The 71,678-nt window shown below is 48.2% G+C and overlaps 3 protein-coding genes across 3 annotated transcripts in view; 2 read left to right on the top strand and 1 right to left on the bottom strand.

The window, feature by feature from the left end:
- The first annotated feature begins 12,631 nt into the window (after positions 1–12,631).
- Positions 12,632–16,506, top strand: LOC135245865 (arg8-vasotocin receptor-like). The gene is made up of 2 exons (XM_064319217.1): positions 12,632–13,748; positions 14,743–16,506. The coding sequence occupies exons 1-2, from the start codon at positions 12,779–12,781 to the stop codon at positions 15,030–15,032; spliced, it is 1,260 nt and encodes a 419-aa protein (XP_064175287.1). The 5' UTR covers positions 12,632–12,778; the 3' UTR covers positions 15,033–16,506.
- Positions 16,507–28,711: 12,205 nt separating this feature from the next.
- Positions 28,712–54,475, top strand: ppm1h (protein phosphatase, Mg2+/Mn2+ dependent, 1H). The gene is made up of 10 exons (XM_064318921.1): positions 28,712–29,527; positions 37,680–37,842; positions 41,169–41,522; positions 44,009–44,121; positions 45,986–46,070; positions 46,237–46,355; positions 51,322–51,385; positions 52,298–52,405; positions 52,818–52,969; positions 53,526–54,475. Exons 1-10 carry the CDS (start codon positions 29,295–29,297, stop codon positions 53,671–53,673), a joined length of 1,539 nt encoding a protein of 512 aa, XP_064174991.1. The 5' UTR covers positions 28,712–29,294; the 3' UTR covers positions 53,674–54,475.
- Positions 54,476–68,374: 13,899 nt separating this feature from the next.
- The window catches only part of LOC135246039 (protein MON2 homolog), a 21,418-nt gene continuing 18,114 nt past the window's right edge, over positions 68,375–71,678 (bottom strand). The window contains exons 29-35 of the mRNA XM_064319531.1: positions 71,642–71,678; positions 71,142–71,332; positions 70,722–70,782; positions 70,509–70,632; positions 69,668–69,875; positions 69,370–69,452; positions 68,375–69,056 (exon numbers count right to left, since the gene is read on the bottom strand). The exon at positions 71,642–71,678 is cut by the window's right edge and continues 92 nt beyond it. Of these exons, the coding sequence (XP_064175601.1) occupies positions 68,893–69,056; positions 69,370–69,452; positions 69,668–69,875; positions 70,509–70,632; positions 70,722–70,782; positions 71,142–71,332; positions 71,642–71,678 (868 nt within the window). The 3' untranslated portion in view covers positions 68,375–68,892. The remainder of the gene's footprint in view (positions 69,057–69,369; positions 69,453–69,667; positions 69,876–70,508; positions 70,633–70,721; positions 70,783–71,141; positions 71,333–71,641) is intronic.

Below are 71,678 nucleotides of genomic sequence, written 5' to 3' on the forward strand. Positions count from 1 at the left end.
GAAGAATCGGCAAGCTGTTTCCCGGGAGACCGGAACGAGGGGGGAAAACAATTCTCGGTTCTCTGTGATCTACTGGAATAAATTACGATGTTTTAAAAAAAAAAAGATTTAAAAAAAAAAGAAAATTCTAATGGCGAGGCCTAGCTACCACTAATGAGACTCTCGCGACTGAAAATATGTAATTTGCAGATGACATTTGACATCACATGACATACAAGCGACATATATCTTACACAGACTCTCCTCGAACAGCACTTGCCAGCGTGCTATCCCTTGGCCACAGCCCATAATATACCCAAGAGCCCTGTAAACACTGTTGATTCTGTTACAGGAACACCGGCCGTTTTATTTCCCGCCCAAACAGCGTGCGGAAAAACGTTGAAAGGAACACAACGTCCGCGCGTTAATGGTACTGTACATTTAACAAAACCTTTTTCAGAACACATCTGGCTGGCGGTTAATGCACTCTTAATTACATGAGAGAGGAGTGAAGAGGAGGAGTTGGGATATTTAAAAAAAAAAAAAAAACATTTTGCATACCTGCTTTTAACCCTTTTTTTTGAGTGTTAAACTCAGACATTATTCAAATATCTTTAGCATTTTATTTCATTTCGTTTAGTCCAAATGTGTTTTCAGCGGTTTTGAACGTGCTTTTATGCTTTTAATTTCACTCAGTTATGGTAAACCGGTCTTTGTCAGTTTTAGCAGAATACTCGGGTTTTCGTTACATTGCAAATACGGCCGCAGAGTGCAGAATTTAATAAGACGCTTATAAAAGATATATATTTTAAAATTTTGTTTAGATGACGCAAGCTCAGAAAGTATTTCATTATCATATGGTTTAGCAGAAAGAGTCTTGAATAATTTACTGCAGTGTGAGGTTATGGAGTTTAAAAAATTATTATTATTATATATTCTTTTTTTTAACCTCCAGACAGTATTCTCACCCCAGGACTGAGCCACCTGGGAAATCAAAATGGCCGTGAAAAAGGCTGCGGAGGCAGCATGCCGGCACTCAGACACCCCGGCCACGCCCGCCTCATTACCGCCCGCCGTGCTCTCGCCCCGCGCGCGCCCCAAACCGCCAACGTTGGGGGGGGGCCCCGCGCCGTACAATCGAACCCACACTTACCCAGCCGCGGGAAACGTGACGCACCATTTTTATTTTTTTTTGAAAAGCCCTGATAATGTCACGCTGTAGCTTCTCCGGAGATGGAAGTGGGGGTGAGGCGGTCTCGTTCACGGGTGGCGGGGGGGGGGGGCGGGTGGATAATCACAGTCATTATTATCTCATTCGAGGAGCCGCTCATCTGCCGCCGGCGAAATTGGCCCAATCGACGCACAATGCCCCGCTCCCGGTACCTGGGTGAAGGTAACTACGGTTTAAAGGAGCAGATTGAGAACGTGTAATAAAACGTAAAAAAGCATCTCTCTAACAGGAGCGGACGGCTTTCGGTCATCGCGTGATTGGTTACGTAAAACGACCGACGCGCACGTTGGACATCGGCCCCCGATGCACTGCCCTGCCAAAAAAACCCACAAAAAAGGTTAGAGAGGTCTTTGTCATGCCCTTCTCTCAAGCAGAGGCGGCAAAATTCTTCCAAGAACCTTTCGAGACCGAGCCTGTGAAATTGCCAGATCTGGCCTTCAGACCCCCCCATTAACATAACCGCCAGGACCGGGCACCTGCTGTTTCCACGGCGATCAGCTCTTCAGCCAGGCCCGTTATGTGTATGGGCTTTTGGGAGTGTATTTAAAATATTAATATTTCCATTTTATAAAATTGAACTAATACTGAATAGCAAGAAATTAAGCTTACAGGCAATTCTTTTTGGCACCAAAAAGGTCTTTATTGTGACACACCAACTTTGTACGTGCATGGATGAGAAAAATCCAACAATACACACTAGCCTAAACCTTGTTAATAAAATAAAGTCACTCCATTAAAAACTGTCAGAGGAAATTTCATTTCACGACTACTACAAACTACTACACGCTGCTGATTTATATTTTAATCCCCGACAGGAACACTCAGAGGCAGAGGTGAATCTTTTTTTATTTTTTAAGCGAGTGAGAATCTTAAAGAGGGCTGAGAGGCTGTGCTTAAAAGGTTCAGACGTGAGAGGACAGTGAAATGATTCCTTGTGAGGTCGTAAAGCGGTTTTCACACATGTTGCGTTAGCCGATTTAGCGATTTAGCGGGCTACCCGCGCGGGACGGGACGGGACGGGGGAGAACATGCGTTCTGACAGGGGCGCTGAGGATGAGCGGCTTCACCCCTCCTCCCTGCCGCTGAGGATTCCGCCTCTGGGTTTTATGAAACGTGTTGGGTTTTTTTGGCCAGGGTGCTCCACCGTGCGCACGGATTCCTTAACCCCACCCTCCCCCTTGTTCTCCCCTGGCCTTACGGGGCAGAGGTGCCTGGTTGCGGTTCTGCCCCACCCAAACAGGATTACCCAACAGACCGTTCCTCATCCCGTGAGTACCTTTCAGAACGGTCTCTAGCTGGAACCGGTGGTGGGGATGGGTGGTGGGGGTGGGGGTGGGGGTGGGGGTCGGCGGTGGGATTAGCCGGCTCAGGGTGCTCCTGGGCGGTGCCGCCGCGGGGGAAGGGTCTGGGAGCGATTCGACCCGTCAGTCAAGCGGGGGCCCAGCGCGTGGAGGCTAATCTTCCGCACACAGCCCCCGCGGGTTTAGTGGCTGTTTGGTTTTCGCGGCGGGATGAAAGGCTATCGCCGGCCCGGGCAGATATCCCCGGGATAAACGCTCGCGTGGGTACGGCCACCGGCCCGGACGGGGGGGGGGGAGCACGAGCAGGTTAACACGACCCAGCGCTGCGTTACGCAACGTCCTCCAGCACGGTATCCCATGAGCACCGGCGAGCTCATAATTCACGTCTCAACACTGCGATGCCACACCGTGCCACACTGCTCCACAAACGCAGGACAGGTGCAGTAGATTAGAGCGTCACATTCCCAACTTTCCCTCTCGATATCCCGAGATTACGAATGCACACGGGTAATGGCCTTTTTAAAAAAAATTTCCCCATGCAGTGGTGAATTTTTAGGTGAGCCTGATATTTCACGCTTGAACCTTCTCCACAAAAAGCAAATTCCTCACAGATCCGTCCAAGGACGACCGATCAAAGCCGTATTTTTTTTATTATCGGTTCTGTTTGGAATTTCGGATTTTTTTAAATGAAAAAAAGATTACTGTGGACGCAATGAACATTGCACCAACCTGGGCCTTTGCGAAGCAGAACTCCTCTTGTGCTGCGCACTCTCACATCGCACCGCACGCTCCGCTCCTTACTCTTAATATCAACAGCTCGCTCTCTCCCCCCCCCCCCCCGTCGCTGAAGCCAGAACGTTCACACACACACACACACGCGCACGCGCACATGCCGAGCGTCTGGTGGAGTCTAAAGAACCGGCGGGCTGTGTGATGTCACAAACCAGACCGTGAGAGTCTGCATTGTGACATCACAGAGCCCATTATGTGTGGCAGTCCCCCCGCAAACCCCCCCCCGCCCCCCCGAGGGCCAAATACATGGTTCTGGCTCAGAGTTAATCACACGTGTACTCGGGGATGAGATGGATCGATAATAGGGCTGGTTGTCATTTTCGCAGAATTACATAGCCCGGGGGGGGGGGGGGGGGCACATGTTATGAAACACGCCAACATGCATTTCGCTCATGATAATCTTATCGTTCTGTTTTAGTATCTGTCTTATTATGCAATGACCTGAAATTAATCATCCAGACATCTGAACTGCGTTTGGCATTGCTTCATGTTTTAATGCTACATGGCATACGCTTACTCAAATCTATACATTAAACAAAAAGTGCATTAAGAAACAAAAAACATTAAAAATGTAGAGTCTGCTATAAAAGTCTCAGCAAAAACACCTAGACTGATCAAACCCACACACAAACAATGTGTTATACTTCATTGATATCTTATAGTTTATTGTTCTACACTGCAAGGTGCTGTGGACCACATTCGCGAATTCTAAGAGCTGCGTTTGGTTGTACTTTTGTTTTCTCGGTCCTAGTTACGTAACAGGGGGGGACGCAACGGCGACAGAACATTCTGGAACCCATTACGGGCGGACCTCTGCTTAGGCTCAGACGCACGGAACAGTGATTCTGCACGGCCCTCCAGCCTCTCAGAAACTCCACAGGCCAGGCCTGAATTCACTCTACAATTTGCCAATTGTAAATGGTGCAACATTCAAATGAGTCCATCACCAACGGCGACCAATGTTTAACAGAACAGAACCTAATATCGGAGCCAAGAAATTAGACCTAGCATTTGCATAATGGAATTCTGCAAGGGGAAATGAAAGCTGCAAACAGAAAGACTTTCGCTGAACAGCGTTGAAGTTCCCTTATTAATTTCATTTCATCTCTGCCAATTTACAGCTAGACATCTACCTATATAAGAGTTGGAGCTGTGAAGCTTAATTTTTTTTTTGTTTTTTTTTTTTTTGTTTTTTTGTTCTCAGGCAATGTCCATGTGATCAAGAGGTGTCTGCAATGGGTCATCCACGAGCTGGAACTCAGTCACCCCTGAAGAGAGTCGCGTTCTCACAGAAAAAGTTTGTGATAATCCATGTGGATTATCTGGATGATGGATGGATCACCCCCCCCTCCACCCCATGTGGCTTCCCCCCCCCCCCCCCCCGAAGAAGAAAGGGGAAGTGCCCCGGCCATCCTTCGCTCACGGGCCACAGTACATTCTCCTCACGAACAGAGGGGCCCTGGAGGCTGTGAAACGGGGCTGCTCTGTCCCCCCTCCGACAACGCAGCCGGGTGACCTTAATCTTTCTTTCCTGTGTGAAACAACGGCAAAGGGTCGAAGGTCAAAGGTCAAAGGGCGGCAGCAGCCGTTAAGAGCGCGGGGCTGGTTCTCCCACTCACGGGATTCGGCTAAGCTGGTTCGAGGCAGGTGGGGCACGCGGTAGCGCTATAACCAACTTCTGAACGCGAGTTTTAAAATTGAGCCATACCCGGTTCCTCCCGAGACTTCTCCCCATTGGGGAGTTTTTTTTTCTCGCCACCGTTGGAGGGTCTTTCTCCGCTTGTCACGTTAAACTTCAGGGTCCCTTCACGAGGCTCCCCTAGCCCCACCCCCAATAGACCCCCCCCCCCCAGCGCATTTTCGCGAACGAGCCGGCCATTCCAAGTGTGAGTGGGAGGACGCGATGCGAAGGGTCGCGGTTTCTAATACTGGAGCGTCCCCCCCCCGCCCCGCCCCCCAGCCCCCCCGCCACGAAACGCTGTAAATCCGGCCCGGTTCAGCAGCGGAGATCAGAGGCTTGGGCGGCGGGCGGCGGGGGATTTGCCCGTGTGGGGGGAGAGGGGCTCTCAGTGCCTAACCCAGGAGAGAGCTCCGCTTACAGGCGTCCTGATAAACCAGCACTCGCTCCGATGGGTCTCACTTTCCCACACGTCCTGCACGAACGGTTCACATGACATGAAGGAACTCTGAAGGAATGTTTTCCGTTTGGGGCATTCATCATTTGTGTGAACATACTGGTGACACTGCATGACAAAAAAGGTTTTTGTACTATTAAGAAAACAGAGAGAGCTAAAAAACAAACAGATGTAATATATATAGGATATAATAAAATAAAACTGGAATATATATATATATATAGAGAGAGAGAGTGGAATGATGCATTATGAATAAATGCATAAGAATAAAGCATAACAAACAAAATTGTAATTTAAGGGGATGCAGATAAATAAGAGAGACTCCCAAAGAGCAAAGCGGGGTATTTTCTTCTTCACATGTGGACTGAATTTTGCAGGATTATCTTTCGTAGTCATAAACTGGAACTTATCTAACCGGAGCCCTTACGTTGTCAGTGAGGATTTATCGTTTTTTTTTTTTTTTTGTTGTTGTTTTCCTCGGTTCATATTTGAGCTTCAAACGGACACAGTGAGGAGCTGTGTGCACTGTGGCTTTGGGAAGGTTATAAAGCAGCAGTTAACTTTTCTCCTATCATAAAGGGCTAGCGTCCTTCAGGAAACAACAGAGAAAACAAGTTCACCTGCATATATAGAGCTGCTCATCTTGCATTGTCAAAATGGCACTCTTTTCTAATATCAAGACAATGTAATTAAGTTACAAAAAAACCAAAGGAAATAATGATTAGCCCTGTAGCCTGAACAAAATCCCATTCCAGTCTTCTTCTGGCAACACTGTCTATCACTCAGCGAATGACAGTGGCCTTTCCTCAGGCGTGCATTCAATCTAAAAACTTACCACCACCTGCTGACAGAAATTTACAGCACAAAGCGCCAACGAACCTGGAGGCTTGTTGCCAATCCTCTAAAACACATCCTTTGATCCAGACTCAGAACGGTCAAGGTTTATTTATTTAAATTTCACGGAACTTCAGACACACTGCATATGCACTCGCACGCACGCTCTGTGAACTTTGACCCCCGTGGCGTGACACCGCAGAAACGGGGCGGGGCTGCCGTCGCGCACGTTCCCGACGGTTACGTAACAAAAAAAAAAAAAAAAGGGTGAGGCGGTTCCGCCGGACGTTGCCGGGGAGATCCGCGGGCGTTATCGCGCCTCTGAGCGAACGCGTTCCCCGCCTTATCTCTAAACGGCCCTTCCGGAATTTCAGAACAGGAATGCCGCCGAGGACGCGAGTCACAGTCCTGTGCATTATTTTTCTGTCGGGTTATGATATGGATCCAGGGAAACCGCTGCGTTGCTAGGTGCCAGTAAATGTCACCACTGTCAGCTTCCAACCAACTACGACTAAGCGTTCGGAAATTTCAAAGGCTACATATGACTAAATTTAAAAAAAAAATAAAACTATATAGTGCATTTGGCTATTGTGCCAGTCTCCAGAGTTTCTGCAAGCAGTTAATTGTTCTAGAAATAGAATGGCTTTCAATAGTTATTTCATTTTTTTTGTAATACACCGAAAAGGCCCTCAAAAGGATGTGTCCGCATTGTTTCAATATTTGCACTTAGAGCGATACTTAACACAAGCTTCAGAAACCTTGCAGCACACGAGGGAACATCTGCATTAATAAGAAAGGCAGAGGACCGAGCATAGCTATCAAATGGCACTACAGACCCACTACAACAGCCCCACTATCACACACCGTTGAAGTGGAAAATGCGTGTGTGTTTGTGTGCTGAAAAACAGAGAGCTTGTCCCAAATACAGCGCTTATGAAACCTAATCTCTGACCAGCAGGTTTAGGTCTGCATTCCTGGCCTTGGACAGTCAACATTGTCCACAACTGGTTTATTTTTTGTTTATTCCCATATTATCCGTCTGATGAAAGAGAATATGTTCTAGGCATTAAGTAGTGGATTAACAGGGGTTGTAAAAATGATGTGCATTTGTCTTCATGAACCCAAATACCTCAGAGGCAAGGCAATAAATAAAGCTTTTACAAGGCAATTTCGGTGTCACTGAACTTTCTTTCCTTTTGATTGTTTCTAAATGAGAAGACTGGGGTATAAACTGAATTTCCCCATCGACCAACGGTTTCATTTACAGGCGATTTCTTTTTTTTTTTTCAGTTAACGCTGACTGACACAAAAATCCAGTTTTACCTTATAACGGTAGCTGCCGCAGGTTGCTGCCAATGTAGAGTGTGTCTGATTTGATTTAAATTCACATTACACAAACCATTATGAAACTATTTGCACTGGCCGCTTCGGATATTACTGCCATTTGCTTTTAACAGTAAAAAAAAAACAAAAAAAAACGCCCTCAAGCGTTTTACCATGTAATACGAATACAAGTTCCATAACTCATACAAGACAAGCAGTATCTGATTGGGATTGAGATAACCCAATGTAATGTTTGTTTAGTCTTCAACAAAGTCCCTGCACAGACAGCGCACACAAAATAAAGGTATAAAACTTACATAACCCACAGTATACAGATCACATTTTCATTACAGTGTCCCATCTTAAAAAGATTTTTAAAAAAAAGAGTTTAAAGGCTAAACTAAATAGGCTAATTACAATACTCTTGAATTAGATCCTTGTTTTTACCCATCGTACCAAGTAGCGGAACAAATCCCAACCGTAAGAAAACCTAGCCAATTAGCACATGATCACAATAATCCGCCAATAACAGTTGTGCTCATGGTGTACTTTTCATTCATGTGATTCAGAGGCGACGGTGGTGCCAGATGGGACTCGGTAAGGCTGGTTCACACGGATCCGTTAAGAATGCGGTGTAGCTCCCTGAGACACATTCTGCTGCGTGAGAAAAAGATCTGTGAGACACTGAGATACACACTGTCCTCGCTAGTGTTGCACAGAGAACGGTGCTTTTCACACACACGCGTGCTCACACACACACACGCAGTCGTGCACGCACAAACACACACACACACTCAAACACACACAGGCACACGCACATATGCTCAAACACACACACGCACACACTCTCAAATGCACACACGCACACTCATAATCGCACGCACGCACACACACACGCACACACGCATGCAAACACTCACAGACACACACATGCAAACACTCACACACACACACACTCTTACAGCACTATTCTCTGTGCGACACTGGTTGAGGAGGACGTGTGACACAGATTCTCATCCGAGGCTCTCTCCTTTTTTCGGTGCATTGCAATGCACCGCGCAGACCAGTCCCCAAGAGTTCAAATGAACGGACAGGGAGAAACACGCCACTAATGCGGATTTAATGAGCCTACAGTAGCGGTGTCAAATGCACCCGACAACGACAATGTGCAGATTATGAAACGGGTCAGGCGTCCAATACCAAAGCTTTGCTCTAATAAATCTTAATAATTGGAAACTCTTATTGCGTAACTCGACTCTTCGTTTAGTGCGATCGGCCCTTCCGCCCGTCCACGTTTACCGGGATACGGTAAAATAAATGCTCATCGCCTCGCCTGCAACTTGGCTGGCAAGGCATATAAATTGAAAATTAAATTGAACGTCAAACTTTGTTACGTTCCTCGGCAGAGACCGTTTCTTGTATTGGAAGTGCCACGGCAATGTTGCGCAATGAATAATTTACATGAACGTATTTATTTATGCAAGTGGAAGTGAGGGGGAAAGAGAGCTGACCAGCAGAACAAACCAAAAAAGCGAAATATCCCATAAAGCTCCAGTGTTTACATTCGGGTTTCATGACTCAGGCCCGGAAAGAGCACAGGCGCTGTATGGAGGGCAGCAAGCATAAGACAGCGCACAAAAAAAAGTCGAAAAATTTGAAAAAGTTAATAAATGGAGGTGCTGTAGGGACACAGCAATAGATCAGCTGAGTTCCCTTCCCAGGATTTCTGGCACAATCACAGGCGGAGCTACAGAAATAAAATTAATTGACTGGCCCCGGGCCACGAGTGACAGAGCAATGATGTCAGCAGCCAGTGAATAAGGAGCGCGGGTGAGCCAACGGAGCCTCCTGATTGGCCTCTCTCAGGGGACCCTGCGGTTCGGCGGTTCGGTGACACGTTAAACCTGCGGGACGGTTCTGATGGGAAGACCTGGACTGATTTTCGGTTCGGGAGAAGCCACTTCCGTGGGGAGCCCCCCGGCTCTGCTTTCGCCGCTCCCACGTCCCGGTGGGACGGGGTGCGGTGCCGGGTGGGACCCCCCAGGCCTCTCGAATTTCCACATGACCTGGGGAGCCCTGAGTGCACATGAGGACCTTCCACAGCGGGGGGGGTGGGGGTTAAACCAGGTCCTGGGACCCTGGCTCTCCTTCCAAGGACCATATAAAACCTTCTGGCTTTAACGAGCTGCTAATTGGCTGTAATGAAAACCAGCGTACACTGCGGATCTCCAGGGCGGAGTCTGCAAGCCCCTGATCTGTAAGCAGGGGTGTCCGGTCTTATCCGAATTAGTTCGATGTGAGTGCAGGTTTTTTGCTGTAGCCCAGCACTTAGACGCCCGATTGTAGGTGTAAGTCTTGATCCAAGACCGTGATTGGTTAATGAGTACAATCGGGTGTCGTTGTGCCGGGCTCCAATAAAAGCCTGCACCCTACACCGACCCTGTTTGGTTTGGACTGGGCACCCCTGACCTGTAGCAGGGACGTTTCCGATTGTGTAAGGGTTCGAGAGAATCCTCAGAGGAGAGAGTGACGCAAAACCACCTTGACTAAGCTGAGTTGGCCGGACCAAACTGGGAGCAGGACAATGAGATGAGACGGGGGGGGGGGGGGGTATCATCAATACTATGTGAAAGAGATGTTCATTTACAAAAATAACCAAAAATGAGACCATGACGAACACACCACCCAAAACAGTCGGAGTTCCGAGAGAAAATATCTGAGCAACTGCGCAAGGCTTGTGGGAAAGCAACGTCTGTGCCAACAGCCTTGACTGAAATGGCCTAAAGGATGTTTCAAAGTTACTTTGAAAGCCTGGTTAAGCCTGAAGACTGAAAAGCTAAAGACTTTGCACATCATTGTATGGCTCATGAAAAAGACCCTCAGACCACTGACACCCCCCCCCATGTACACACACGCACGCATGCACACACACGCACACATGCATAAGCTCTCATGTTGAGGGTTGTCCACTGCAGGTCTGAATTACCCTTGTGAAGATGCACGCACTGTCCTTTAAAGCAGCGCTACTCGCCCAAATACAGGCGGGCCATAAATCCCTACATTCTGCGCCTCGTTCTAAAGCAGCCCCTCAGGTACACTTTTTGAGCGGGCCCAGGGGGGCCCCTTCAGGAAGTGACACGCTAGTAATGGAGGCTCGTGCTAAAGTAGCCGCAAAGCGGTGTCATTTCACGGCAAAACCGTGGCCCAGGAAACAAGTCGATGAGTCGATTCACGGAGACGACCGAAAAACGAGCCGGAGCAATCCACCCTGAAGGAGAGCCCCCTTTCCGAAAGTACCGGAAGCACACTCGAGCGTTGCGTCGGGGTTTCGAGCGCGCAAAACGCAAACCCGCGGAAGGCCCTGGCGGTGCTCAGACCCACACTTGCGTCAAACGCAGACGAGCTCCCCGGCGTGCGTGTTCCTCGCACGCTACGCGGCATCGCCTGCACTCACGGCACGGGTTGCCTGGGGAACGGCCATTTTTAAATCCTTCCTCGTAACTGTTTACGGTAGATGCTATCCAGAGACAACGGAGTCAAAATACGCATTTCTAAGCAACGTTATTTATTGCTCTTCTATCCTTATGAATGTTCAAAGATAAGATTTGCTGTCCAGCGTAAACACCGCGGATTGCATTACACTCGCACGGACCTGAAGATTCGTAGCCCTTCTCAAATAACTACATTTCTTCCATTGATAATGTAAAAGTTTTTTTGCATTTTTTTTTTTCCAGTGCCGGTCGTATAAACAAATAAAATGGGTCACACTCAGGCCTCAGAGCCTTAACTGGGTGAGCCACCCAGCAGTCTCTCTCATTTTAATTTACATCGACTTGCTTTAAAAGTCAATGGATTTTCATGTGCGCCTGACAGTACTTCACATGCTATCGAGCCCATTCCTGACGAAATGGGGGGGAAAAAGTAAATGTGTAACATTCTTTTCCAATGGTACGAAGGTGAAAGGTTTGGGTTTCTCATAAAATTTAAGTTTAAGTGTCAAACTGAATTTTTATCTTGCAGACTAAAATATTTATTGTTTATGGTAGATATTATTCAGAGATATCAATGCTGAAATATTACTTATGTGAGAGAAATATTCAATGCCTTTCTCTTCTTGTGAATCTTCAAACAGATAGCAGACTCATCCCCCTGTATAAAACCTGTGGGTTGTGAATATTTCACTGAGCACTAAAAAGTATTTCTTGAGAAACAGAATACTCATATTAAAGGTATCTTGAGTATTTTTTAAATGCTTCCTTAAAATGTTACAGATATTGTGTCGAATACATTTCGTATACCTTGCGCATGCCCAAGAATGCAGGCCAGTGGTCCTGTATCAATCTACCGATAATGACTGAGCATAAACAACACGTTTATCAATTCAAGAGACATAAGACGCGACCTATTTTAAACCTGCTGAATCATTCTGACTAACAACAAGCTACATAAATTTGAATACTGCTTATTTTTTTCTGACAAATGATGCAAATGTGGGAGCAGGTTATGTTGTGTATACACTACCATAAGGGCATGTTGTAATTAAAAGACAAAATAAGATTAATTCTGTTGCGCTGGATTTTATGCTGAATAAAGACACCGAGTAAATAAGAGTATTTCCGATAAGCGATCATATACTGTGTGTTTGTATCATTTCAAATAATCAATTATTTAATATATTGAATTTAAATTACTTTCAAAAACATTCGAGACATTTCTAAACGTATTTAAAAATTCGTAGTTTATAGAACGCACTGAAAGCCACAATGCTAACAGTGAACTCTGTGCCCCAGGGCGCACTGATTTCCGACTCTTCAGAAACAGATTAGATTAACATGGTCTAGGTTATGTGACTTCATCATATTACCCTGTGATAATGTTGCTATAATACATGATGTATGTTAAAAATGTCCAACAACATTACACAGAACATATTTGGAGGGGAAGGGGAGGTTATTTTGTCAAGCGCTACATAACTGGCCACTGGCGCAGAGACACAGAGGGGTTGGCCGTTGGGGGCTCATGCGTGGTAGCTGAAATGTGATGCGCGCTTAAAACCCTGTGGGCTCTCTGTGCAACTAGTGGTCTCCGGTGAGATTTTACGGAGAGTGGCGCACGGCAACAGAAGTGCAGGGAGAATCCTTTTCCACAGCTGGGGCGAAAGGCGCGCGCAGAGAGATTCTGCCATGCACTTCCCAGCCGACTTGCAGATTTACCCCGGAGCCCCGTGGAATTTCACCGACACAAATGAGTCCCTGCAATTTAGTCCCAAAGACGGTCTAACAATGGGACTCTCCGACAGGGCGAACTCGACGAGAAACGACAGCGACCCGTTTGGAAGAAACGAAGAGGTCGCGAAGATAGAGATAACGGTTCTGAGCATCACCTTCGTCGTGGCCGTCGTTGGCAACTTGAGCGTTTTGTTGGCTATGTACAACACCAAGAAGAAGATGTCACGGATGCACCTCTTCATCAAGCACCTGAGCCTGGCCGATTTGGTGGTCGCTTTTTTTCAGGTCTTGCCGCAGCTCTGCTGGGAAATCACCTTTCGCTTTTACGGACCGGACTTTCTGTGCAGGATCGTCAAACACCTGCAGGTCCTGGGCATGTTCGCCTCCACCTACATGATGGTCATGATGACTCTGGACCGCTACATCGCCATCTGTCACCCTCTGAAAACGCTTCAGCAACCCACCCAGAGGGCGTACGTTATGATCATCAGCACGTGGATATGCAGCCTGGCGCTGAGCAGTCCGCAGTACTTCATATTTTCCCTGAGCGAGATAAAAAACGGGTCTGACGTGTACGACTGTTGGGGTCACTTCATACAGCCTTGGGGTGTGAAGGCGTACATAACGTGGATAACCGTCGGCATCTTTCTTATCCCAGTGGTCATACTGATGATATGTTACGGTTTCATTTGCCACAGCATCTGGAAAAACATCAAGTACAAAACCAAAAAGAGCACGACGCACACTGCGTTTAAAAGTGGTTTGATCGGGAAGACCTCCGTCAATAGTATCACCACCATATCCAGAGCTAAGCTGAGGACTGTCAAAATGACTTTTGTAATAGTCCTCGCGTACATTGTCTGCTGGGCTCCATTTTTCATCGTGCAGATGTGGTCGGTTTGGGATGAAAACTTCTCCTGGGACGGTAAGCTGTGCATTGGACTCACTTGGATAATCGGTGTTGTTTCGATAAAAAAACACATCGGAAACTCTGTGAATAATGTGCATTTGTCCTGCTGCAATGCTGAGTTACGATTATGAACATTTATCTAGTTAATATCAGCTCATGGGTTTCCGCGTTCATCCTGAAAGTAGTGCTTTCCAAACACAGAACAACTTTGCGCAGCAAATACGCGCGTTTTCTTTGCGCATTTCAGAAATTACGAAAATTCCAAAAGGTGTTCTGTATCTGCAGTTGATCTGTACCGAAAGACAGTCATCTACATGTAAAGAAGGTCATTAGTATACATTTAAGGTGTACTGGGTTACTGAATTTAGTCAACCATACACAAAGTTTGCTACAACGACGGAAGAAATGACGTTTGCGCTCGCTACCTAATGAACACGACTGTGTGCCTCGAAAAGAATGAGACAAGTGCACAGGTGTCATCTAGCTTTGTGTTTTGGCAGTTGTCACTGTTGTTTCTGTTTATGACATTGCCTACTATATTTATAAACCGCATGCATGTGACGTACGGGTAAGGCGATTATATTGCAGGACTACAAATGCTGAAAATATATAAAACAGTTTAATGGTAAAGAGGTGTTTATAGTTACCTGTATGATCATGCATAAAAGGGAAGGTAGGAGCATAGACTAAATTAAAGGATTTCGTTCATTTTGATACTAAACATTTCGCATATAAAACAGTTTTTTTCCAGAACTGCCCAATTAGTACCTTTCTGTATATAAAAGTTAATGCGACAGATTGTGCGACACGCGCAAAAGGATTTTGGCAAATCAGATTACTCGATTAAATGCGCGTAATGATTTCAGTAACATCAGATACTTTTTTACGAAGTTACAATTACAGAACACATACAAGGCATACAACATTGCATATCAGATGCAAAAAATGGCAACAATTTCAACGGTCAGTTATAAGTGATGTTCTCCCGTTCTCTCCGCCTTCGTTCCAGATTCCGAGAACACCGCGGTCACGCTCTCCGCTCTGCTCGCGAGCCTCAACAGCTGCTGCAACCCGTGGATCTACATGATCTTCAGCGGCCACCTCCTGCACGACTTCGCCCAGTGCTTCCCCTGCTGCCCGAGAATGCGGCACGCGTTCAAGGAGGACTCCGACAGCAGCCTGAGAAGAACCACGCTCATAACGAAAATCGCCAACCGAAGCCCAACGGGCAGCTCGGGCACCTGGAAAGACTTCGACAACCCAATCAAACCCAGCGGCGACATCCCGATGGATTCGTGAACGCGCGTCTGCGTCTCCGCAATTATTTATTGACAATAACGAACAACCGAACTCACGTGGTACAACAGATCTTTACTTTACATACAGACTATTCCTCGGGCACTTAAAATCCCTAGGAAATGATACGGTCATATTCAATGAAAATATGACAGGAACATAAACGTGGCAAAAGAAGGAAAAAACCCTGTAAAATATAAACTTTGATTTGATATAGTATTTCAGCAACATTTGAAAACTAGAATTTAAAAAAAAATCAGCTTCACTGCAATCATTGTCAGCTGATGTTTTCCAAATACCTGGGGCGTACTTGTATGTGTATATCAAAACAATGTGTTATTGGGTGTAATTACTTGAACATGCTGTTGGGGAATATAATTTTTATAATATATGACAATCTCTGTACATAAAGCTTTACTGTAAAATAGATTTGGTTAAATCGTCTGTCTAGTTAATGTTACTGTGCTCTAATATTAATGTTTCACACCAAAATCAATCACTTTATAAAAGGCTGCATAACGTCCTGTTCATGCATGCGTTAATGTGCGCATTTTACCTCACATCAGTTGCATTCTGGTATACGTGTCATTAAGCTGAAATATGACTTTGCCCTGATTGTTCACAAAACAGGGATGCAGTGAGCTCGTGGGGGGTCTGGTGATCAAAACGCGTTTTCAGTTCAACGTCACAACGATGAAACAGTCTCTGGTCTCACCACTCACGCATTTATGTCATAGATTCTTACTGCAAATATGCATCGTACAGTTTCAGCTCTAAATACGCTGAATATACGAAAAATGTCTCCACAAACCACGGCTTGAGTTTACTGCTGCGTCCGAAATATTTAGCTGTGCTTTCACGAGACATGACTCTGTGTTCTCCATCTGTCCAGCACCTGTACCGCGTTGGGCATTTTGATCAGAAAAACCTGGCTCCTAAAGTCGTTCTCCAGTCGCATCTATGAATGACGTATGTTACGTGAACTACAGAGGCCTGGACGCTCTGTTGCCAAGGGAGATCAGTCAGCTGATAGCGCAGCTGGATAACAGCAAGTGCTTCTGTTTCATCCGCGTTCTTCAGTGGGGGAATCCGCCTTCCCACACGGGCTGTGTAACTTCTTTCCAACTTCTTTCCAACTTCTTTCACCCGTCATACGGCAAAGTTTTACTTTTCCCATCTAATTTTCCACAATCCGTTCTCCAAACTGTTCTTCATACCGTTCTTTGTTGTCTTTGTCAGACTAACTTATCTGTTTCCATTTCGGTGAAATCTGTATTTCCATTCTGAGAATTACAGTGCGTCAGAAAAAAAGAATGGAAGCAAATGGACAAAATGTGACTTTCTGCTGCTCTGCAAACCTTATGTTGTTCCAGGTGCATCTGATTTGTATATTAAACGTTGTACGCACATTAGATGTTGCACATGTAAAATTATATTAAGAATAAAAAAGTGATTGTACACACTAATCTGCCTCAGTTGTTTTTGTCATCTTGAATCCATTTAGTGCACCTCGAATCCAGCAATTTGGGCCAGTCCCTCATAAGTACCCTGCCAGCCTGCAGTCATGGGATGCAGTTGGCCTCCAGTGAGACCCCATTCCCAATTCGGGCTGGCGAGCTTCTCAGGGAACCCCATTAGGGGCCCTGTTCATTGCGCATTGGCGACCCCTCTGGTCCTTTTGAGAACCTGCGGTCAGCCTGCTGTACCCAGTTATAGCCAAAGCTGATTGGCTAACCTGATGGACTGAAGACTGAAGAGAAACAGCAGCTGAGTGGGCATCTGTCTGTAAAACCTCGTGAAAGAACTGATGGTGGAAATCTGTGCATAACAGGAAATAACAATTTTCCCAGCACCTCTCACATCAGGTTCCCAGAGCCACATACATCTTGAGTATATTTAATAACCAACACAGTAAAATAATCAGTGTTAATACAACTCTCACAGAGCACATACAAATCCAAGAGGGACCCAACGTACTCCGCAAGAGTTGATTTAACACTGAATGTTTACTGTGTATCAGCACTACAAACACGGGTTCTATTGTCTGGCATGCATCTCCTGTGGCTATAGGGGCTTTTCCATTACTTCTATTAGAATTGTATTGAGCTTCCCAGCAGGCAAACATAGGATAAAATTCAACTGGAAAGTAATACTTCCGCAACTTTTTGGGATGCACACGTGCATAAAATAGCACAAACATGCATTTCAGCCCCGTCTGAGAAATCCTGCAATAACAGTGCCTGCAGTACTCTCTGTCCTTCTCACAGAAATTCCCACTGCCCTCCATCTGGAGCAGGTTGAATACATGCATCATGAAATGATTAAAAAAAAAAAAAAAAAAAAAAAAAAACTTTACTAACCACAGCAAGTAGGTCAAGAGAAGCACAGAGCTACGATGAAGCCAAATAACCAGACCACTAAACAGAGAGACATACATGCTTGCCAGCCAGATTGGTATATTGTACAGGACATTAACAGGAGCACCACAGCGTAACCCCCAAAAGCTCATCAATGCATCGCCATAGTGAGAAGCCCCGCCCTCCCATCGGGGAAAGCGAGACCTCATCTTGCCCTCGTTCAGTCCGCCCTTCCCCAGAAATAAAGACTGGCCAGAAGAGAAAGTGCTGCAGACCAGCTGCCGGCTGTTTTTCACATTCCCGCATTGCCCGCGTTCTCTCACGTGCCCGCAGCACCTCACCGCTGAAGCGCAGCGCCTTCTAGAAAATTCCAGCCGGGGTTCTTCTGTGGTTGCGCATAACTGAGCTGAGGGAGCAAAGGCTGCTGGGAAGAAAAAAAAAAAAACGTCTTACATCTGGCGGAGCGTCTGTGAGGCAGAGGACCTGCCGTTGCCCGGGGGACTGACCGGAGTAGCGGTTTTGGTCGCTACGGGACCGAGTAAATGTTTTGGCTCGGGGCTGTGCCCGGTGTGTGTTTTTTGTTAAGGGCGGGCGGCGGTGGCGGGAATCGCACCTCGCGCACCTGCCCAGGGAGAGCGGTGGTGGCGGCGGCGGCGGCGCTACGGGCCAGAGTCAAGGCGACGATCGTTTCCAGACCATGGGGGGGGGGGATTTTCGACGCGCTCTCGCGTCCGCTCAGGAAATGAGAGAGGGCGTTCCGGCTGACCCCGCGTGAAACAGGCCGCGTTACGTATGGAGAGGCCTCAGGCGCCAGACGCGGCAGGCACCGTTTATACACGCACAGGTGGTGGTGGGGGGGGTGGGGGGGGGGGGGGGGGGGGGGGACCCGTCCCATGACAATTTTTGCGGACGAGGGCGCGCGGCTCCCACGGGCGATGAACCTGGAGGCTCGGCTTCGGCCCTCCGACGCGGCACCTGGAGTTATTCTGGGTAAACTGTGAAAACTCGGTGTTCGGCCAAAACCCACGTGCTCACGCTCCCGCTGCTGAACCTGCAGGCCTCCTGCCTTTGTGCGTCTGATAGAGGTTTGGCTCCGCCTACGAGAAGGCCGTGAGCTGAAGAGGAAAAATTGGCTGGAAAAACGTTTTCACCACTCACCACCCTGCCACAGCAGCATCAGTACTAACCAATGCTTTTAACTGGTCTCACCTTGCATCTTAACCGCCCCTTTGCTTGCATGTAAGAAAATCAATATCTCCCTGAAGTAAAAGCATTTTCCTTTTAAAACTCACCTGAGGAGAAAGGTTCACTAGTTTCTCTTCAGTGCTATTCAAACTCAGACCCTTAAAGTGTAACACTGGGGTTACAGAAATGTGAAGGCAGTAGATGATATGGTTTTAAACTGCCTTTGAGGTAAAAGCAATTTTTTTAATATGACGGGAGCTACATGAAGTACAAATATAAATCCTTGCCATGGTTTGTTTTCTGACAGTTTGATAAAACGGCATAGATATGTGCACATTGTGCTTGGTTTCTGGGATATTCGCAATGCTCATTCTTCAGAAAAAGTTACCGTATATGTTCATTCTGAGTTAAAAAAAAAAAAAATTCTGAAAACAAATTCAAGCCCTCGGCTGCTGAGCAGAAGCTGTGCCGGTCCTCGTTGCGTAAACAGAACCGCGCGAGCGCCGAGGAATGCAGAGAATCTTCCGCGGCACGGACCGCCGCCACCGGCGAGCGCGTCGAGACAGTTTTAACACAGACGCGTAATTACCCAATAACTGCCTGCCGGGACCCGGCGCGGAGGAGAGCATAATAAAGCTTTAGCGTTGGGTTTCAGAGCGTGCGGGGCTGACGTGGGGGACGGCATAATAAATATTCGGCGGGGCTCGGTGTCTGCGTAAGCTGTGTGGTCTCGGTCAGGGAAGGAGCCGGAGGAACTTCCCCTTGGCAGGGCTCCCGGCTGGAGACGCGAGGTGCGAGCCGAGTCCTAGATTTATTGCCGGGTGCCTTGTAGAGGACCAGCACGCTATTACGAGCTGCGCAAAGCGCGAGTCTGGCTGCTTCTGCCCCGTGCGCTTTACATTACATTACTGGGATTTAGCAGACGCTCTTATCCAGAACAACTTACATAATTAAGCATTTACATTGCATCCATTTATACAGCTGGATATACACTGAAGCAATGCAGATGAAGTAGCTTGCTCAAGGGTACAATGGCAGTGTGCTACCTGGGAATCGAATCTGTGACCTTTAAGCAGAACAGATTTAAATCAGCTGCTCCCCATCCAAGGGCGGTTATGTGCTCCCAGTGGTCCCATAGGGTGCTTTTTGTGACAGTGTGTGTGTGTTTTCCCTTTGAAATACATGAGAGAACTGCATGTACTTGGTGTACCGAATGCTTGAATTTAGCATCACTGTCTTTTCTCAGTGACTGTGCGTACAGTGTGTTTTACTTCTGGGTATTGGATATTATTTTTTGCAACTACACAGGACCAAGGACTCTCTGGTCCTCTGGTCAATCAATCAATCAGCCAAATTCTATTTTTAAAGCACATTGTTGCAACCGCACTTGCCACAAACAGTTTGCCCAGGAGGAATTTTAAAAGGCTACTCGAGGGAAGCTTCTGGAGGAAAGTGACCATTAGCATGTACAGATCCTGGGAACACTTTTCATTTTATTTATTTTTTTTAACCCGATAACAGGGCTCTTCCTCTCTGTAACCCGTGGCGACTGAATACTCTAAGATAGACTCGCTGCAATCCTTGCCATATGTAAGGAAGATGGATGCTTTGGCTGGACTGTGAAACCAATATTTAAAGAAGCTTCGTGTGATTACTTGTCATGTTTTCTTCTGACAAGGCACCCATTGAGCAGTTTTAAAAAAAAAAAAAGGCTTTGGCCCTTCCAGCCCCCTATCAGACGCCTGGCGACAGCATTAACCCTTCCTCGGGACCAGCGAGCGGTTTCCGTTAGCGACGACCACTTCCTGCCCTCGTCCTGTGTTATGGGAAATGAACGCCCCCCTATTCCGTAAACTAGTCTCACTTTGACTCAGCCAAGTACCATTCCAAGAGACAAAGCTAATGGGAATGGACCATAACAATTACAACCCCCCTTGCTGCCGTTAAATAAAAGACAAGCCAATTCATTGCGTTTTTCTCCGATGCTTTTTGGGCCCCGATTCATGTTTTGCAACATGTTTTGTATCCGTTGTCCTCTGCCTTCGGTTTTCAACCAATCAACGCAGAGCTATGCGCTGACTGAAACTGTGGTCTAGTGCACATCCACCAATCAGCTGAGCGGAACAAAAGCAGGGGGGCCAAATTCCACTGATCACCTTGGCAGCAGCCCCCCCGCTACCCCCCAAGGGCCTTCCCCTCGGAGGGCCTTCCCCCCAAGGGCCTTCCCCTCTGAGGGCCTTCCCCCCCCAAGGGCTCTCATTAGCAAAGAGCAGGGTCTCCCCCTGTGGCCGCTGTCCAGCATACTGATACATCTCCGCACTGCAGTGACACGTCAGGCATTAGCGTGGTGTTAGCGGCTGGCAAACAGAAGCATGCTCTTACAGTACCCTTAAGCACACACTGGCGAGCTCCCACTTCCATTAATGAGCCATATTTACCCATTTAAGCCACCCGCAATGAGGCTGTGAACTATGGGAGCAAATCGAAAGGAAATGTGTTTTTTCAATTGGTTGGAAAATTTACAACCAAACGATAACGTGAGCAAATTCACCAACACACTGCTAAATGAGCATAGCGTGCTTTATTTCACAATATGACCGAGATGTGAAAACTCATTGTGAAAGGTGAGCTTTATCGTTAACTAAGAAATCAGTTGCTTTTCCTTGAAAAAAATTATTATTCATCAGAAAAAAATGACTTGTTGGATGAGGTGGATGACAGATTTACCGTGAGATCTGCGTTCCATTAGCTGAACCCACATGTTTCTATTTGATTTTCACATTGGAATCACTTTGCCTGCTGAGATCATGTGTAAATTCTGAGATGCCGTTTCTACTCAGCACTATAAATTAAACCCATGTACTCCACAACCTACCCTGTCCATTCACATAAGAGCAATGATACCATTAAATAAATACCAAAAGGACGTTCCATAAAGTTAGCCTTATGGACACTTTGATTGGTAACTTTCTCATCTGGCAATGGGTTTTTGTAAGACAAGCAAAATTGTCTTACCGTATTGGCAAATCTTGAAATGACTCAAACTCTCTCACCTCATTGGCAATCTTTTTGTTTTATTTAGACGGAAAATAATAGAAATAAGATTTCAAGTGTGAATATGAGACTTAAATTGCTTGACCACGCCCACAGCCACAGGCCGTAAGCTCCGCCCCCTGTCCTGACCAGCGCCCTCACACCTCAGTCTGCCAAATCAATGGAGACGTGTTATTTCAACATCTCTGGTTTCCTCAATACCCTCTCTCTCTCAGGCACTGTTTTAAAAAAAAAAATGTATATCTCTCCCTCAGCCTCACGCACTTATTTCGCCATGTAAGCACACGGCTACTTAGAGGGAATTAAGTGCCCCTGATGCTTAAAGATACCGCGTTATGGCAGCCAGGAAAAACATTTCTGAGTTTCGTTTCATCTGAGGAAAAACACCACGACAGCAGGAAAAAAAAAAAATTCTTAATCGGGAACACTTTCTCCAGTGTGCGTATGTCATTTCACCTGAGATAATATGCGCGAGCTGTTTGTAAAAATCGAGTAAAAACCTTGACAGCAGAACACAATCAGAAAAATCATTCACGTGGTCACCTGGTAGGTCAAGTGAGTACTTCAGAGTGCTTTTACAGCGACAACCAGTGAAAAACAAATAGGAAGTGAAGGCAAGAGCCGGTGCAGCCGCCGTGGCCTTATATGAAAGGGAGAGGATTAAGAAAAAAAAAATTCAGATGAATTTCCACAACCTGTATTTCCTATGAATTACACAGGTGGAAATCCATGCATATAGCCAAAATATACCCCTGATTCCTTTGTCCCTGAAAGCACTCCACAGACACAGAGACACAGCCCTCCACTCAGCACTCAGCGTTCCCTAACAACCGTTGCAGCTCACAGCGTCCTCCAGCTAACACTCTTCATCCATCCTACTCATCACCACACACACAGAATATATGGCAGGCCTCCAAGGGAGATTAGGCTCACTCCAAAAACACTCTTTTGTCAAGATTATGAACTCAGTATCATTGAAAATAATGGGGGGGGTCACTGTGCGTTTCCATAAACATATTTGGTATTTAGGATACGGCTGCCTCAGGTTTTAGTATTTTTTTCGGAACCTTTTTTTTTTAATGCTCACATTCTCACACTTCTCCTTTGCTGCAGCTGTATAGCTCCCCCTGCTGGGCTGCTTCTGCTGCTGCCACCGCTTTGCTTACCAAACACAAGTGCGTCTGCTAGTAAAAGGACATGACATTATCCCCGTCCCCAAAAAAACAAGGACCGCAGGACTCAATGACTACAGACCCGTCGCCCTGACCTCTGTGGTAATGAAGTCTTTTGAGCGCCTTGTACTGTCCCACCTCAAAACCATCACGGACCCACTCCTGGACCCCCTGCAGTTCGCATACAGAGCCAACAGGTCTGTGGACGATGCTGTAAACATGGCCCTCCACTTCATCCTCCAGCACCTGGACACTGCAGGAACCTATGTCAGGATCCTGTTTGTGGACTTCAGCTCCGCCTTCAATACCATCATCCCGGCTCTACTACAGGACAAGCTTTCCCAGCTGCACGTGCCTGACTGCACCTGCAGGTGGATCACCGACTTCCTGTCTGACAGGAAGCAGCACGTGAAGCTGGGGAAACACGTCTCCGACTCCCGGACCATCAGCACCGGCTCCCCTCAAGGCTGCGTCCTTTCTCCTCTACTCTTCTCCCTGTATACCAATAGCTGCACCTCCAGTCATCAGTCAGTCAAGCTCCTGAAGTTTGCAGACGACACCACTCTCACTGGACTCATCTCTGGTGGGGATGAGTCTGCCTACAGGAGAGAGATTGAACATCTGGTGTCCTGGTGCAGCCATAACAACCTGGAGCTCAACGCCCTAAAGACAGTAGAGATGGTAGTGGACTTCAGAAGGAACGCAGCCCCACCCGCCCCCATCACCCTGCATGACTCCCCAGTCGACACTGTGGAGTCCTTCTGCTTCCTGGGCACCATCATCACCCAGGACCTCAAGTGGGAGCTGAACATCACCTCCCTCACCAAGAAGGCTCAGCAGAGGATGTACTTCCTGCGGCAGCTGAAGAAGTTCAACCTGCCAATGACAATGATGGTGCACTTCTACACTGCCATCATTGAGTCCATCCTCACCTCCTCCATCACCATCTGGTACGCTGCTGCCACTGCCAAGGACAAGGGCAGACTGCAGCGTATCATTTGCGCTGCTGAGAGGGTGATTGGCTGCAATCTGCCATCCCTCCAGGACCTGCCACCTCCAGGGCCCTGAGGCGGGCAGGAAAGATTGTGGCCGACCCCTCCCACCCTGGACACAAACTCTTTCAAACACTCCCCTCCGGCAGGAGGCTGCGGTCCATCAGGACCAAAACCTCACGACACAAGAACAGTTTTTTCCCGACTGCAGCTGGCCTCATCAACAAGGCCCGGGACCCCCACTGATACTGTACTGTTATCCTGACCCCCACGGACACCAAACAGACAGCACCTGTACTTATAACACTTTATCCCCTTGCACTATTGTTTATTGTTTACTGTTTACCGTTTGCACTATGTTTATGTTATTTTATGTCTGTTATGTTTTTATTGCACTATGTTTATTTCATTTTATTTATCTTATTTTATGTTCACTGTTATGCACCACCTGACCAAAACAAATTCCTCGTATGTGTAAACCTACTTGGCAATAAAACCTGATTCTGATTCTGATTCTGATTCTGACATCATATTTACTATAAACTGTCCATCAGAATTACTGCAAGTCTCTACAGTTAAAACAAAATTCTATTCTGGACACAATTAAGAAACTGTGTATTGATATTTCACATTGTGTGTGTGTGTGTGGGTGTGTGCACACGGCCGCATGCAGGTGTGTAGCGTGCACGTGTGGCTGTGTGTGTGCGCGTGTGTAGGATCGTATCACGGACACAACACAGATCAAGGACCAGATGCGCCCAGGGAAAGATACAGTGAGATACAGTGACACCTAGTGTTCCAGTACAATAGCAAAGCCTGCTCTTCCAAACCAAACACTACAGGGCAACCAATCTAAACAATCCCGTACATGATGCAACCTGAATTGGGTCAACTATATATATGAAATACATTATCTGTTCAGAAACCAGTAAAAACCAAGATGTTTCTTTTAAAACTGTATTTAAAATTTGTCTGATGGCGTTCCCAAACTATCGCACCTCACAAGCACACGCCGCACTTGCCAAACACACAGGACGCACACTCCACACACACACACACACACACACGCACACACACCGTCTTCAAAGTTTGTGGATTATCCTCATACAGAGGAAGGTGCCACCGGGAATTAATCCTGCTCTGAGAGACAATGTCCTGACCATCTGTCCGTGCTGAAGTCAGCCCATCTGTCAGTCACTCCGGAGCCCGGCAACACAGCTGATGCCAGCTAAAACCCTGCCCCCTGTGACCTCACACGCACAACCTCGCCAGATTGGACGAGGCTCCAATCGAGGCTCCAATCTGGAAATCCAGCCCTAGTAATGGAAACACTTCAGCGAGGGAGCTTTGGTGATGGGGTGAAAATACAGAAATGACTGCGCTCACTCTTGCAAAGTAGCCCTAAAAGCCTGTCAAGAAAAAACAGAAAGAAAAAAATAATAATAAAACGGCAGTTTTTCTCCCAGACATTGGTCACTGAAACACAAGCTGCACAAGGGGAGCAGAACAAGATCCTGCTTGGCCTTCCCAGTAAACAAACCGCCAACAGCTACAAATGAACACACTTAAAAAAAAAAAAAAAAAACCCTTTGTGTAATGTAAGGATTCGACGGCAAGAGAGGAACTGGATGAGTGTTATCCAATCTGGCACCCTCGTGCTGTGACTGCTGCTATTCTTTAAAATTTCCAGGGTCGCAAATGTCCCTTTTTCTTCAAACTTTTTATATTATGCAGCTTCGCTTCCAGGAACCACAATATTAAATGTCAAGCGACTTTGGGTTTGAGAAAGGCGCTACACAAATAAAAGTTATAATGATTAAACAATATGAAGTTCCCTTTTGACATTTTAAGTTTCATACTTATATTGACTTTGAAGTAACCTGCGATACTAAGTGCAGACTACTGAATGCATCTCAGAACCAAAAACCGTGACACAGACTTCGAATCACCTTTCAGACGACATGCACTACAGTAAATGTCACAGACATCATTCCCTGTGGGGGAGTAGTACTGCCCTGCAATCTTAGAAAAATCCATCTCTTCTTCAATTGGATTTCACACCCACTTGGACTTTTCCCCCCCGCAGCCAATCGAGGAAGTCGAACCCGCTCCGGCTGTGCTCCGCCACCCACACCTCAGCGGCGAGGTAAATGACCCGTCTCTGAGCATGAGGACGCTCGGCGCGCGGCAGATGGCGTTCGCGCAGGGCAGGCGGTGTCATCGCGCCTGTCTCTATCCGGTGAACGGGCAGCCGTCCAATGGGAACGCAGGAGAATGTGAGCGTGTCACTCTGGAACACTGCACCAATAAGGACAGCGGTATGTGTTACTGTGGTCAAAACACTAAATGTACTAGTGTTTTAAGCTGTATTGGCTGATTAATGCCTTACTTCTCTTTTTTTGGCACAAATTGGGTCTCAGTCTATATATACAATTATAATGTCATTACCTCACAGACAATAATAAACCGGATTACTGAAACAAAAATACAATCTTCTTGTCTTGGATGAAGTACATGGTACAATTAATGAAGCATGCAATATTAGTCTACCCATGCTCTTTTTGTTTGTACCAGTAATTTATATCGCCGTTCATTAGCCATGTAATATTATTAGGAAATGTTATAAATAAATGTGTGTATTTTTCAGGGATTATCATCATATGTAATGTTACCTAATACTGGGTCAGATCCTATTCCCATAAAATTTATGTAACATAAATAGACTTAATCTGCTTAATCTGCTTCTTAAATTTCCTGTGTTCTATATTTCTCACAGTTTATGTTTTCCTTACAACTTTAATCATTTTTCTTAGACCAGACAATTATAATTCGTTCACCACAGTGCCACATATTAATCCGTAATAATACTATATACAGTATAACTTAGGGACAGCATAATAAACACATACATACAAATGCCAGTCCACTGATCTTCTGCATGCGTGAAACGAATAAAAATAAACACATTTTTACAAGACGCTCTACTTTTAAACGTGAATTCCAACATAATTTATGTTTAACGGCTTCATTTAATTTAAGCCATTACGGAAGCCACAGAGTTGACATTGGCTGTTCAAAAGGAACCGATCTTCTCCGATCCCTTTCCACAGGCTGTGTGGAAGCAACAGGCTGCCTAACCTTAGACCACATAGCAGTGCATTCAGGATTAGCCCAGGACTATAACTTTCCATTCAGAAGAATGGAAGCGGCTGGTATAAATCTCTATAAACCTAAGATTCCCCGTGCTCTCCTTTTTTTTTTTACATACTCCGAGCTGACGAAAACACCTAGAGCCAGTGGGCTGTTTATCAAAGCTGCAGCACCGCAGAAAGGCTGACGTCATCAGAAACAGCACTGCGCAGTTCTGTCTTCCTGCTGCGCAACCTGCCTGTTCACGCTTGGCACAGGGAGCCAGGCGGTGCTGCGGTACGACACAACGCTCAGCGCATCCGAATCGTGAAACACACAAAGTGGAGAGCTGCTGTCTGAATGTGCGTCTAACTGCGCACGATACGGCATGAGTGTGAGGTATAAACATTCAGCTTCTCTGAGACCAAACGCTCAAACGCACAAATTCATTCAGAGAACGATGGAGCTCAGGAAAGCAGAATCAGAGAGCTGCTGTATTCCACTGCAGAGCTACTGAATGGCATGGATGTTCCAGTGACTTTGCAGGATTTTATCCAGCGTAACTTCTCAACCCAATGACTGCAGTAAGGCAGAAATTTGAACAGCAAACCAGCAGATGGCATTATTTCCTCAAACTGTCTGTCTGCTTGCTGGTAATTGACTTGATGGTAAAACGATGGGAGCCTCATTACATTTCACATCTTGCCGACTCAGCTGCTTCAAGGCAGTGAAAAAAGCAATGTAAAGTCAGGGGTATTTGTTGAAACCAGAAACATGAGTAAGGTTATGACAAGCAGGTGACTTCCTTTCAAGTTCTTTGTTTAGTTCTACCATCCTGTTAATTGTTTCCTCCTGAACTGCAATTCTGCTTTCACGGGATTGTGATTGGTCAGAAATGGCGACTGGCCATTGGTTTATCAGCGAAGCGCACACACAGAGTCAGTGGGGTTACATCACAGTGGAGACGGGGTACTCGGGCTCATCAGCCTATCAGACGAAGCTGTCTGTTCAGCAGAGGATCAACCTTTTAATTTATGTGATTGTTAGTCCTTAAAATGTAGGAAAAAATGCCCTTTAAGGTCAAGCTTTCAACAATCCGCTCAAATGGACCTGTGAGGTGACGTGACGGGTGAATTTGAAAGACTTCAGCTTGAATGGAGTGTGCATTTCCTTGCTTTTCATTAGTCATTAATATCTTACAGGGTGAAGCGACACTTGCCGACTTTAGTGTGGCTATTCTGAAGCATTAGGAGCAATCTACAGATCTAGACGGTCCATCTGGGCCGCACGGGCACCTCCGCTAGGCTCATTTTACACTGTTTATTTTTTCTTTATCTAATCCTCAGCAGCTGTGACCAGTGGTACGGGGGGTCCAGAAAAAGGCCTCTGGGTCGTAAAAGGGTAAAAGGGTCATGTAAAGGCTCGCGGTCGCACCCCTGCCGCTCGCAGGTCCGTCCGTTTCGATGCGCATGGAAGTGAGACCGTGTGGGACGCTGACTGACTGACCCACATACTCCAGTCCACCGCCCCGTGCCAAATCGATCCTCAGAGAAACCGCCTAGTCTGCGTTTCGTCCCCGAAACCCTCGCGCTTCCCCGTCGGGCTGGCCAGACAAGCACCTCTCCCCAAATAGCCAACCGTCACTCCCTTGTGGCTCTTTTCTTGACTTTTCTGAAGGGGTTCTTAATTTCACTGACAGGATAATCTGTTCATCATCAACTCCCCTCCTCTCTGGTTCAATGGCCAGGGTTTACAGTATACAAGGTTAAAAAAATATTCCTCATTTCTGAACCCTAATACAACAGAGACATGCAATATTAACAGAGCAAGCCTGGGCTGAGATCATGGACTAAAACAGTTTACAATTTCACCCAGTCCCAGTGAACAGGACAAACTGAGAGTTTACGCTGCAGTATACGGGTCAGAGAGAGAGAGAGTGCGCACCGGCATGCACACCTCATAAGAGTTAATCAGCTCTCAGCAGTCATTAGCCGGAAAGAATGCCACATTCCCGCAGGAAACCGAGGGAATGAAAAGGCTCCCCGCTGTCGGCAGGTTATAAACGTCGGTCAAGGTCCGTCCTGCAGGATGCTGGCTACCTTTGACCTACTGCTACCAGCAGTAATCAGCTCAAAGCGGTGACTCTGCGACCAAATCCTGCAACCGGTTTGTCACATGACTGCGCTCATCGGAGAAATTATTTCCGTGTTCTCAGGGATCTCACTCAACTGAATGAAATCCTGACTGGTGTTTTTTTTTTTTTCCTGCCCTGCTTCCTGCACCGAGCTGCCATTGGAACGCGTCGCCGAGCTGGGGGGTACTTCGGGGAAGGGGACCCGCTCATTTCACCGCAAAGACGCGAGCCGCAGCAATAACATGCTCACACGGGTGAAATCTGCGGTGGCCAGTTTCATGGGAGGCATAATGGCTGGCGGTTCCAATGGAGACAACTTCAGCGGTTCCGACCTGCCGCTGAAATTTCCTTACATGAGACCGGAGTTTCTGGGGCTGTCACAGGACGAGATAGAGTGCTCCGCGGATCACATCGCGCGGCCGATTCTCATTCTGAAGGAGACGAAGAGATTGCCTTGGGCTACTGGCTATGCAGAGTAAGTAGCGACGCCGCGTCCATCTTAAACTAATAGCAAACCCGCTTCTGTAGCTATGCGCATCGCTCTGATGATGCTGCTGCTGCTGCTGCAACAGACTCATCATGTGCTGCGACTGTCTTTGAGAATCCATCGGGGCGACGCTGCGATTTTTAATTTAAATCCCCCCTGGCCGAATTAAACGCAATATATCTGCGCGTGTATGCGTGCGCGAGAGACTGTCACAGGGGCAAAATGAAGATTAACCGCAGGACTGCGGTTCGAAATGAGATTAGACAGCGCCGAGGTTGAATAACATCGCTGTTATGTAGGATGTTTGCTTGTTACATAATTGCATTTGGGAACGACGCTGTTTATGCATTATGAACGTTATGTTTACAAAGTCAGGCTTGGATGTTTGGTGTAGCCTACTGAAAGCTATAGCGGACGGTTACATTGCCGCAACTCCCCTCTCATTCTGCAGCCAGGTACCGTCGCTACCCCATATATTTATGATGTAAAGTGACAACCGCGCCATACCCATTACGCATCGAGGTCATGATAAAATCTAATTTCGTGTTGATATTAACTGTTGGTTTAAATATATTGTCCCCCACTCAATAAACGGCAACATATCTCGTGGAATGGGTTTTGACCTATTCTCGGATACGGCTGTTCATTTTACTTAACTTCATTCTGGCCTGCGGTGCTGTGGGCATTCTCTCATAGGCCGTGGGTCGTCTCAATGGACCAGACACAGTAGAGGAATCGTATCGGACGCATTTCATTACAACTTTTGTTTTCTAAATTCAGAAAACTGAAACTTGGGATCAAAGAAGGGGGTAATTTAAATGTATAGATAAGCACACACATACTGCAACATATCAGTGCCCACATTTGGACCCAAGCGGCTGTCCTCAGTAAATTCAATTTTAAATGGTCTTAGAATGACGTACGTTTGTTTTGGCATTAGGGTTAGGGTCTGGTTAGCGCACGGGGTGGGAGCGGGGTCATTATTAGTGAGACTTCTACGTTAACATGAACAGCTAAGTCTTTTCACACATCAGTTCCTCTGTATGCAACAACCGGTACATTGCACTGTAACTGCACAGTTGCATTACAGCCCAGCCCTGTTAATTTAAGCACATTTGATAATTTCTGTAAGATCTCTTGCTGGTGGCGATATTGCCGGGTCCTGTAGGTTCCGCACACCTGTGGCCTTGCAGTTGCACGGTCGCAGTTTCAGGTGGGACCTCTTTAGCAGGGCACCGCTGCAGTCAGGGCTCTGTATTATGACGCACAGCGAGCCTTGCGAGGGGAAGCCAAGCTGCAGTTTCCACTTTGCTTTTTGTGAATGCAGAAATCAGTAATGTGGAGCGTCGGTGCCAGGAGACCCAGTTTAATTCACATTCAAAAGGAAAGTGAAGGGAGCCTGCTTCCTTCTGTTATACGGTGGAAGGGTCTAACTGAATTTGGAGCATGTTGGGTCTTCTCGCATGCAAATAATTAAAGGCTCATTTAAATACCTAGATAGCAACAAAACCAGCAATCTAGCCAGCTACACAGTAAATTGCCCAGAGTTAATTAAACTCTAACAGAAGAGTGCATAAGAGTCCAGTTGGGACCACATGCACCCTATGAGTTGATCTGACAATTAACATTTTACTATCACTCAATCATTCTGGCTGAATTTTAAAATGATTTGTACACGTCTTCAGTAGCTAGCACTCTGCCTAATTGTGTCAGTGTCTGACTATGCAAAACAGGTGTTTCCTAATAAACAAATCTCTTTAAGCATACATCCTTGAGCAGCACAAGCCAGCAGGTAGAGTCGCGGAAGCATTTCTTATTCCCATAATGAAAAGGTGGTTCGTTTATGCGTTCTCTCATTGCACAAGCCCTGAAATCCAATCCAAGCCCAACGAAGCTAAAGAAAGGAAGAGAGGGGAAGGGAGGGCAAGGAATTGCAGGAATTGTTCTGGGTGAGTCTGGGGGAGGCTTGTAAGTTTTAGAGTAAAAACCGATAACTGCAAACTGCAGCTTTGTGATTTTTCACATTCCAACGACAGAGGGATAAATAAAACACAAAAGTACAAACGTCTCCTTTAAAGGTAACGGCAGGGCATACAAAATTTTAAAAAGTTAAAAAAACAAACAATGGGACTGAAATGCAAGGAAGGTCTGTCTGCTGTTTCAGCTGTTTTCGGTAACGCTGTTGTTTCCGGAATGTTTCCCCCAATGGCATTCCCACACTGGGGGGGGGGCCCTTGGTTCTCTTCCTCAGTTAATGTGATCTGCACTCACTTAACGAAACCTCTAAACACCTTTGAAGCATGAATTTGGTGGCCACGGCGACGCAAGGCTGTCGCACGAACGCGGTTGGTTATCTCTGTTCTGCGTTTACTGCATCTTACAGAAGACATCGTTTCCGATCGCGGCCTCTCCGGAGGTTATCTGAACACCGCAGATCTGCTGATCCAACTGACGAGTTCATACAAAACTTCTACGAGTCGACGCATCAGAAACCTGGGCCACAGGTCAGGTCTTAGAGAAACGTTTATAAAGTCTGAAGTGATTTCAGACACATTCCTACTCTTTCCAAGACATTCTGAGGGGAAAAGGAGATCATTTTCTCTTTCCTCTTCCTGCGCGTCCTAAACTCCTCGCACTGTGGTGACACTGTTCTCAGTGTGTCTGACAATAGCCACGCTGCTCAGAGGACTCTTACCTGCAGTCGCTTCGGCCTGTATTCACACCGTTCACACAAACTGCTGTCGCGTTCCCTGAGTTTGTCCTAAAGCTGGATGGCTTTTTTGTGCCTTCCACGTGAAATGCCATTATTCTCAAGACTTTTCATGGGATAGTCACAGACAGGAAGGAACACAAGCAGCATTAGATTACGCTCCTAATGACCACATTAATTAGTTGCATTTGTGGAATAATCCGTTCGTGTGGGAGACCCAGTAATACGGCCTAAAGCCACTCTTGTGTTCGGGCATTGTGCTCCTAGCTCCCCTGGTTACTGGCGCATGCCACTGTGCCAGAGAATGAGTTCATCTGCCCAGTAATCCCACTGATGGAAAACAGGCGGACGGTTCAAAATACATGGCATACTTGCTAAATAGCTGTCACCAGGGGTTTCTTCCTGAAGTGACTTCATTCAAGTTGTACACAGCGGCCAAAATTTGCGAATCGTTTCCAGGTGCTCTGAAATTATAGACATTCGTCTTCCGATAAACCTGGAAATTCAACTTTTACAAAGAACCTTTAATAGAGACAGCTCACTATTTGTCTGCTATGGAAACGTGGGTCAGTACCAGTTCGTGTGTTGGATCGCTGTCTGGCACGGTGTCGGAACACCTAGGCTCGCCTGTCTCCGCGGTTACGCTTGTCCCCGCTGTGGAGTAATCCCCGTGTTGCGGTGGGTGTCGTGTTTACATTTTTCCTCGCTGCGCGCGCGTGTCTCGTTCTTCCAGTCTGTCTTTAAATTGGCAGTCTCCATCTCCGGTTACTCCGGTTTTGAAAAAGCCGCCGTTTTCCGTTTCTTGTGGACAGTGATCGACTTTGCTTGTTTGACCTTGTTCTGATCGATTTTCCTGGTTGGATTTCGTGTCTGACTATTGACTCGCTCTATTCGACCGCAACTCTCGTTTTGCCCCTCTGCTCACTATATAGTGACCCCGGTTTGTTAGTGTTCCCGGCTAGATTACAAAGCATTCCATCGGGACACTACTTTGTTATTTTTCCTTAATTATTTTGAAGGTAACTCTTGGTGGGTGGTTTTAATTTTTCATTGGGGGGTGTGCCATTCGGACTCTGGGTCTCAGCCTGCATATTAATTTGTCCCGAAGCTCAGCGTTCAAAGCTGCCCCGTACCTGGAAAGACTCGAAAGACTAGCCGGGTCAGTTGGTTTGGGATAGGCAGACAGGGACCGGAGCTACTCGTCGGTCAGCATTTTTACTTCCATTGTCTGTTCCCCCCTCACTTCCCTTATCGTTTATCCTGTTACGGTCTGACCCAGAGCGGGACGTAGCTCACAGCTTTAGCACATTGCCTTGAGCCCACTGCGTGTGGATGCCGAATTATTTGTCCCGAGATGGTGACCCAAATGAAAGGCAGGTGAGAGAGAGACAGAGAGAGAGGGAGGAGGGGGGAGGGTGGAGGGGGGGCATCCTGGTGAGGGGTCCGCTGCTGAGTCCCTAGGCCTCAGCCCTCTGCTTTAGGAAATTAAACGCTGACCTTCCACCTGAACGGATTAAATCCCCAGAAATTCTCAGAATCCTGTCGTATAGCATGCATCAAGTGATCAAGCGTTTTTGGACTGAGGCCCTGTTAATCCCTTCTGCCCCGTCCTGTTCCAAAACAAGACACTGCATTCACAGGACGCAGTGCCTTAAAAGGGGCATAGGTTGAGTTGATAAGCAGTGAATGTTCAGCATTCACACTGACACTTCTTTCTGTTACTCCTAATGATTTAAAAGCCTCGACATTTTCACGTTACTGGACTATTTCTGTGTAATGCAATAATCGTCCCAGCTGGGCTGTGTGACGGACATCTCGTGGTCCAGTTTAGGGTCTGTGCTTTCTTGAGTTCCCATAATGAGTACCTGTCCTCAGCATTAAGGCTAATTCACAAGGTATGGCAGTTACTCTTACTCTCCGGGTAAGGGAAATTCTTTATAAACTGCATAAAGAGCAACAGCCCTTGCACGGCTGAACCCAAGATATGAGGAAGAGAGCAGAGACACGGATTCTTGCTTGGTTCAAATTCTTGAGGATTATCGGAATGTCCAAATGTTTAATCACCATAGTCACGGTCATTTGAGAATACATCGTGCATCTTCATCAGGCAAAAGAGAGGCTGTCTATGGGGCTGCAAATCTCAGATGATCAGAATCATCTCGTATTGCCAGCTGGAACCGGATTGCTGGCATCGCGCGTTTGGTGCCACAGGTGTTGGAGACAAGCGGCAATGTCACCTCCTCTCATCGAAGGAGTGCAGTTCTGAGCTGCACCGAGTTCCTCCTCCGCTCCCAACACTCCAAATTGCCAAGACCTGCAGAGGATTCGCTCCGGAGATCATCCAGGAGAAAAGCGGCGCGAGCGGCAACATGAAAAGAAATGTCGCGGACCCTCAGACCTCAGAGGCTATAAATACACCCGGCGCTGTACGTGCTATTCTGAACATCCATTTCGCCACACGCTGACGCGATAATCTGCCTCCGTATCCCATATCTGAGAGCAAAGGGGCAGGAGTGCTGCTATTGTGCTGCTGCCTTTTCCCAAAACCGGCGGGAGCGCAAGCTGCCTGCGTGACTCCCAAAACTGGGTCAGCGCCTCTGCACCGAAAAGCCTTCTTAACGCATGGAAATGTTTATGCGGGCTGCGTGCTGACGTTTCTCAGGCAGAACGGGCAGGGGGTTCCTCCCGCATGTCGCAGCGGTTTAGAGGCACAGGTGACATCCAGGTAAAAAATTCTCAGTTTCACCCCTTAACGTATGACTGTCGCTGGGTCATGTGACAGAATGGTGTTTGACCACTGGCGGCCCAGGGTAGTTCATTGCCAGTTTACTCGATGCCCATTTTCATACTGCTGTTTCAGGAAAAGCGGGCTTTGGCTGAGTCGTTAGCATTTTTTTTGCAAAAAAGGTGCAAACTAGGAGCTGGCGTGGATCAGAGGGAAATTTGACGCTCCTTAAGAAGGCTTGCCTCATCCTCCCGGCCCCCTACTCCCTCAGACGGAGGGCAGTGCGTAACGCGCTCGAGCAAGGGGGGGGGGGGGGGGGGGCGCCTGGCGCGGCGCTCTGCTTGGACTGAGTTCCACCGGGCTTGCACCGACAGCGGCTAACTGAACAGTCTAAACACAAGCCGTTCGGGGGAAATTTCTGTCCCGGCCAAGGAGTCTTCCCCCGAGACCCTTCCGCTGGCAGAAGAGTTTGACACCCAGACTGACTAGACTAGAGCAGCTCTGCTCACTAAGAGCGACTGTCCGATGTCTGTGATGCCGTATCGCGGAAGATAAAACGTACAATGTGCAACTCTGAAAACCCTGAAGCTGCACTACGCTGCACTATGAAGACAGCTAGCACGCGTCCCCCCCCCCCCGCCGTGTACAACACGTTCGTTCAGGGGCACCATTTTATATTCCACGGTTATACCACACCCGTCGAAGAGTATGTTTTTTTTGGAATTTTTTCCCCCCCCCCCATTGCTGTCAATTACAAACAGGCTAGTGGTTGTTGTACCAGCGTTAGAATGTTCATTTAAGAACATCCTAAGAACATACTTTGCGATCTTACACCCTTAATGGGTGAAAGCTCCAACAATCACGAGTCACCCACGTTTCCCTACTTCGGGCTGGGGTCTGAGTTTATGCCGTTTCCCAGACGACCCTGACGGTTAAACGAACGAAGCAAAAGTAAACTGTGTTTTCCTTTCCGCTCCGCCTGGCACTTGGGCAGTGTGTCAGTGCGATCTCTCATTAGCTGCGTGGGGTTGCGGGCAGCCTGTGCCCCCTGGTCCTGCTGCGGCTCCAGTGTTTTCTGGCCCTGGCTGTTTGCTGGCAGGACTCCTGAATGAGAGGATGTTCCCCTCAGGCTAGGCTGTGTGGAACAGGGTCAGCCACCCTTCCCCCCCCCCCACCCCCACGGTCACTGACACGAGGATGGATGGGGAGGGAGGGAGAGAGAGAGAGAGAGGGAGAGAGAGGGAGAGAGGGACGAAGAGCTACAGGATCCTTGTTTCCTGGTCTGTCCGAAAACTCTAAACATACCCCTTTAGCAAATCAATAGCTTAGAATGATAGGGTCCTTCTTGTAATTTTTATGAAAATGAGTCTTTAACACGGGAATGGCCTTTTCCTATCTGTTATGCATAGGCTAATAAACGCCTGAAATTATTTATTACTTATTATTAAGCTCATACACGTGCAACACAAAACTGCCGGGATTATTAAATCATATGATCATATAATATTATAATAAATCATATGATAATATCTCAAATATATGCAACCTGTGGATGAAACCCTGCACTTATTCGCTGTAGAGACGGTTTGTTCTCTCTCATCTGACCTGGCAGGCGATCGTCTGTGCTGAGAGAAACGCTCGAGGCCAGAGGGTGGGCTGTGTTTTTTTGGGGGAATGGAAATCGCGGCTGCAGCGCTTCGAGGCTTCGCCGTCAGAATAACACGATTTAAATGTGTAGCTGTGACCCGGGACAGCCTCAAGAGATCTGGCGCGGGGGGGGCATGGCGGTGTGCGTATAGAATCTGAGGGGGGGGGGGGAGGGGCGTGAAGTCCGCCATCCCCTCTTATTAATGTCCACCTATCAGCAGCCGCCACACCGGAGCTGCCGATCTACACGGAGTAAAATGTCCCGTGTTAAATCGACTCTTGCAGAGTACACACGGTCCCTGTTGCACTCGTACAGCGTGTACACTCTGTTAGAGTTGAATTAACACTGGACATTCTACCGCGTTTACCCGTGTTTATTTCGTACTTCTTGGGCGTCGCCTACCCTGTGACCCTTATTGAAGCCAGTGGACCCTCGCTATGAATTATGGGGGCTGGAAAAGGACACTGCGGGGACACACTTGTTTACCCCAGGGTTTCTCTCCCGCCCTTTTGACCCTTAATGACCCCCTTTTTCCGGCTCCTTTTGTCCCAGCGCCCAATGAAATCTACTGAGAGCCCTCGCCGCCTAACCCCAGTGCAGACTGATGAAGGCAAACTGAACCTTACGCATATTATTATTCAGTGTCCTATTTGCCTAGCTTTTTGCATTGAGTTTAATTTGAATGTGAGTAAATGCGTGCATGCAAAATTGTTAAAGGAATAGACCTACAACGCAGGTAATGATAATCTCTTCCCCCTCCAAGATGAATTAATCAATCATTCTGTGGCAGGGTGTATAGACTGCTCAATGCAGTGAAGGTCAAGACACAACACAACGGGGAGATGGCAAACGTTATTCAAGTGACCCATCAATGCAACATCAGGTCAATCTTCACTATACAGTATGCATGGTCGAAACCTTGCAAAAAGCCAATCGGATCGCAGAATCTTTAGCAGGAAAACCAATCACAGCCCTTGACTGTCGTTGTTTAAGAGAAACTGAAGGAGTGAATGAGGACCGTTGGGAACGGAGCGGTGAATGGTTTTTTGTTGCGCAGGGTGATCAACGCGGGGAAGAGCACTCTGAACGAGGACCAGGCCTGCTGCGAGGTGGTGCTGGTGAAGAGGAAGGCGGGCGGCTCCACCCCCGGCAAAACGCCCACAACCAAGAGGAGGTCCTCCCTGCCCAACGGGGAGGGCCTGGGCCTGCGGGAGAGCTCGGTGAGTCATCACGCTCCCCGCCATCTGTTAGGCTGCCGTCTGCGCCTCGACCTTTCCCATCCTGCTTTGCTCCAGCTGTCCCACCATACTCTTCCCTTGCTATCCCATCCTGCTGAACTCTAGCTGTCCCACCATAGTCTTCTCTTGCTATCCCATCCTCCTTTGCTCCACCTATCCCACCATACTCTGCTCTTGCTATCCCATCCTGCTTTGCTCCAGCTGTCCCACCATACTCTTCTCTTGCTATCCCATCCTCCTTTGCTCCACCTATCCCACCATCCTCTTCTCTTGCTATCCCATCCTCCTTTGCTCCACCTATCCCACCATCCTCTTCTCTTGCTATCCCATCCTCCTGTGCTCCAGCTATCCCACCATACTCTTCTCTTGCTATCCCATCCTGCTTTGCTCTAGCTGTCCCACCATACTCTTCTCTTGCTATCCCATCCTCCTGTGCTCCACCTATCCCACCATCCTCTTCTCTTGCTATCCCATCCTCCTGTGCTCCACCTATCCCACCATACTCTTCTCTTGCTATCCCATCCTCCTTTGCTGCAGCTGTCACATCATTCTTCTCTCACGTTATCCAATCATCCTCTCCTCCAGCAATCCCATCACGCTATCTTGTTTCAGTTCTATGGTCCTCTCATCAGCTTCAAAAACTCAAGCCCTATCACACAAGTGCTACGCAATCTCTGTTTTGAGGCCTGCTTGTGGACAGGATTATGTGAGTCCACAACTACGTTGGCTTCTACGAGCAGACCGAGCAAGTCAGTTGACACATTAAAACTGGGAAATGGGAACGGTCAAATTGGCCGTTTTGAGCACAAGAAAGGGAATTGAAAGTGAACAGTCATAACGCGCCCAGCCTTACCACTGACACCCCCTATAGACTGCAGTGTTTCAACACAATAACAAGCGTCCTGGGTGACAAAAACACATTGCAGTGAAAATATTTTCAAAAATGTCGTTTAACTTTTCACTGAATGTCCCTTGTAGTGTAGGTTTCAGCATGGTCGAATATACGGTTCCTGAGACTAAGACCAGAGACTCTAAGAGATTAAATTCTGGGTTTTAGGAGGTGAGAGAGGAATTGGAACTGCTGGTGCGGGGCTGTTCCCTTCAGACTGAAACAGTTGTGGAAGAATTTGTGTCAGTTGCAACAGTAAATAACCAAAGGCTGTGATGAGTTAGCTTGTGCTAATGGCAAAGATGAGCCTCACCATTTTAGCTCAACACATGTTTTTTGGGACCAATGGCAGGTAATTAACTCACATAATAAAACAATAATTTCCTGAGGCATTATCCTGCCAGACGTGATTAGCGGTTGTGAAGGTCAAACTGAAAGCAAGACAACTTCACAGTCAGAATGGATGTTCCCCATTTTTTTTAAGTATCGCCTATGATTCTCGCCCTGTGATTTCACGCCTACACACGCAAAACTGCGCTTTTGTAAGTGTTCTTGCCCAAAAAATAAAAAATAAAAGGGGAACTGGACAAACCCCTTACGCTGCAAGGCGAGCTCGTCAGACCGCGTATCTGTCAGCGGATCGGTTGCCAAACGTCTCGGCGTTCGCGTGCTTCGAGAGGGCGGAACAGAGCATGTGCGAGCGGCTGACCCGCGCAGTGATGAACGCGCGCGGGCGACGGGTGCTCGCAGGGAACCCAAGAGGCGGCATTCAAGGTTCACGTTTCAAAATTAGGAGAAAGGAACCTGGGGGGGGGGGGGGGGGTGTATCTAGACGGGAAGCATTTCTTCAGAAAACCGCAGCATCTTGCCTCCTCCCTCCCTCCCTTCTTTCTCCCTTCGACATTCCAGCCGGGGTTGTAACAGCTGCTGAACAATGGATCGCACTGTGTCCGCAGAGGAGGGGGGGGGGAGCTGGGGGGGAAATTTGAGAAGGGGGTCACCGTCGGTTCAGACACCTGCTTTCGGGGGACCCGCCGCTCTGGGGGGGGTTTGTGTTTCTCAATTAGCCCCGGCTGCCTGGTCTGACAAGGCTCTGCTATTAATAGAGATAATGCCATTTTAAACCCCCCCCCCTCTCTGTTAAGCTTGTCTTATTCAACGCAATCTCGCTCTTACACGCTGATCCTCTTAAAGATGGCCCTGAGGTAGAGTTACCGCGCGTTAGAAAGCGCTGCGTCGTCACGGATTCACTCCGCGTTATGCGCGTCAGGGCCGCCCAATCCCGTTCCTCGAGATCCACCGCTCTGTAGGTCCTTACTCCGAGCCTAACAGAGCCCACCTCGTTCAACAGCTAGAGATCCAATCGTGCTGATAATTAGTAGTGCGGTGTACCAAATTAGAAAACCCACAGGATGGCAGATCTACAGAAATAGGGTTGCTGCTACATGTACACATCTCACATATGAAGTAGATTAATTACTTCACCAAGAATGAGGAAGTCCTAACCAATGACGTCCCACTGGTTTTAGCCAGGAAGCAACGTGGACTGAATAAAACTGTGCTGTTTTACTCACCAGATTTAAATAATGGTTCCCTGAACGGTAGTAATACCCTCTAACACGCGGGGTCGGATGTGCAGCGCTGATCTTTAACGCGCGGCAGCGTCGCTCAGACCCGGTGCCTCGCGCGGGAGGTTTGTGATGCAGCGTCACGCGGTTCTGAATCGCACGTGCTGCCCGCGGCGTGGCCATCTGGTCAGGCCCGGGGAGAGCTTTCACCGCTTCCTGTGCGGAAAGCGAACGGACGCGCGGCATCGGGCTGGCGAAAGCAGGCTTAGAAAGTCAGCAGACTTACGCTTTTTACACTCGGTGAAAGGTTACGACGATGTTACGGTTTAGGTAAAGCCAGGGTCGGACTGTAATCAATAGCATGCTATGCATCAAGCAGAAACCTAGTGGTACGTGCCAATGATTTCTCTCTGAGACTGTATCATAACCAACAGCCCTGGGACAGGAATAAGACCCAGATTTTGTTATTAACAGTACAGTTAACCTTTGTATTTGTAAATATTCCGAGAGTGACAATGAATTAACATTCAAAATTGTCTGTCTTGTGTGTGTGTCTGTGTGTGCGTGTGTGCGTGCTTGTGTGTGTGTGGTGTCTGTGTATGCTGTGTGTGTGTGGGTGTGTGTGTGTGTGTGTATGTGCGCTGTGTGTGTGCGTGCGTGCGTGCTGTGTGTGATGTGTTGTGTGATGCGTGTGTGTTGTGTGTGGTGTGTGGTGTGTGTGTGTGTGTGTGTGTGTGTGTGTGTGTGGTGTGTGTGTATGTGCGTGTGTGTGTGTGTGTGTGTGTGTGCATGCTTGTGTGTGTGCGTGCGTGTATGCACGTGTGTGTGTGTGTCTATCTATGTGTGTGCAGGACTCTGACGGGCTGGCCTTCCATTACTGGGCCCTGTTTGACGGGCACGCGGGCTCTGGCGCGGCGGTGGTGGCCTCCAAGCTGCTGCAGCACCACATCGTGGAGCAGCTCCAGGACGTTCTGGACGTCCTGCGCAACTCTGCCCTCCTGCCCCCCACCTGCCTGGGGGAGGAGCCCAACAGCAGCAGCACGCCCGCCTCCCACCGCGCCCTCACCCGCGCCGCCTCCCTCCGGGGGGCCGCGGGGGCCCCCGGCTCGCCCGGCACGCCCCCCCCGACCCGCTTCTTCACCGAGAAGAAGGTGGAGCACGAGAGCCTAGTGATTGGGGCCATAGAGAACGCCTTCAAGGAGATGGTGAGGGTCCCGCCCCTACCCCTGCCCCCGCCCCCGCGTCATCAACCCTAACCCTAACCCCTACCCCCGTCCCGCAGGGCATCATCATCAGTACTCTTAACTGGTGGGCCTGGACCGGTCGCCCATGGTTACAAGGTTGCGGGGGAGGGGGGGGGGGGGTGTTGTTGTTGATTCCGGTTGTCACAGAAGGGGAAGTTGTGCTTGCGATATATGTGGATGGTGAAGAGAACTTTCACAATCTGCTCGCCAGCACAGCTTGCCGTTGCCTGGTTCTGACAGATTGAGATCTTCCGTCTAATCTGCAGGGATTTTATATTTTTAACGCAATGCTGGAGTGCTAGTGATATGTTTCCACTAGGCGGCAGTGTGACTCAATATATTCTGCCATCCTCAGGAGCTTGTCACAAAATGTGCTTGAAACAACAATTCCCGCTACAACAACGAGAGGCAGTGGTACAGTGTGTTTACGTGTTTGCACGCCATGATTTCTGTTAACAGCTTTCCAAATTTACAATCGTAACCGATTGCAACCAGAGAAATGTCACCTTCAGAAGGTATTTCAAATCGACAATCCACAAAACCAAAAACCCTTTGCCCCATCTCTCACTGTCCTTCTTTACTCTATGAGTTCAATTGTAAAAATGCACAACGTATAATAATGATTTCAGTCCAGGTCTAGCTGCCATAACAAGGGCTTTTGTGAGACCTCAAAGGTCTGCACTGTCTGGCTTTTATTCGGATGGATAGCAGCCTGCTTTTTAAAGAGGATTAATATGTCTGATATTATGCGCACAGACGTGCGCGGGCATGCCTTTCCGGTTTTGCTTTGGAGCAAACATGGCGGATCCCTGGATTCAGATCCCTGGCTGTTAGTGGCCGTGTGTGAAAGTCACGCAGGCAAACCGCTGGCTTCAGGGAGCCTGTGTTCCGTGCTCATGTCCTCCATGCAGAGGCGAAGCTTCTTCCTCGCCCCTCAAGGAGTTCTGAAGCCTCGTCTGCTTCATGCGTTGTGCAGAAACGAAGCCTGATTCAGTGAAACGCGTCTGTCCGTCCCGCCGCGTTCGGGCAGACGGACGGACGGACAGACCTTTCAAACCCTTTCCGCTAAACCCACTTTTTCTACGCCGCCGTTGTCTCTCTCCAACCCAGATTTTTCACAAAGCCCTTTTTATTTCGCAAATGGAATGACTCCATTTTATGTATTTTTTAAAAATCCGGCTTATTTTATCTCCGTATCCCTGTCTGATGCTCTGCCAGCGGAGTGGCAGTGCCTTCCTATGGAAACGAGCCCGTTTGGGGTGGGGGGGTGGATCTGCCGGAGACAGATAAACACAGAGGAGCGCGTAAGGCATCAAACAGGAAGGGGATTGTGCTGGGGGGGGGGGCTTTATCAGTCGCGGTGTCTGCGCAGGCTGTAAGTGGCGGGGGATTGAGATCTGAGGAAAAGGCCCCCCCCCCAGGCCACAGCAGAGCTGAAATACGCGCTCTGCTCTCTGGTGCAGTGGGGGGGGGGCGGGTGCGGAGCGCGTGTCCTCATGCCCGCCCCCCATGCCTTGCTTCGCGGCCCCAGTGTGGACACACGGATCGGATGGTTGATTAACGACCGAGCTGAAAGCGTGGGAGGAGCACGTTCCCGGGGGGGGGGGGGAGTCACGTCGTACGCAAGGACAGGCCTGCACACCCAGAGCGCTCCCTCACGGTGCAGCTGAGGTCGTGGGCCAGCAGTGTAGTATTGCGGTAATGAGGTTACTGTGCTCGTGACTCTGAGGCTGCAGGCTAAAACCCAGCTGCATGAGGGGACAGAGTATAAAAAAGGGGGGTTGTGTGCTTTGCTCTGGACAAGGGGAAGGGTCCTGGATCTCTGCTTCTGGCTGTTCTGTCGCCACTGCAAATGCAGTTAGCAAAGCCAGGCCTCTTCAGCCAGATTAAATCAAGCACACACGCAAACATACGCACATGCAAACCCACACACACACGCACGCATGCATATGCACACGCAAACGTACACGCACAAACACACGCACACACATGCAAACACACATACATACACACACACACACACACATAAATATATACTCACACACACGTGCACACATATATACACACACACACTGCCATTTCAGGGCATATAATACATGCATCCACAAGTAAGTAAACTACACTAACACAAAGGTCTTGCACATGTTTAATGCTCCCAGAGTGAGTCCTAAACTGCGACACAAAAACGAGGCTTGACCAGGGAACTTTCCTGAAGGGACGGCTGCCATATTTACGCCCTCACTCTGTCCTTTGACACCGAAGTGTGATTGGACCAGAGGTAACGACCAGACTGCACCGGACTGAGTGCTGCGCTGTGATTGGACCAGAGGTAACGACCAGACTGCACCGGACTGAGTGCTGCGCTGTGATTGGACCAGAGGTAATGACCGACTGAGAGCTGCGCTGTGAATGGCTGTTGAGTGTCGCGTCTCTCTCTGTGTGCGCAGGATGCGCAGATCGAGCGGGAGAAGGCCGTGTACAGCATCTCCGGGGGCTGCACGGCGCTGGTGGTGGTCTTCCTCCTGGGGAAGCTGTACGTGGGCAACGCCGGGGACAGCAGGTCAGACGCTCCGCCCCTCACTGCCCTTACACTGCGCACTGTAGTGTGTGTGTGTGTGTGTGTGCGCATCAGACCTGGGTCAAATCCACCATCTGAAATCCTTTAACAAATAAAGTAATACGTATCCACCTGTTAAAATAACCCATAAAGCAACAGGAAGATTTGTAATAGTTAAAATGGCAATAATTTAAAAAAGAATCTACGGTATTTTCATTAAATATTCTTTTAAATATTCTGTTTTCAAATTTCACCAGCATCTTAAGATATTAAGTATACTTGCCCCAGGTCTGTAAATGTGCTGTGCTTGTATTCTTGGTATATTAATTCATAAACAGATAGATATATAATATATGGATTGCATGCTTTCCCAAAGCATTCACATCTAATAAGCCTGTACAGAAGACAATTACATGCATCTCCTGTACAGGAGAATTAGATGTGAGCGCTGTAATTAAGAAGAACGAAGGCACAAACACACAGCCGTGCAGGTTGTGCGCGCACTTTTCAAGAGCAGCGCCGTTTTCATGGCAACGATGCCCGCAACAGACGCCCCCCCCCCACTCCCCTGTCACTCCGTGCGCCGATTCGCTGGCCTTCGCAGGTGACATCACGCGTCGTCAGCAGAGGTGCGAAGTGATTACGGCTGGCCGTCTGTTCCTCCCCCCCCCGCATCTCGGCGGGAACCAAACCCGCTTCGTTTTTTGTTTTTCACGTTTCAGTCGGTCGGACGACGGACGGCGGTTTCCCACAATTCCACAGCGGCGGCATCCGAACTCCGTTCCCCCGTCCCGCACACTGTGAAATGTCCGGTGTCAATTCGACTCTAACAGAGTATATAGGAGTCCAGTAGGGACCATATGTACTCTTGTTGATTTAACACTGAACGTTTTACGGTGCTTTTGAGAATGGGCTCCTGAACTACACTGACACAGAGTGCTGTAGTACACATAGAGAACTGCTCACCCTTTCTGCAGCCAGGACCCAAGAGAGGCCCAAGAAGATCAACTTAAAATACAAAAAACAAACAAGTAAATGAAACCTGTTGACATTGACATTGAAACAAAAGCTTGTTTGATTGGCTAACACTATGTATCTAATTACCCAATCACATTATTCTGCTGTGAGGGTGCTCTAGGGAAGTTCATTCCATTCTCCAAATGCGCGTACGTGAAGTTTTTTGTCCTACTACTCGCCCTACCGGACATCCTGTCGCCGCGGCACGCAGGAAGTGGGAGAGGAAGTGGGGCGTGAATGAACGGGAGCGTGACAGCAGGGCCTGCCCGGGCACTAGATATACCAGCATGGTCCCGCTGGCATTCAGCTGGCCCCGGCCCTGGTGGGAGCGGGCTGCTGCACCAATCACGATGAAGGACTAGACCCAAGGCTGACAACTCTTCCAAATGCCTTTTTCCCTATTCTTCTTGCCGTGGGAAATTAAACGACTATGACCTGCACTCAAATCGACACTTGCCCTTCACCGTGACTAACAAGTAAAGCACACACACGGCAGCTTTTCCTTCATGAGCTCAGCTTGGCGGCTTCGCCGCAGCGAACGCGGAACTCGGCAAACGAGAGACGGAAACGTGTCCTCCGTTTGCTCCAAATAATCAAAGCAAGGTGTTTCCATGACTCAGTATTCTGTTTCACAGAAGAACGTTGCGTAACAGAACACGCATCTATTTGGGCTACGTTTATCGGAGGAAAGACTGCTTACGTGACTCAGGCCGTAGCTGGAATACTGGAACGCGCTGGCTAACACCAGAATGCCAGTGCGCGCGTTTACAACATCGCTGCGTTCCCGGTAACGGCGTCTGCTGTCGCTACGGGTTATTTGATTTGCTTCCCCGTTTTTTTTTCCCGCCAGAGCCATAATCATTCGGAACGGGGAAGTGATCCCCATGTCCTCAGAGTTCACCCCGGAGTCCGAACGCCAGAGGCTGCAGTTTCTGGTAAGGGAGGGGTGGCAAGGCGCTTAAAAAAAAATAAAAGCTTGTTCTATGATAAACTACCAGGAGAGGTTTCAAAATAAGAGCGCGGTCTGTGTGCGAGTTTTCAGGCGTGCCTCCCTGCTTCCTGGGGGCGGGGCCTCTTTGTGTGTTTCGTTTTTTTTTACAGGGCTTCATGCAGCCACACCTGCTGGGGAACGAGTTCACGCACCTGGAGTTCCCCAGGAGGGTGCAGAGGAAGGAGGTGGGGAAGAGGATGCTGTACCGGGACTTCACCATGAGCGGCTGGTGAGTGAGCGCCGCGCGGCTCTCGCTCTTCCCGTTTCCGTTAAACGTCACTGCGCTGGCGCGACTGCGCGTGCGACGGCGATGCCAAAGCAATTAACAGTGAGACCAGACACCGATAAACAGCCCAGCTGAATGGAGCCAACAGTGAGAAAACGCAAGGAAGGAAACCGATGCCGGTTTAATGACAATCTCTTTCTTCCTTAGTGTCTCTCTCTCTCTCTCCCCCCCTCTCTTTCCCTCTCTCTCTCTCTCTCTTCTTCCTCTCTCTCTGTCCCTCTCTCTCTCTCTCGGGGAATGACACAGCAGACCTAAATCTGTGTTCAGGAATGATTCCTCTGATTAGCGGGCGCAGTGGTCGCCCGTCTCCCCTGCTTGCGGCTGCAGCGGTATTGACACCGCCTCTGGTCTACTGCCATGCCACCTGAACCCACACAATCCCAGCTCCTGCACCCGCCGTCCTGTGCATTACTCCCAAAGGCACAGTGACAGTGACACACACGGTTTCGCCATCGGTGACCTGTCCATTGATAATCCGCTGGAAATCACAGGTGGCTCGCGATCTACGGGTGACGCTGATGGACCGCTGCGTAGGCACAGAACGCCTCGAAAGACCGGCTTCCTGGATTCAGACCTCCTCACCTGCGCCTGAAAGTCGTTTGACGTAACCACAAATCAAACGGCTTAAAAGGTTGGCCCCCGAACGCATGGGGGGAGGAGGGGGGGTGGACGTGCGCTCGCGGTGACGTTTCCCCCCCCCCCCCGAAATGACCGAGTCACGACAGAAGGCGGCGAGAAGAGAGAAGAAATCTCGCCCCCCCCCCCCCACGGTGCCGTTTCCATGGAAACCGAAAAAACTGTGTGCACAGCCGATTAACCGATTGCTGCCTGCAGTCAGTCTGAGGTCCAGCAGTAAAAAGGTCCGCGGCAGTTTAGCTTGCAGACCCTGCGGCCCTTGCTCGTTGTAATTATCACAGTAGCGAGGTGCGGGTCCGTCCTCGCGGCCTGAGAGCGTGTGATGTATTTTTAAACAGGCACTTCGAGCGGTCAGCCCCAGAAAAAAAAAAAAAGACCCGGGTCAGGCGAGGTGGAGAGGTTTAAATTCAGCACGCTCCTCTACAAGGGCAAGCGTGCGAGGCCGCTTCAGCGCACGAGAAGCCGTGTCACCCATTTTGAATTTTTTTTGCTGACGTAAGGCAGGCTGCTGTGAAGGATTAACGGTTCCTTTTCTGGGTAAATTAAAGTTCGGGGGGGATTGCGTTGTGTTCCAAGTCTGGCGAAATGTCTCTGAACGCTTCCTTACTGGGAAGAGTGTGTGTGTGCGCGCTGTGTGTCGGGGGGGAAGGTCACAGACTGTGCGAGTGTGTGTGTGACTGTAGATAGAGAGAGAATGTGTGTCAGTGTGAGTGAGAGAGAGAGAGAGAGAGAGAGAGAGTGTGTGTGTGTGTGTGTGTGTGTGTGTGTGTGTGTGTCAATGTCTGTGAGAGAGAGAGTGTGTGGAGCAGAGATATAAGAATAGCATTAAAAATTTAGAGATTGTGAATCACAAGAACGTATCAAATCTCGCTGCTCGTTTGTGTCTCAACCCGCTAACTACCATTATGCAAATGAGTGGAATGTAAGAGAGGAGAAGCTTATGAGGACACTCTCTATGAATCATCAGAGCCACACAACCTGTTAGCTGCTCTGTGTCACTGATCATTAACGCTGCCACACATCAGCCATCGTCTGAGCTACGTGAGCCTGAGTTACTCCTTTATCTTCTCCTGTTTTTGGGACGGCAAAGCTCACCATTACTAAGGTGATATCGGTTTGCTCACAGGTGCCATTTTCTTTTAATGTTTCCATTTATTGGCATGCAGTGTGAACTTCCAAGAAAGAGAGAGATGCAAGTCTGGGGCAATGGCTGAATACTGGGAAGTCTGTGTGTGTGTGTGTGTGTGTGTGTGTGTGTGTGCGCGTGTGTGCCATGTTGGGGCTGGTCACAGACTGCACTGAGTGTGTGAGACATTGTGTGTGTGAGGTGATTCATAAGTGCGTGTATGTCTGGTTGATTCAGGTAGGATGCGCATGAGTGTGCGTATATGTGTGAGAGAGAGTGCGTGTATGTGCGCGTGCATGCATGTGTGTGTGTGTGCGTGCGTGCGTGCGTGTGTGTGTAATGTTACAGTATCTTTTGCTTTAATAGAGAGGAGCCCAGCAGGATTCTCTCTCCTCGTAGTCTCCTTGGTAACTGTAATCGCAGCTGGGTTGACGTGTTAGCGGAGACGTCTCTGCAGCGGAAATGAAGAGTGTGGCAGTGATCTGCGTGTTCAGCGTGCCTGTGTGTGTGTGTGTGTGTGCGTGCATGCCTGTGTGTGTGTGTGTGTGTGTGTGTGTGCGTGCCCGGGCAGTGATGAGGCGACCTTTGCTTTCTGTGGAGATCCTAATCCGCTCTGCCACATCTCGGAGGGGTTCTGAAAGTCGCTGAAGGTCAGCGGTGACGGGGGAAGCCTTTCTGACTTGACTTGACTGTAAAACGAATACCCCCGAAAACAGCCGACTTCCCCCCAGCTTGTACGCGTAACCCGGGGTAACGGCCTGGTATTCCTGCCAGTGACCCACAAATTAGCCCCTTCCTGCGCTGTGCTGCTCACCAGCTTCTTATCCAATGGAAACCTTATTACAAAAAAGCTAATGGCACTAATGAGCAGTTTCAATGACAAATAAGAAATACGCACCTATATATAGATACACAACTAAACGTAGGCTACCCAAGCCTTCTTGATTCTTGGCAATCTGTTCAATCTGTTATATTAAAAGAAATAGGAAGCCTTCATTATTTACGGTACAGTACAGTAAATCCAACATGCAAACATGGAAGAGACGACATGGTGTATTTTTAAAGCCTATTTTTACACTTTATTCCAATATAGACGGCCATTGGGTCAAGCACCATCTCTCCCCAGTTATTTGACCAATGAACGGCTCCAAAGGACTCAATGATATCCTAGACTCCCTTCCTTCTCCGCTCGCGTCACACCCAGTACCGCAGGCAGCTGGACTTCGAGCTCCGACATCAACCTCAGCGGGACAGTGATGTCGCGGTGTCACACAGCCGATTACGCACACGCTCCTCGCTTGGCTTTCAGGCCGTGCCTCAACTGCTGGCCATGAACAGAGGCCTCGTCAGCCTCACTTGCCGCAAGTGATTATAAAAATAAAAAATTAAAACCCCACGACCCATTTCGCGAAGCCGCAAACAGACCTTTAGGTACGTGCTAAATTTAAGCGTGCTAAATTTAAGCGTGCTAAATTTGAGGCCATTAAATTTGATGGACTGTCAGCCTTCCCTCCGAAAAATAAAATAAATAAATAAACAAAAGAGCTGTTCTGGCGGCGGTGAGGCAGCGGCTCGGAGGAGGGCGGAGCCCTTTATTAAGCGAGATGATCTCCTTCCGTCTCGGCCGGCCGTACATCAGCTAGCGCCCGTCGCCACGTTACGGCTCTTTGGCGCCATTTCTCGGTTTGGGGGGGGTCCTTGCGTCAGAGCCCTTGCTGTCCCATGTAAATCTTTCGCGCGCGCTACGAGCTATTGCGGGCGGTCCTGCGAGCGCGCTGTTCAGTGATTCCGAGGCCGCGGTTTGAAAAGTGCTGACTCTGGAGGTGCGCCCGCTGTGAGGGCATATGGTCCTCGGGAGCCAATCTGTTTAATAAAAAATAAATAAAAAAACCTTCCTGAGGACCAGCGCGCCTCTTCGAGTGACACTCCTGAAATACCTTTGCTAATATATTCGCTGCCCTGTTATATTATCTTACAATCTTGCACACTTTGAAGGGTGTAAGGTTGATGAGAATAACTGCTAACCCCCCAAATTATAAAAACGTGAATTTATGCTACTACAGAGGCTGGGAGGCGTGCAGGACCTTGGACAGCAGCCTCACACACAGACAGGCACAGCTGAGGCTGATGAGCAATCAGCTCGAGCGCTGCTCATGTCATTGCTTAGGCTCATTATAATGGCACACCCCTTCACGGGAAGACCTGCTGTGTGCTACTGATTTGTTCTCCTGCTCTCTTACAATCTAAAATGGAGGTAAAGTATATATTTTTTTAAATCCCTTGGCTGGCCACACTCGTAGCATTCCTTTCCCCGCCTCCCAGAGAGCCTGAGTACACACTGTGTGTCTCAGCGGACGACCAATCACGCGCAGGCTTGTCACAACACGTGACCCCGCCCGCCCACACACAGGTCTGCTGTTGTCACGCCCGAGATTCCACGCCCACCTTCAAGCTTTGCGGCTGCATACACTTTCAGAAAATCGCGTTGAATTTGCCCGCCAGCGGCCCGGGACTTTAATATTTAATCATGAAAACCAACGGTGTCTTTCTGCCAGAGATAAAAAAAAAGAACTTTTCCACTTGTATTTTCCCCCCCTTCTGAAGTGCCGTAATACATCATTTACTCGCACAGTTGGTCTCCGATGCATTATTCACCAGCGGCAGCAGCTTCCCCGTCCCGTAAAGCACAAGAAAGCGGGATAAAATCCCAAATTCTGAGCACTCACACTCCCTTCAGCCTAGTCTGGCAAATGCAATGAAAAGCACAGCTTTCACCGACAGTGTAATGATCTTCACTCCCCAAAATATACCATGTGTGCTGTAGTACACAATGTAGTAGTACAATATATGATTATTATTATTATTATTATTGATAATATATTAAATATGTATGTCTGGTTCACTTTCTCCTTCCTGGTTTTGGTTTTCAGTGTGTCAACATGGGTGATTTGTGGGTATCTTTTTCCTTATTGTTAATAAAGGGAAGCTAAAAGAAAAAAAAAGGCACACTCATTCTCTATGTCATTCCCTCTCCTTCATCCTCTCTCTCTCCATCTCTCCCTCCCTCCTTTTCTCTCTCTCCCTCCCTCTCTGTACATTGAAAGGCGTAAAGCCCAAACGCGTTACAGTCTCCTCTCTCCTGTGCAGGGCGTATAAAACCATAGAGGACGAGGACCTGAAGTTTCCTCTGATATACGGGGAAGGGAAGAAGGTAAGAGCCCCGGCGCAGATGGCAGAATCACTCCTCCGGCCTCGAGTCTGACGATGTTAGGAACACGGGGTTGACTATCTGGTCAGGCTAAAGTATCTGTGGCATTACACATCCGACCAGATACTAAAGGTATCTGTTTCCTTGCAGTCCTTGTTCACCCAGTGCGAAAACTGTCCAAGTGGATGGTAAACTATCTTAGGTTATAGTTACAATGTAACATTTCATAACATCTCTGGGATTGGAGAGCTAAATCGTTTGAAACATTCTGAGCCGGACGGCTGGGTTGTAGGCTACCTCACGCACGTGAGCTCACTAGCAGAGCGATGAAGAGTGTTAAAAGCCAGGCCAGGGGGTCCCTGCTTTGAGGGAAAGATGGATGAGAGGAGTGCCACGGTGGTGGTGGAGGGGGTGGCGGGGCACCGGGCCACAGAGCAAACGATTAATCTAGAAGGTTCCTCCCGCTGTGCGAGAGGAGACCGGCTCCTCCTCACGCTCCCTCCTCCTCCTCCTCCTCCATCTGCTCAGCGGGCTGCTCTCACCTCCCAAACCTCCCGTCTTCTCCATCTGACACCGCTCGGGCCGGCTACGCGGGCTGCCCCTTTCTCAACGGCCACGACTGCGTCACGGGGCGAACGTAACCGAGCGGAGCTGTACGGGCGCTTTGTGTCGGGAGAACGGAGAAGAAACGAGCCAGATGGCACAGAGACATGCTCTCATCCCTCTTAGAGAGGGCAGACGGAGAAATGAACCTGCAATACATTTTAAAGCTTCTGTCAAATGAGTTGTTTGTGCTGTAATGCATTCTAATGTGATTCCACCTCCTGTGTTATATGGTCCGGGTGTCTGTATTATCATCTATGTTTTTAAAAAAAAAAATGTTTTTGGGTGAATTTTGGCGGCTTTCCTCTACAGGCGCGCGTCATGGCGACCATCGGCGTCACGCGCGGCCTCGGGGACCACGACCTGAAGGTGCACGACTCCAACATCTACATCAAGCCCTTCCTCTCCTGCTGCCCGGAGGTAAGGGCCCGTGTGCCGCAAAGCTGGACTACAATACCCATAAGTCCCCAGGGAGACCGCGACACGCTGCTTGCGCTACGATGTTCCTGTTACCAAGCACTGTGCTACACACACACACACACCCTAAGTCAGACAGAGAAACGCACTGTTGGTCACAGCAGTATGATCGCTCTAGATGGCTACGGTGTGAAAGTGTTCTCGGAAATGTGCGTCTGGGGGACACGTTTCGTAGATGGCGGTTTGCCTCCGGAGTCTGCGTGGGCTGTGCGTGCTTGGACTTTAGAGGCAAGTTAGCCAAAACAAACCTCCAAAAGGTCAGGGGTCAATTTGGGAAACGCATTAAAATCATGGTTCACATCCTAAAACAACGGATTTGAAACGGCACTGACCCTTCCTCCCCCCCCCCCGGCAGGTGAAGGTGTACCCGCTGACGCAGTACGAGCACGGGGCCGACGACGTCCTGGTGATGGGGACCGACGGCCTGTGGGACGTGCTGTCCAATGAGGAGGTGTCCGAGGCTGTGGCCGGCTTCCTGGCCAACTGTGACCCGGACGACCTGCACAGGTGCGTGAGTCACAGGCTAACGAGCTCCGCTACACCGCACAGGTGCGTGAGTCACGGGCTAACAATCTCCGCTACACCGCACAGGTGCGTGAGTCACAGGCTAACGGGGTCCGCTACACCGCACAGGTGCGTGAGTCACAGGCTAACGAGCTCCGCTACACCGCACAGGTGCGTGAGTCACAGGCTGACGGGCTCCGCTACACCGCACAGGTGCGTGAGTCACAGGCTAACGAGCTCCGCTACACCGCACAGGTGCGTGAGTCACAGGCTAACGAGCTCCGCTACACCGCACAGCTCCGACAGGCAGAACGCTGTCCAAGCAAGGCAAGCTAAAGCCGTTCCCAATCGCTCACGCCCTGGGAATAATTCGTAAAAAAATAATTTGTGAAAATGAATAGTAATATTACTCTAATTTTATATCGTCATGCTATAGATGCTGTAAAGGTGTTGTAGTCTTTTCTACTTTTCCCAGTTAAGTCAGGTACGCAAAGTAACCCTGAGCCTTTCCTTACGAGCACACTGGTGTTTTTTTTTGGGTGGGTGTGGGGGGGCGCAGGTACACCATGGCGGCTCAGGACCTGGTGATGAGGGCCCGGGGGGTGCTGAAGGACAGGGGCTGGCGCATCTCCAACGACAGGCTGGGCTCCGGGGACGACATCTCCGTCTACATCATCCCCCTGCTGTACGGCAACCGGCAGCCGTAGCCGGAGAGCAGGCTGAGCGGCGGGGAGACGTCCGTCCCCCCCCCCACACCCCCAACCCAAAACCGTCCCTCTCCCTCTGCCCCCCACTGTACTGTACTGTACTGTAAGTGATGATGATCATGGAAAATCGACAGACCTGACACCCCCCAACCCAAGCGCCTCCCCCCCACCCCCAGCCCGTCACAGGACCACAGTGTTTGAAGACAAACCCCCCCCACCACCACCTTGTGCAGTGCAACGAAGGAAGTTCTCAGGATCTTCAACGCCACCTTTGTCATGTGACCCTGGATTGACAAGTTGCCCCGGGATACCCTGTAGATCCCCCCCCCCACATTGAAATGCTGCAGAAAGCCCCTTATGACTGAAAGGGGAAGTCATCTCCAGCCAGGGTGTGCCATACAGACAATCCCTGCAGCTCTGCAGCTCTCTCTGTGGATGATTCACAGTTACGACAAAATTCCTTTGCGGACGGGGGGAGGGCCGGGGAGAGAGGGGTTGGGGGATTGTAGAGGGGGGTTGGGGGTTGGGGGTGTGTGTTGCTGGGGCAGTGGCATGAAATACAGGGGACTGGGCTGGGAATAAGAGCAAAGTGCAATGGTTTACAATTTTCTTCTTTTGATACTTGCTGTTCAGTTTGGTGTATAATTTTCTTTTTTTTAATTTAACTTTTTACGTGTGTAACAAAAAAAAAAAAAAGTCTATGAAAAAGGACCAGTGTTTAATTCCCCCTGTTTTGCTTATTGGCTGTACAGTGTATATACTGAGAGATCGTATGTGGTTAAAGGTGATTCCTCCGCTCAAACCTGTCCTGCTCCTCTGCTGTGATTCGCTCTCCCTGACTGCATTCACCCATCCATCCCCAGCGTCCAAATACCCATAATTCCACAGTCACAGGCCAAAAGGGGCGCTCTGTAGCGCTACTGGTTTTAACCTGAAAGTGCTGCTCGTATAACGGAGTGTTAAAGTTGTCACAACCGCAGAAATCATGTCCAAATTCTCACAAGCCTTCGTCTGTTAATCGTTTAAAATTTTTCCCATTTGCATTTCCATTCAGGGAATCCGTTCGGTTGACTTGCATTAGCGTAGTTCACTGCTTTCTCCGAAATTCACTACAGTCTAACGGGGTGAAACTTTTGGCCAGAAGCAAAGTGGCTCTTTCTTCTCAAGAGCAAACCTGCTCTACACAAAACATCTTACTTTATTTAGATTTACTGTTGTCATGGCCACCCTTAAGGGCAAAAAAATCTGGAATATCTTGAAAATATATTTTAATCACCATTTTCTAAAAGCATGCACGGAGATGGAGGTGGGAGTTTGAATGGCAAAGTTACAGGCTAACGGTCAGCCTCTGATGCCTAAGACCCGCCTGTAATCCTGACGTGTTCACATTAAAATGGTTCTTAATATTGGACTTCGATTCACCAATGAGAAACTCCAGAACAGACAACAGCTGAACTCCAGCACCTACTGCCAGATAAGAAAATTACAACTGTAAGTGTCTAAAAGGCCAACTTTATGCTATGTCCTTTTGGTAATTATTTAATGCTATCATTGCTCCTTTGTGAATGGACTACGTAGGTCATGGAATAAATGGGTTTAAAATTACGGTGCTGAGTACAAACAGCATCTCAGAATTTACACATGATCTCAGCAGGCAAAGGGAATCCATACTGAAAACCAAATCGAAGTGTGTGTGTTCGTCTAATGGAACGCAGAGCTCGCGGTAAATCTGTCATCCACCTCACACAACTGGGCATTTCCTTCCGATGAATAGAAGAAGACGGCATCTGTATGCTCTGTACTTCAGTTAGAAAAGCAACTGATCTCATAGCTAACGATAAAACTCCACCTCAGTCCCGTTGTGAGAAAAGCACACTGCACTCATTTAACGGTTAGGTTTACTGCTCAAACGTGCTACGCAACATGCTAACTGCATGTGCCATTTCCCCCCCAACATACACACTTCCTGAGTGGTTTTAATTTAAGATCAGCCAATTAGATCTTTATAATTGGGTCAAAAAGCACATCCCTTCCAAAGAACTGCGTGCCTCCCCCCATGTTTAGCTAGACGTAGGCCCTGTTTAAGGCAATGCCCTTAAGCACGTCTCATTTGCCACTGCTTGGACGCCAACAGGTTTGGAGTTCATTTAAATTACCAGAAAATTATCAAGAAAATTTGAAATCTTACAACACTTGCATGAAAGAATAACTCTACCTGAAGGATCAAGGGCATTGTGATTGCTTCAAAAAAAAGACCCCAGTGGCCACATTCCATGTTTAAGTGTGTTTTCATTTCTTGATCATTTTTAAATCAGAGTTACCGTAAGTAAACATAAAATGTGCTGAAACTAGAACACTACTGCATGAACTTTAAATGCTCTGAGATTTCCAAAATGAGGAAATAGAGGCAAGGACTGTGGAATAACTGAATGGACCAAGGTCATGACCTTCAGCCAGTACTTAAAGGCAAAAAATGGTATTTCAATAACGAGTGAAACTAAATGTTTTTTTGTTGTTTTTTTTAAACGTCAGCGCCGCTAAAATCATGAAAGCAAATATCTATATTAAGAGGGGGTATGAGGTGCCACTGCACCCAAGTTAATGGGTTTTTCAGGGGGGAAAAAACAGAACGTTGTTAAAACCTGAATCTGTGACCAGCCATTAACATCAAGCTTTCAAAATTAAATAAAAAGATACGGGGTTTCTCTGCACAAGAAAATGAGGGTGCATCACCCAAACATTCGGTACGGCCCAAACGTTCCCCTTAACCCCCCCATTTGCACTTGGACCATTTGGACTATATACCCATACATACTTTCATGCTTAACGTTTCCAGAAAACCCCCCCCCGAAGAACGTGCATTTTTATGTCTCTCTTTCAGAGATGACTGTAAACAGTAAAACCTCTGCATAAATACATATTCATTTTCCATCTGTGCTAGTTATTCCACATTACTTGGACTGGACACTACGCTTTGGATATTCCTGAAACGGTGATCTTAGTCTGCAGTATAAGCTGCCTGTCTGCGCTGGCGTGGCGGGGCGGTGTGTGTGTTTGTGCGTGTGTGCGCGCACGCGTGTGTGTGTGTGTGTGTGTGATTTAGTGCGGTGTCAGGGAGCGCCCAGCAGTGAAGAGCCTGTGCCTCTGTGATCGATCTCTCCGTCACGCTGGACAGGAGTCCGCCGACGCCGCCGCCAACTCCTCCCCCCTCCCTCCCCCCCCCCCAACCCCCCGGCTTCGTCCCTTTCCTTCCATTCCCGTGACTGACACTGGGGAGAGGGGGATGAGTGGGATCCCTTCTTCTTTCTCCTCTCATCCCTGTGGCTGACACTGGGAACAGAGGGATGAGCGGTAGGGCCCTTCTGAGGACGATAAGAACGCATCGCCGTGTGCAATACGCGGTTCACGAAGAAAAACGTAAAGACTGCAAAATGGAAGAACTTTGTGGTCGACGTCGATCCCCTTTTGTCAATGTGACCTTTTGTAATCAAGAGGAATGCTATGAGGTCAAAGGGTATTTTTGCATTACATTTTGAGTGCAAAGACAAAAACAAAGGACTTGAAGAAAAAAAACAAATTGTGTACCTACTGTGTTTTTTTTTTGTTTTTGTTTTTAAAAATATAAAATCAGATCCTTTGATCCGTGTCAATGGTGATTTTATAAATACACGCACATACAATTTTGCACCAATTTAATGTAAACACATTTGATGTAGTAAAAAAATGGCTATATTTACTTTTACCATATTTTCTTTGTTATTTATATTTATAACTGTAGCTCAGTTTTCCTAAGGAAAAAATGCAACTTCATGAGCAAATCACAAACAGGAAGTACTGAGTCTGATGCGGGTTCGACAAGTGCTGCATCCGCCTCCATGAATTGATCATGCCGATCGCAGTGCGTGCTGATGCAGCCCAGGCTGGGTGCGTGAATCAGCGCCGTGGCAACAGCACCCCCCACCCGACCCCACCCCACACTGCTGTAGGTCCATCCCCGCTGTTGCCAGGCAGAAATAGGAGTGAGAACGTCACAGATTTCTGCAGGGTCCCAACCAAAAAGACATTCTAGGGTCCCGACCGGAAAGATGTTCTAGGGTCCCGACCAAAAAGACGTTCTAGGGTCCCCAACCGGAAATATGTTCTAGGGTCCCAAACGAGAAGACGTTCTAGGGTCCCAGTCGAAAAGATGTTCCAAGGACCCAACCCATAAGTTGTTCTAGGGCCCCACCGGCTCGACACAAGACTGACCAGGAATCCAGCGAAGCGGCCAAAGCCCTGATGCCAAGGCCGCTGAGAAAGAGCACCACCTGGGTAACGGCGCGACGCACCGCATTCCATACGCGCACCGTGGAACCTCAGAAGCAACGACCAGCGAGTTCAACCCCTGCTACACTTCCATTTTACAATTCAGGCCCTAATGTGCCACAGAGAAATCTGAACTCAAAAGCGAGCGTAAAAAACAAGCCTGCTTTACAGGGCTTCGAGATGTAGCTTGATGCTAATTTGGACTCAACCGACACTCCGGCTCGTTTCCTCCCCAAACCCTAGAAAATCGAACGGGGAGAGGGCTTCAATAGTGACCACGAGGTGAAAAAATAGCCACCATTGTGGAGGACGGCCTGGGTTCTGAACCACTGCACGATAATGAGAACCGTCAGCATAAATCCACATTAGAGGTTACCTTAATTATTTCTGAATCAATGCCACTCTGAGTGTATCGTTGAGGATAAATATAAGACTAGATGAGCTTTGGCGCTGGCTCACTCGAACGCATTTCGCTAATCTCCATTCTCCGCGAGTGTGTGTGTGTGTGTGTGTGTGTGTGTGCCTTAATCACCATCTTGAAGAGTGCACTTCCTCGATTTCCTAGGCGCACAGAGCCGTGCCATTCGCCAGTAACGGCGAGAGCGGAGGTGTCCTCCAGTCACAATGGGGCTTTCGAGATCCACTCCAAACCTTTTAGCCGGGCGCTGTAGAGATCGCTCCCTGATATCGCGGGCCCTGATGAAATGGAAGCTCTTATCAGGAGGGGGGGGGGAGGGTTGAGGGTCGCTTTGGGACAGTCAAACGCGCTCACGCTCGCATCGAGCTTACCCGTTATGGACCAGATGAGCAGAAAACAGGGGCTCTTGAAAGTGTTTCCAAAAAGTAAGTTCTTTTTTAAATCATCCATTGATTTTTTATTTAATTTTTTTTTTTGCTATTGGGATGCTTATTATTATTATTACTACCTTCCTTTAATGTAGATATTTCATTTTTGCCACATGTTAGCTTTATGATTTGTACCTGGGATACTGGGCCGATCTGGGCCAATACTGGGGCTAACCTGACAACACTTAAAAGCCCTCAGTTAAATATTAAGACCAATCTGACCATAAAACGACACTGTTACTCTGTTAGTGAATCCTCACGGACTGTCATAGCTGAAGACCGTATAAACCAACATAACCGATGCCTCTGCCCCGCCTCCCCCTCTCCAGCCAAACCGACCGTCCGACAGGTGGGGGCGGAGCCTGAGACCCAGGGGGAGGATCTGAAAGCGAGGCCGGGGTGTGGGGGGATTCGCCGCGGAGAAGCAGCGGGGTTTGGGGGGGCCATCTGGTTCGGCAGCTAGCGACGGCGTATCCTCCTAGCTAACGCTAGCTCGCCGCGACGCTTCATCTGTCCCTGCGTGAGAGGGCCTCGCTGCATAGCGGTGACACACAGCCTCTCAGCGTGATCTGGCGCGTGTGTGTGTATGTGTGTGTGAGTGTCTGAGTGTGTGTGTGTCCGTGTGTGTGTGTGCGCGCGCGCGTGTGTGAGTGTGTCAGTGAGTGTTTGTGTGTGTGTGTGTGTGTCTGTGTGCGTCAGTGAGTGTGTGTGTGTGTGTGTGTGAGTGTGTGCATGTGTGAGCGCGTGTGTGTGTCAGTGAGTGTTTGTGTGTGTCCGTGTGCATGTGTGAGTGCGTGTGTGTGTCAGTGAGTGTTTGTGTGTCCGTGTGTGTGTGTGTGTGTCTGTGTGCGCGTGTGTGTACATGTGGGCGGCTGGCTTCTCAAGGTCACCAAGCGCTTGCCGTCAGAATGATTCAAAGGAGCTGCTGAACTGTGCTCCATATGCGCTCGGTTCTCGCATCTCTGACGGCTCGCTCGGGTTTAGCTTTAAAGACTGCATGCGGCACGAGGGCCCAGCAGCACACCGCACTGTGACCTCCGGGCGCTCATACTCCTATTCAATTCAACATCTGCAAAGAATTTTTAGGTCCCTGAGCCCATGTGCAATTATTTGTGACACAATAATAACATGTAATTCAGTGTTCTTCCCTCCGCGTTCTGACACACAGCGCCTGGTATTATTTACAATATGCGGGGGGAAATAATGCACAGGCTACAAGACCTAATTTTTAAAAAAATTCATCTCTTTACACATTACAATAAACTGGCGAGAAATCTAGCCGAAAGAATCCTTACTTTAAAAAAATAGAGATGGACAATATCTGCAAAGAAAAAAATAATAGGTTTATTTTTTTTGTTTGAAGATAGATTATTGCGGTATTAAAACGTCGAGCTGGCAGAACTGCGAGCGGAAGTATAGAAGATTTTGGGGAAGTGCAAAAGAGGACACGTATTAGTATAGATTCACAGACCTGTCCACCACTTCAGACTGCGCTGCGGCTCCACTTCAGTCGGTGGTTCCTGTTGCTGGTTATGGACGTTCCCCCTGTCTACTGCGGTTTTGCATTTTCAGTGAGCACTGAACTGGCATTAGTGCGTCATTGACCTTGTATGCCCGCTGGTCCGGGGAATTCTTCTCAGCCAGGTATGGCCACTGCTGCTCAAACAACTCTGGTGGATGCGCTTACGTTCTCTTCTATTCTATTCTAAACTGCTTTGCATAAGAACTTCTGCTGAACGAGCGCAATTAAAACATATTTAACGTTGCGTTGGCAGGCGATTCATCCAGCCAGTGGAATACTAAATGTTGAAGGGAAAATGAGACTTAAACATTAGCACATACACCCACCCTTAGGACAACTTAAGTAGTTTTACAGCAATTCCAGTCAGAACCGGTCACCTTTCTCCCTGGCTGTGTTTCAGAGTTATAAGTTGTTAGGATATAAATGCAAGAAGGCTATTAAGGATCAAATTGACACCACAGAGAACCCTACAGCCCCAGAATTGCGGTGTCTACCTGGAAGCTGAGCGTTAAAGTCACGAACAGGTGAGGTTTGTAGCACTTTCTGGCGGCAGTGGCCCCGCCCCCTTATCGACCGTGTCTTCTCCTCTGCTTGCTCTGTCCCGAGCGGGAGAGAGGCGTTAATACGCCTGTGAGAGTGAAAACGGGGCCGCTGGCGAATGAGGTTTCCGTCCCCCACGGCCAAAGGGCAGAGCTGCGCGTGAGGCATCGAGGCCGTCTCCGAGGGGAGGCCATTTTTTATTTTTAAATTACAATTTAACTGTAATTACTTAGGACTGGCTGCAGTCCAAGGCCCCACACCTTTATGTAGACAAGTCTTCCTGGTTGCCCAGCTCCAAGTCCTGAAACATCGCAGGGTACTGTTGTAGGCAACGCACTCCAATCTAATAAATTATGACTTTACGACTGTTTGTCAGGTGGGTGACCAGGCGTGATACCGTGGCGACGGACACCGTAAGCTGTAATACAGTACCGCAATCCCCCGTTACCAACGAGAACCTTTACTTCAGAAGCAGAGAAGGGGGGGGGGGGCTGGGGTGGGGAATCTGCAGAGTCAGAGGAACCGCTCGCGTGTTGCGCAAAGCGGCGGGGAGGAGTTGGGCAATCTTAAAGCATGCGAGAAATGTGTGGCCGTACGCGTGAGCGTCCGTCCGTCCGTCCGTCCGTCCGTCCGTCCGTCCGTCCGTCCGTCCGGTCAGGCGGCTCCCACGCGCGACCGGGAAATTAATCACAGCCGGCGGGTTTTTCTGCGACGGGCCGCGAGCGTGCGAGAGGGGGGACAGTGGGGGTTGGGGAGGGCCTCTGATTCACCGCCGTCGGGCTTAACGGCCGGCGGCTGAAATGGGAACGTCGCCGGATGAAGGATCGCGGCCCGGGCCGGGGGCCGGAGCCTCCCGGCGCTCCTACCGCTGATTTATGCGCCGGACGGCTTCTCCTCCCCCCCCCGGCCCGGAGCGTTGCCTAGGCGATGGAGAAATGAAAAACAAAGCCCCCTTCCCCCCCCCTCCTCCCCTTCCTCCCCTCAGAGCACGCTCAGGAGCAGTCACATAATTCAGCTGGACAAGATTAGTGTTCATCTGCAGGTTTTATAGCCCCGACCCCCGCCCGAGAAGGAATTCTGGGATAATTAATCCTGCAGTCGCTCGCGCAGGGCGGCGCGGCGGCTGGTGACCGTTTCGTATGAGCGGCGCAGGTTTTAATTATGCCGTCCGATGAAAAATGGCCCCCCGATATCCCACGGCTTAACTTCACCGCCTCTGCCGGGGGGGTCGGTGGCGTTTCGGGTCTATCGGTGTGGCCCGAGGCCTCCTCGTGTTCTGACATATGTTCCAAAGGGGAGGAGACTAAAGTCGCCTTATTCTGCACAGATGTGAAGTCGTCGCTGCTATTCGGACAGAAACGGCCGGTTGGCTTCAGAAAAAAAACTGCATTTTGTGACTCGTGGGTACTTCTGAATTCTTACAGGTGTACACTTTCCTGTCTTTTAAACCAGTGAAAGAGCCTGACCTCAGACAAGAGCATCTGATAAGGTAATCAGTGACCAATGGTGTCCACCTGTCTCATCTCACCAGTGACAGAGTGACATCGAGGGGGGGCAGAGTCAGACAGCCGATGCTTACTCTGCAGCGAGGTGCAGGAGCACAGCCGGCACTCAGCGGCTCTGGTTGGCACCGCCACCGGCTCGCCAGCGCGGGGGGGGGTGGGGGGATCAGAAGGGCCGGGTGTCCCCGTCCAAACCGCACGACCACCCAACACACCTCCCTGGACAGTTACTGCGGACCGCACGGCCCATCTAATAAAGCGCACGCTCTATTAATCAGATTACAATCTAGCTAGAGTACAATCGCGCCGATTAAAATACAGCTGGGTTTTGGCACCGCAGTTCCTGGTTCTGTGAACTCATCAGATCCGCTAATGGTCTGCATAACTCGTCCTATCCACAGAGTCTACTACGCCAGTCAATCCACTTATTATACAGATCAGCAAATCCATGCTGTTTCTTATAAAACAAACGACAATTAAAAAAACGATCAAAGCAGTAGTTTGCTTTGTAGCCGAGCGTGAGTTGTGTCTCTAACACAGGCATTGTGCATTAGCCTTGTGTCTCATCCCAACTCATTCCCCCCTCCTTACCAAACAAGGATTTATGTTTGGAGTGCTGAGAATATGATGTCACGTCTCTTCATAGGAACGGCACTGTGACCTAAATGTTAATTTTTTTTTTTTTTTTTTTTTTTTAAAGCAGTGCCTGAGGGAGGGGGGGTAGATCAAATATCTAAAATTAATGACTTTCTCCCTCCCTGGTGTAAAAAGAACGCGATCCATCTGCTTGTTTGGTGAAGGGCTGTCGTCGAGCTGACAAAAAAAAAAGGACATGCCGTTTAATTTCCAGGGCGAAGGAACCGGAGCGGTCTGTGAAATATTAAAGCAGTAAGAATAACTGACACGTAAGATCACGGCTCGTTGGCTCACAGGGGATTTCACCAAGCACTTGGAAGCTATTCTGTCCACAGAGCACTACACAGCACTGCACTACACTCAGATCAGCTACACGTGGAACAGAAGCTCATTCTCATTCTGGCTCACTGTCTTTGAGTGGATAAAAACAGGAAGTAGATGGATGCTTTGGTATGACATGGCATCATTACACATACAATTCCTCAAGAGTTGCTGAACAACCAGGCGGGCATAGCAACATACACATCCACCTCTGAGCGTGGTTGAAATGATGAGTTTGAGCGTCTCAGATCCTTACACGAAGCAATGAAGCAAATTATAAAACCCACAAAATGAGACCAGTTGAAACATTTTTATTTTAATTTCAAGACGATGATTGTCCCCTGCATGCGAACAGTACTGTTATCATCCATGTGGTTGAAGAACACACACTATAGCAGCTGAAACTGTGTGGTAAACCTGCATTAAAATAAAACCGACAGCACATTTAACATGGGCACATTCTTTAGTAAAATCTTCGACAGAGAAAGGACATTTAAAAAAAAAAAATTGACAGGAATCACGAAGCAACAGCGTGAAGAGGCCTTCTCAGCTGGTAAGTGTGGCCATTTTAAAATTGAGAAAGCACGTCCCGGCTGATAGTGTTCGTCTGAAGCCTATCACCAGCGCTGGCAAGGCAGTAGCTTGCGCAGTCATCTCCATAGCGGGCAATGTCACAACCCGACCAACAGCACAAACTACTACCTCAGCCAGAACGTGGTGCAGCGCGAGGTGGGACGTATTTTCTACCAATCTTTTTTCCATGGTAACAGTCTGCTAGCCGGCGAAATGAGAACGGTTTAAAAATGTTGAACTGGTAGCCAATTTACTCCTTCGACGCGCCGCGTTCCATCTCGTGAAGAGGACGGTGGCGTTTGCGTGTTGAAACAGTGGGGGGAAACCCCGCCCAGGGACCCCCCTCCCCTTCTCTTCCTTCCCATAGACGCGCACTGCCCTTCTCCTCGTATGACCTGGAACTGGCATGTCAAACCTCATTTTACACTTCTCTGGTTAGTCATCAAGCTGGCGAGTAACGTTAGGACGGTGCATGCGTGCGGAAATGTAATTTCAGCTAATAACTGCATGGTCAGAAACTTCTAGGTTATCGATTACACGATTATGTATTAATTAATGAATTACACAATACATGCGCGCCCATGCAATGATTCTAGTTTTTAAAGCGTCCTTTTACAAAAATTGCTCTTCAAATATTGTGTACAGTGTGGTCTGCGGATATTGACTAACAGTTAAGGTTGATCCGCACTTGCTTAACATTGTAATCAAACGGAGAAATCCCAATGTAAACAACCTGTTTTTGAACAAATCAGCCCATAGTACAAACAAACAGAAATAATACTTCCTGCTCCAAGATTAAATATTTACATCGAGGATCAAAATAAGGATATAATATCATCCGGCAGTAATGGACACGTGTTTTTCAACACGCAGTACGCAGCGGGTGGGAGACAAATACCGAGCCTTGTGGCAGGCTAAAATACTGCCATGTACACTGGCGATATCCGCTCTTCTCTGAAAAATGGCAATTGAATGAGACCGATTTTCATAACTGACAACTAGATAGCAATCCAGGTTTCCAAGATTACGTAGGCTACCATTCCCAAAACCTAAAAAAAAAACCTTCAAAACATCAAATGTTAGCAAACGTTAACATTTTGCAACCAGGTCGAAATCTTACATGCTAGCTACCGATACACGTGCATTGCTACAAAATTAATATTAGATATTACCCAACCTAAAAGAATAGCAACTCACTATCCCGATATAATTATTTCCAAACAACGTATTCGATTCTAGAACATCACTCTAATTATAGTTATCATCCCATTTTCTATTACTGACCATGCATGTGATCAAGACCTAGTTCATTGTGATCTCAGCTTCATTAAATTATAACACGCCTAGCTGTCAGTTCCGTTCTATGATCACATTACCCGATTAATTAATATTTTCTCCTCCGTGCTCGAATGCATCAATCACACACTGCCAGGCAATCTTCAGTGTTCGTGCAACCGACCTTTGCAATAGTATAGCATTCGTAACCTCCGGATTCCATTTAATATTAATCCGAACGCTCCACGGCAGGGACCCAACGGCCATTTCCTAGACACGTCCACACCTCGTAAAACCTCGGCTGTTCTGTACGAAGTCTCTGATTCACCCTGGATAAAATTCGCGGGAAACGTCAGATTTGGCGTACAGCATCACGTAGTCACTTCGTATTCGGTGGATTGTGGGAAACCGAGTCAGCTGGGGGGGGGGGGGGGCTAACTGACACTACAGGAAATACATATTTATGGTGCATGCCAAAACCGCCCCAAATTCCACTCACATTTCAGATGTTATCTTTGCCTCACATTATGTCCAGTAGATAAAGCATGATTTGGTCCTTGTTAGGTTGTAGATTGTTACCTATGTCTGATGGACAATCTTTACTTGCTGCATGTCTCTTATTAAGCTAATTAGCAGTTATAAAATTGGTGTTTTGTCTTCAATTGCACCAGAAGCACAGACATAATTTGCTGGTTCCTGGATAAACACTGAATTAAATTAGAAATCCCTCACAAGCAATGTCATTTTTCCAATGCGCAGTCATGCTAGTTTGGAGAGCTGTCGCGCACGCTCCCTCCAAAAATACATGACGACGACAATTTCCAGGCTTGCTCCAAACGTGCCGTTTCTCCATTACACTCCCTTATCCAGCAGTCTAAAAGCAAACCCTTAAGATAGAGTTTTAAAAGCGCAGGTTATCGGGTCTGAGAGATGAGGAACTGAATAGAAACCATAAAAAGAGGATAATGGATGTCGCACCACCAGAACCCACCCTCACAATTTACCCAAGTCTCAGGCTTCCCCCCCGAATTGCTCCTCAGAACCCGATCAAACTGTCAGCATCCCAAAACCAGTAACCCAAATCTGAAAAGGGGACCCGTTCGTGTTTGTCGAAGATGGTCACGCGTGGTCGAATCTCACCCAGTTTCACACAACTTCAGCATAGGACCTACCGTGCGCTGCCTGGTAATGCAGTACTTCATCCACCCTGCATCTTGCCTCCACCAATCACCACAATGCAGCGATGAAGCCCACATTTACAGTGCTTTGGTACCCCCTCTTCCACGTGCAGCATCCATTGTCAGGGTCCCTCCCAAACCCTGCATATCCATTCCCCACACATTAACGGCCGTGAGGCCACATTTGATTGAAATTCACAACATTTTCAATTGCAAAAGCCAAGTTTGCGCACTCCTGCTTATCCGCGTTGATAAGGAGCTTAAAGAGTTCAATGGTATATTGTGTCTCAGTATCATTATGATGATTGTACATTAGGTGACTGTGTTAAATCAGATGCACACAAACTCTCACAGTATTCTCCACAGACCTCTACACCATTGGAAAGTGTTCTCCAGCTGTGCACTATTGCATCTTAACTCATTATTATTATTATTATTACTACTACAACTACCAGCCCTTCCCATTTTTCTAGACATGTTTCTAGTGAAATATATATTTTGGCAAAAAAAAAAAAAAAATTATATATGTATAATACCTGCATATACGCCTGTATTTAAAGGGTACCTCAAAATACGTCTGAACAGTGGCCACAATCGGAGACAGTCAATTCCAACAGCGACCCCCTCTGGCAAGAGTGCGTTCCATCGATTCCTCGGCGCCTGGAGGATTCTCGTGACCTCTGCCCCACAGCTGTAGAATTCGTTGCAGTCATCATGCTGAGAAAAACGTGTGAGCGGAGAAGCATTAAACCAAAGCTAAACTATGAAAATGAGACTTCAGTATATGGCGGTTCACTTAAACTACTATTAAAGCACAACTATAGAGCAAATTGTTCCCTACACATAGAGAAGCATGTGTAGATGACAATAATTATTTTATCATCATTTGTTTAAATATCCCAGTTCTTAGCAATGGTTTTGCCAAAATGTTTAGCTACCTTTGCATAGCAGTTGATTTAGTAGTGGAAGATCCAGTAAATTAATATGCACACCGTGTACACGCAAAATAATATTAATATTATGCGATAATAAAAACATTATTTACTATACTAAAAACTTACCTAGCAAGTGAATAACAAAGTGAGGGTGTGGCAGGCAAACGGATAGTTGCAAAACAGGTACCCTTTAATAGCGAACTATTCAAACTGCCAGGGAAACGAGTCATTTTTACGAATAAATCACCGTATAAATTGCGAAAATTAACTGACACATTAACAATGCAAGGAGAAACAGTTTTGTAGTTGTTCTACGGCAGATATCAATACAAGCAATGTTTAGCAGTTTGGCTAGCTAGCAACAAGCTGAACGAATTAACTCACCAACTTGCTACAACGTTATTAAACGTTATTTTACAGTGTATAGTGGTTCAGTTCAGGCGAAATGAATAAATACTAGCAGATAGCTACAATATTTTCCTCAGTATTAGCAATAACCTATGTCTATGGTTCAAACGCCACAGGTGAGGCTGCTTGCGTAATTAAGGCGTCAGAATTCAAATCCTCATTTGCAATAGGGATTCTGACCGCTTATTGGGTGCGCGTGTTATCACAAACATGGCAAAGGTTACTTGGTAAGATTGTAAACAATCCGGAAAATATTTTGTATGTGGTTTCCCGCAAAACTGTTTGCTTGCTTGATGTTTACAGCGTAGTAAACATCAGCGAAGTAACATGCACGGAAGTGTGCTTTAAAACTAAATAAACATAATACAGAAATCTGTTACAATGCACCGAAGACATAGAAGTTGCAATGCTCAAGATCAACGTGTCATATTATTTACTTAGCATGGCTTAAAACCCATAATATCTGGATTCACAGACTACTGAACTCCAGAGCTCCACATTAGCTCAATCAGTAAAGGCACTTGTCACCTATGTAATTTTCTCCAAGTCGAAACTGTAAAAATAAATGCACAAAACTTCTTTCGAATACAAGTAACCTTTCAGATCCCCCCCCCCTCCTCAGCAAACGACCTTTAGGCATAAACACAGAGAAAATAAACCTTTTTAAAACTGAATTGTACCATTTATTTTACACACACATTCAGAAGTACATCCTTCCTTAGGTTGGCTGATGATGAAATGGAGTGTTTCAGTAAGACCTAGCAAAGAAAAATCTTCCTGATGAAAAAGTATTTTCTTCATTTTTTTTGTTGTTTTGTTTTGTTTTGTTGTTGTTGCTTTATTTTGAGTAATAACAACCAAAGCCTTTATTCTTAGCTTCATCATTAACACCATCATCATCATACTCAGTAAATTCACTCCTCCTTTCAGGAGAAACAAAGTTAAATTGAGAACGCTGCCATTTTTAGTGTAGTAAGTGGTATGTTAAATTCCTGCAGGTGAGGTCGGCTTGCCCACTCGCACGAGAAGTTCACAATGGCACCAGTCCGTCCGGCCACCGTCAGCGCCAACCCTCGTAGTCGCCCGGGTAACAGTCTTTTGGGTCGCTCGAGTAGAGTCCCCCCGCGGGCCCGAGGGTAACGTCTTTGTTCCCGCCCGAAAAGGCTGTGCGCCTTGGGTCACGACTCCCCGTTGAGAACTTTGGTTGCCGGGGGCTGCATGAAGTCCTTGAAGGGCCCCAGGGCCTCCTTCAGGGCGTGGCTGACCTCGGAGGAGGAGCAGGTGATGCACTCCACCAGCGTCGGGTAGAGGTCGATCACCTGCGCCCAGGTGTTCCCGTCCACTGGAGCCGACGCCCGGGACGAAGAAGACAGGAAGTGACAACACAGAAGTTAGCGATTGCTCTGCGTTTGGCTATTATACTGCTACGCTTATTACTGTACTCTACACCTGTTCTATCTATCTGTTGTGTCACCGTACTTCCTTTCTGGGTCATGCTATATCACATAATGCTTTTTGAATAATAAAGCTTTATTTACACATTGAGGAAATGACAAATATTAATACGTTTCGTATTTTATCACGCACAAGGACTGATAATGACATGGGAATGAATGAAAATGCCTTAAAGTGCCTTTCAAAGGGTCTGGACTCACCGTTTTCAGGCTGGGTCTTCCTGAGAGAGTCCATCAGGGTGCTGATGGCTTTGAGCACAAAGATTATCTCCGTCACCTGTTGCCTAGTACACACAAAAAACAAAACATAATATACTGATATAGCAGGTGTACGTATCGTTCTGAAACAACTTTGTCCTCAAAGGATTTAAGTCTATGGAAAACCTTGGCTACGCTTGCAACGGTTTCTCAGATTTTGCTGAGTCATTCCCCATCGGTTCATCGCGTTTTTCGGGTGTTCGAGGTGGGGCGGGCCTGGGGGAATGGAAACGGAGCTCACCTGGGGAGCGGGCAGCGTCCGCTCAGCCTCTCGTCCTCGGCGTAGCGGAGCAGGACGTCCTGGGAGCGCCTGAGCAGGACGGAGAGGGCCAGGCGGGAGATGTAGCCCTCCTGCGGCGTGGACGCCTCGCTGCTGAAGGAGAACTGCAGCAGCGTCTCGAAGCACGCCTTGGAGAACTCCTCCCGCATGCGCACATCCAGCTCCGCCTCTGCACCGCACGGGACACGCCCCTTTAGCACGGGCAGGCTACGGGACACGCCCCTTACTGCCTCACACGCAATTCCGACCCAACGGTCATCCTGAACGCTCGATTTTAAGATACGTGTGCAATGTATTGTGAGCCATGTTCCCTTACAAACCTACACCCACAAACAATATTAACAATTCCTTGCCTGCTGCTTTATCTAGAGAAGATTCAGTCATCTAATGCATAATAAATACATATTCTGAACTTGCATTCAAATATGCACTACAACAAGGAATATTTCCAGAAGTACATTAGGCCAAAGGCAAAAACTGGTGGTGTTTTGACGCTGTTGCCTCCAACTGCGAAAACCAAAAAATAAGTCAGTCTTATCAGGAACATTAGTGTTATATTTAGACTTTAAAACCTTATTTCAGTTACTCTTTTGCTAAAGAAGACAAAAAGATTGCCAATGAGGTCTGTGGGGTTGGCCTCATGAGACAGTTTGACTCATTTCAAGATTTCAAGCAAAAAGTACCTTAAAACAAGCTAATATTTTTTTGTTACTTGAGAGAGAAAAAATATAATGTTTTCTTTCATCTCGTTGCAAGACCAAAACACTTAAGGCTTTTGCAGCGCGTTGGCCACGCCCCCGACCTGTGAAGGTGGAGGACTGGGAGTGGATGGAGCCCCTGTTGAGCATCGCCATGACGCGCCCCACAAACTCTTTGGGGATGGAGCTGGCGAAGGGCAGGATCTGGGCGCTGATGAGCCGCACCACCTGCGGACGCAACGCGACGGACGTGAGGAGGCGCGTGACCGTACGGGAGCCCCCCAATCCCCCCACCCGGATTCGCGACGGGCCGTTACCTCCACGTCCACGCTCTCGTTTTTCCGGAACTCCTCGATGGACAGGCTATCGGGCGGCGTGCTGGGAAGAGAGGGAAAAAAAGCACACGGGCTCCTCATGAGCACAGGATGAGGGCTGGGGGGTGTGCGTTATAAAAATAAGCACTAATTCCCAAGGATAACAGTCAGCTGGCATCCAGACCCTGAATCACTGCCCCGCCCTCTACTGAGAAAGGTTTCCGGGGGATTCGGGGTCTGTAATTGCTCCCGTTCTTGCCTGGCCATTTCTCCTGGCCAAAACTGCTTCTAGCGAGCCTAGCGAGGCTAGCTCCTCCCTAACCACACCTGATCTGAATCCATTCCGCATCAGCCAAAGTCAAGGACCTTCAAATAGCTAGGCTAGGCTAGGCTAGGCGAGGCAAGGCGTAACGGCGCGGGTACCTTTTGGGGAACAGGAAGTCCTCGAAGGCGCCGGCGAGCTCCGGCCACATGGCGTCGAACTTGCCCGAGGCGGCGTGCTGCCGGGCGACGGGCAGCCCCACGGACAGCGCCGCGAGCAGGGAGGAGACGGCCAGCTTCCAGGTGCTCTCCGACGGGCAGGCGTACTTCAGCCCCAGGGGCATCCTCAGCGTCTGCCAGGGGGAACAGGGTTAGGGCCCGGACTCCTCACACCACAGAAGAAGAAGACAGAGAGCGTGCGGGCCAGGCCCCACAGAAAAGCCCTCACACGACTGTAATTTCCTGCAGGTGTGTCACCTTCTGTGACATCACGGCCTTTGTTCCGGAGTGTTCCGTGGGGACCAGTGGGAGGGGGCTGCCCTTTTATCGGGAGTCGTGAGCCAGCTCTCACTCTCTCACTCTCTCACAAACGCACGACGCGGCAGCGGCGGTCGGGGTGAAATCCGAACGCGTCGGGATTCGCGCGGGGCCGGACGCCGTACCTTGATGACGTTCCGCAGAACGCTCTCGCCGATCACG

The sequence above is a fragment of the Anguilla rostrata genome, chromosome 19 (genome assembly GCF_018555375.3).
Source record: "Anguilla rostrata isolate EN2019 chromosome 19, ASM1855537v3, whole genome shotgun sequence".
Classification (NCBI taxonomy): Eukaryota; Metazoa; Chordata; class Actinopteri; order Anguilliformes; family Anguillidae; genus Anguilla; species Anguilla rostrata.

Bases quoted from the DNA above. Each gene is read 5' to 3' on its own strand.
- LOC135245865 (XM_064319217.1), top strand. From the start codon at position 12,779: ATGCACTTCCCAGCCGACTTGCAGATTTACCCCGGAGCCCCGTGGAAT. The intron at 13,749-14,742 runs GTAAGCTGTGCA...CCTTCGTTCCAG, and splicing joins TGAAAACTTCTCCTGGGACG to ATTCCGAGAACACCGCGGTC.
- ppm1h (XM_064318921.1), top strand. From the start codon at position 29,295: ATGCTCACACGGGTGAAATCTGCGGTGGCCAGTTTCATGGGAGGCATA. The intron at 29,528-37,679 runs GTAAGTAGCGAC...TTTGTTGCGCAG, and splicing joins TGGGCTACTGGCTATGCAGA to GGTGATCAACGCGGGGAAGA. The intron at 52,970-53,525 runs GTGCGTGAGTCA...GGGGGGGCGCAG, and splicing joins GACCCGGACGACCTGCACAG to GTACACCATGGCGGCTCAGG.